This window comes from Electrophorus electricus, chromosome 26, assembly GCF_041902795.1.
Source record: "Electrophorus electricus isolate QZ-2024a chromosome 26, ASM4190279v1, whole genome shotgun sequence".
In the NCBI taxonomy this organism is placed as follows: Eukaryota; Metazoa; Chordata; class Actinopteri; order Gymnotiformes; family Gymnotidae; genus Electrophorus; species Electrophorus electricus.
In genome coordinates this window covers 8,051,827-8,104,481 of record NC_137522.1, presented here as the reverse complement: position 1 = coordinate 8,104,481, position 52,655 = coordinate 8,051,827, and the positions used below count along the sequence as shown (strand labels likewise).

Here is a 52,655-nt window from a genome sequence, read left to right as displayed (position 1 = left end):
GTACATACTATACTGCTGGTGTTATTAATAAATTTTATTTTTTTATTGTTTCTTTATTTGCGCTTATGTATCTTCCCTCATGAACAATACATAAGTATAAATTAAGTCTTAATAGTCCTCTAAAGAGGGGGATGGTGGTGGACCAATAGATAAATTTAAAAAACAAAAACAAAACACTAACAAAAAAAATATTGAGGTTGAAAGCCTACAACCTTTGGTAGGGAAACTGACCAGTCAGAACTGAGAAGCAAATTTTGGAATTCCATTTGCAGTTTCAAATTTATAACTGCTATGTACCTGTTTGTAATAATACCCATTCATATTCAGCTATAATATAGCTAGCTACATAGCGTCTTGGAAACCAATTAGAGAATCATTTAGAATCACTTAGTGTTGCTATCATCAGATCTCTTAAGTTCACGATTAAAGCTGGATAACATGGCTGTGAACGTTTCTTAGAAAATTAATTCAGCATTACTGTCTGTTTGTATAGGTAACAAAAATGGTCTTGATTAGTAGTCATTTACATGTTAGCCTCCCCACACATTTCCCTCACGTACTGTCACTACTTTTTACTAATAATTTAGCATAATAATTTAAATTTGAGTTCAAATGAATGCTGTGAACAAATCAGATACTCTTCCTTGAAGTATCAGAGTAAATTATATTAATATGAAAGTTTAATATGAAACTTTTTTCCCTCAGAAACAACAAATACATAATTTCCTCTGATATCATAATGATATAAAATAATAAGAACTTGACAACACTATGCTGACTTGATCACATTGCGTCCCTGCCATCATGAATGACATCCCAAGTTTTAAGGAGATGACACGGTTAAACTGGAATTAGTTAAACCCCTGAGTATTATATGAATAATGATCGTCAAGCAGAAATTAGCATGCAAATTCAAATGTATGCCGTGTTATGTCACACAGGAAATACTGTCATATCACATCACATCATATATATATATATACATATAAGTCTACAGTTACATTTATTGAGTTATACCATAAATGTCAGTTCTATGACTGTTATTTTTAACTATTTCCTTCTGCCATTATGATATTATTCCAACTCCTGTTTTTATTACAATGCATTTTCAGCATATATTTTGTGTGTTTAAGTTAGCCGTTTGCATTTCTTTTTCAGTGTTATGGCCTCACAGCCTAGACAGGGTCGTAACAATTGGGGGCCCGTCCTCTGTTTCTCCTCTGGTTCCTGGTAGTTCCTTTTTAGCCTGTTCCTTTTAGTTTTGCCCCTTCTCTCTGGTGTTTGGTTCTGGTTGGTGTTTTTTATTTCTCCCCCCTTCCTTCTTTGTGTGTGGGGTGTGTTGTGCTGTTTGTACTGGCTATGGCTGCGACATTGGATTTGTCTGCTTTTTCTGTTTGTCCGTCTTTTGAGCAGTTTTTTGAGAAAGGCAGATCTTTTGTTGGTAGCTGCTTTGTATAACGTGGTTATACCTCGCTCTGCTAATCAGAGGGAGAGGACTAGTCGAGTCTTCCCTTGTTGCGCCTGGAGTTCTGCCAGAACGGGAGCTGTCTCTGGGTGTTGATGTTGGCCCAGCTTGGGTTGTGGACACGCCAGAAGCTGTGGACGACCCTGTAGTCAGGCTGTTGGCAGGTTACTACTCCCCGCCACTTTTCATCAAATGCTTTGTAACCGGTGTCACATGAATAGGAAGCACGTTGGCATCCATCATCGTCTTTGGAATACTGTATGAATCAATTGGTCAAAGTGAATTCACCACATGCTCCTTCTGCAACTATAAGGTAAAAACAGTTGACAATCTTTTCAAAGTTAATTTTCAAACAGTTCTGCTGTTTGTTTACTTCTTGAGCATTTATTCTTTAACAATCGAAAGTAATACGCTGAATATTGTGAAGGTATGCATGAAGAAATAGTGGTGTGAAAATGCAACTGTCACATGGAAGTTTAATTCTATTTTAAAATCAAAAGTGTAACTATATTTCATTGCATCAGCTCTGTCCTGTAGAGTTCTGGTGTTTAGGTCCTTGGGTTATGGTATTAAAAAATTAGATTGGCCTGCAAAAATTAAGCATCTGTGTAAAGCTAATTATGTTGTAAAGATTTAAGCCTAAGACTTATAGTCGCAATTCACACTATATACTATATAAAGGACAAGTCACATGGAAACAAGATAAATGCTGTTCAACAAGGGTCTATATCAGACAGTAAATTTGACTTCCCAGTAGACAGACAAGAATTTTAGAAGCATTTTTGTGCGCAAAATTTACTTCAATGTAGGGCTATAATTTGTCGTGGAAATTGCACCACACTTCATAAAACCTGGAGAATATGAGACTTCTCGTTGCCTTTGACATTGTAATTTTGGCTGAATGCTTCTCAAGGCTATGCAACGCAAAACCATGGCAGAGAATGGCTAATGGAGTAGCTCTTGATTAGGATATCAGTAAGTAATCATACAGTTCATTACCACACTGTTTTGCGACTTCAAAGTGGCCACAACTGTATATTTTTGAGGGGATCTTTAACATACTGTGATTTAAATCCATTATGTTGATATCAAACTGCCTATTTCACACTAAACAATAAACAGAGTGCTGCACAGAGCACCTCCTAAATGTTCAGCACACTCTGAACTTCTGAAAATTTAGCACACCTCTAGTGAAGTTTGAGCTCCAAGAAAATGTTGGAGCTCAAAACCCACTTTCTTCTGTCTCCCTGGATACAGTTACTAATACTTTCCTTTCTATGCTCCCCTCATTAATGATTCTTCTGTGCTCTGTATTACCACAGGAGAAAACTCCAAAATGTCATTACAATTCAAATTTTCAGTCATATTAATCGAAAAGGACTGCATAGAGACAGTGGGGGAAAAAAAAACAACCTCTCCTGGATTCAGACCTCAGCTCATACCAGTACTCACTGGAAGTACCATCTGCAAAGTCATGCTGCTACAGAAGAACATTTTAATCATAAGCATCTGATCCATACGAGCTCTTCAGTGTTTTTTCTTCGGTCCTTAACCCTCCCCCTCCACCCTCATCTTTCACTCCCGAGGATTTCATCACCTGCTTTCAGGAGAAGGTTGCGGCAATCTTCCAGTTCTTTTCCTCTGTTCCCACTCTTCCAAAAAGTGTTCATACCCCCACATCCAAGTGTCTAGCTTCTGTTTCTCTTCTCTTCAGACAAACGTCTGACTTCCAGCAACCTCACTACATGGCCACATGATCCAATTCCTTCCACTCTCTTCCTCTCAAGAGATCTGCTTCCTTTCATCTCTTTTCCTCTCCCAGAAACAGCTCCACGATCCCAATATGTCTGGGTACCGGCACAAACCGGCACAGTCACCATAAACAGCCCTCATAGCAGCGACAGAGAATCTTCATGCTACCAAAGCTTCAAAAATGTTTTGATTCTTCTGGACATTTCTGCAGTCACACACAGTAGGTTGTCCAGCAGCTTGTGATGCTACACCACCTCGTAGTCTGTGTATACCTCTTACTATTGTAGTAATTTAATCACATCGGTCAAATTTGCACAATGTTGTATTTTCAACATAGTCACCATGTCCAATGACAATCATCTTTGCAATTAAATTAACCCATTTTGCACATTTTAATATAGCACGGCCAAGTCCAAACTTTTTTAAAGGAAGTACTTTATCTGGACAACCTGCCAAGTCACTTATAAATGATAAATAAATGATAAATCACTTAAAATGAGAATAATGGTATCTGTGAAACACTGTCAACAGTCAATAAAGACTGCTGCCCCCATTTCAAGTCCATTAGTGATTTAGTTTTCAAAATATTGTACTGCTTCCCATTATTATATCATTCTAGATCTTTTCCATTGTAAAATACATTTTATATGGGACAAAACTTTGTGTACAAATAATTCCAATCAGATATAAACAATAATAAACACTATCTTAATTTATAGTTGCCACATAGCCTGCCATATAGTCAAATGAATAAATTGAAAAATGGGCTGAAAAATCACATTGTGTATGGTGCTGATGTATTAACTCATGATTCTTGCTTCCTAGTACACATCTTGAGCCATAGGTCAAATACTAAAATTAAATTAAGTTTATTGGAATACTTTTAAAATATACATCACTAATGTAGGTTCCAGATTATGTGCTTTATGCATACTGGCAAAGTAGTGATTACGGGAACAAGATTGTATATTAAGTTGCATATTATCAATCTTGCTCTGTGAAGTTTAGAACATAGTCTGTCCTAAATGACATGATGTGTACTGCACTGTTCATAATGGATGAATGTATCTTGCAGTTTGCTGAGCACATGTTCAGTTGGAACGGATGTTACCAATAATAATTATATATTCAAAAGATGTATGAAGTAGGAAGACATCTTTTTTAATCTAATGGTATCTTGGGCCATTGTAGCAGTGGGTTAGGGGTTGTGTTAATACCTGGAACTCATTGGTGACATATGGCCCCAACTCTTCAAAAATAGTCCAATCTTAGAGGTGACTACAGTGGCTCATCTAGCACGGCCTGATGACATACTGTAGCAAATTTGGTCTAAAAGTGGACCACACCCTCTTAGCCAGGATATGCTCGTGATACACAGTGTCAGGTTTTGGTGGTCCTGGCAGAGAGCCTAATGGGACACGTAAGTAATAGGCTGACTGCATAGGTAATATCAGCCTTTAAAACAGGACTAAAAATCGAATAATGTCCGATCTGACCAGTCAGTCTTGTCCAGGATGTCCTCATAACCCACTGTGTCAGATTTGGTGGACCTGGCAACCTCTTTAGCTTTGGCAGGCGAGAAACCCTAATGGGACTCTTAGGTAATAGGCGGACCGCAGAGGTAATTTCAGCCTTTTACAAAGGGCCTAAAGGTGGATCAGTGCCAGGTTTAGTTAGGGTTAGGGTTAGGGTCCGCTTACTAACTGTACAGACTTGTTCTGTTAATTGTGTCTTTTTTTTGTTGTTACATTTTTCATTTTTTTCCTGTAATTTTCAATATAGCTTAGGTAATTGTGAGAAAGCAAAAATACATGATAGATATATCATTAACATAATTGAAAATTATGTAATATTTCCACAACAAACACATAACAATTACATATTTCTAGTTTTTATAAGTAATACATTTTTTTGTAGGACTATTTTTTCACCACCAGGTGGCGGTGTTATGTAATATTTTGTCCTTAGAGGTAATTTACATATTTTTTCTGTACTCTTGTCTATATGCTGTCATAATTTTTACAGAATCTTTCTATGTCCTTATAGTAAATTTATTTTTATTTTTTCTATATTCTGTAAGCCTGCCTTTAATCCTAGTATTCAATACACTGGGAGGATCCAGATAGTTTGACCTGCACCACTGGAGACTTCTGGAGCTCAGGTAAAGACCAGACTTGAATTACAGAATCTTTCTATGGCATTCTAGAGAATTTACATTTTTAAAAAATATATATAATCTGAGTTTTTACAGAATATTTATTTGTCTTTATAGAGAAAATATTTTTTTTTAAATGTGTAAACATTGTAATTGTATCTCAAACTTATGTTTATATTTAATCATCATAAAGATTTTGTAAGTTTAATGAAATTGACATGATTTAAAGATTAAACCACATACAATTTTCTACAATTTTTCTACTTTTTTTAAAAGTTGATTTAGAATATTGTGAGGTAGCATGTAAATTGTTGTATAGTGAATTAATCACAAGTAATCATAGATATGTAATGTGCAGGAACAGACTGTGGAACAAAATCACACAGAACAAATATACAGTATATACAAGGGGTTTTCATCACACAGTCCACGTCTCACAACCGAATGTCCTTCATTGAGAACTATACGCCATCCTCTTCGATGTTGAAGGTCACAGACTTTCTTTTTGGAGGCAAGGCATCCTTGAAAATGTCATTGCCCATATCTTGGGTGCTATTTTTGTTCCTTTTGTGGCAACAGTAGAATTATAGCCCTGCCAGCAGAATCAAAGCCAAGGATCCTCCAAACTGCAAAGTGCACACTGATAGAAACCAGCATTTGCTGTCCATCTATACTGTTCCAGGAGTAGAAAAATCGTTTGCCTTGTTCTATTTGATTGGCACTTAAGAAACACATCTGACCCTATATAAGTTGTCCCCTCAACAGTGCAGATTGGCAACGAGGGAGCCGCCAGGAGATTTCGTCTCCGGTGTTCAATACCTGGAAACTTCTTCATCTGACACTGATTGGTAGTAGAAAGAAAATATCTGATACTAAGAAGAATGATCTTCCAAAATAAGATTAAATAAAATGTAAAAAATTTTTAAAGCTATGACACAAAGTAGTCATGTGTGTAATCTGTCCTAAGATATGACACACAGCAGTCGTGTGTGTTGTCTGGCCATGCTATGAAACACAGCAGTTGTGTGTGTTGTCTGTCCTAAGCTTCATCCTGGTGCTTTTCACCTTGTCCCCAATAGTATCTGCTTCCTTCCGGGTCTCGGCACTGGGCTCATCCTCCTGCTCTGGTGTGAATACCTCAAAGTCCAGAGCTCCAGCTTCTTAGCAGCTATCTAGAAATAAAGCAACTCCCTGCTCCTCCTCCTGCAGTGACCTGCTGAGCACCTCACGTGCAGGCTCCGTCGCACACAGTCAACTGGTGCTGGTCATCGCCACCTCAGCTCCATCAGGGGTTTTATGAGCTCCTGATCTTTTCTGTTGAGCCCTGGTCTATTAATTTCCTTAACAGTACCTTCATCACCTTGCTTTTCTGAGGAATGAATGCAGACTCCAGCAGCTAAGACTGAATAGGCTCGGAGCCGTTTTGCTGTGCTCAAAGTGCCTCTTTTATATTTTCATTGAAATGTCATGTGGTCTTTTCAGTTTGGTTATCTGGGACTTTCATATCCTCTAAAGCTCCTCCCTCCTCCTGTACCAAAGGTTCTAAGGTTCCTCCCTCCTCCTGTACGAGAGGTTCTAAAGCTCCTCCCTCCTCCTGTACCAAAGGTTCTAAGGTTCCTCCCTCCTCCTGTACAAGAGGTTCTAAAGCTCCTCCCTCCTCCTGTACGAGAGGTCCTAAAGCTCCTCCCTCCTCCTGTACGAGAGGTTCTAAAGCTCCTCCCTCCTCCCGTGTGAGAGGTTCTAAAGCTCCTCCCTCCTCCTGTGTGAGAGGTTGCTCGGCAAGGTCCACCACTTTTCCACTCATTTGCACTCCTTGACTTGTTGCTCAATACATCGCCTTGACTTTGTCTATCACTCACACCTCCTTGAACAGTTTCTGTTCGGCTACAGTCCGTATGCTTTGTACAGTCTATATGGATGTCATTTGCAACCTGCATGAGGTAAACTGAGACAAGTTGCTTGAGCACTGATCTGAAACTCAGTGATAGTACCACAGGACACGGAGCTGGAAGAACACCAGGCGAGTCAGATCAGAGCAGAGAGAGCAGACGAGTGAACAGAGTAGGAACAGCTGGGTGGGGATAAGAAGGACAGTATGTTCCTCCACAGGTGTGGGTGACACCAAGTGTCACATTTCATATGTTAGGTGGAACTGGATGGCAGTGCTGGCCTATTCAAGCTCGAGGAAGATAAAGAAAAGCCTTTATTTCTTTAAGCAGAAGGACATTTTAAAATGCCCGGAATCAGTGGTCGGCAACTTTACAGTTAAACCAAACGACGTAGAGAACTCCAGCTCAAGCTGGCCAGACAGTGGCTGGTCAGGGCTTGGAAATGGTAACGATTGAACACACACACACATGAGGAAGAGGATCTAAATGCAAGAGGTTTTAATAGTGAAACCAAACAAATCAGTGGGGGTCAGGCAGGTATTCAAGGTCAGGTTGTTCAAAGGTCGATAACACGGGGCAGAGTCTGGGGGTGAGGAGTGTCCAGGGGTCAGGCGGGAGAGGAGCTCTAAAAAAAAAACTGGCAGAAGTCAGAAACCACGAAGACAAAGAAAATTCTAGAGCACTCGGTATGCACCATAGAGTAGCAATATTTCACAGTGTGAATGTGGGGTAGGGAAACTTATAAAGGGGGCAGTAATGAGGAGAATGAGGATCAGGTGCTTGCTCGAACTCTGGTGAATCAGATGAGGGGTGTTTGCAAGTAGGCGTGGCGGTGCGTGGCTGAGTGTGGTTCCTGCGGTTCGTAATGGTAACAGGAAACCCTTACCTTCAGTATCTCAACGTCTTCTTCAGCTCACTGAACTGTAACTGAAGGACAGTATGTGCGTGGTGTTCTCGCTCATACTCCTAGCACACAGACATGGGGTGGAACAGTTTCAAACATGAGGGTTAAAGTTCTCACAGTGTCTTAACTCTGGCCGTTGGCCTCGGCCAAAGGAACACCACCATTTCATACTCAGTGAGGAAATTTAATGTGGTGTCTTTTAGTTATTTAATTATTATTTTGGTCAAGCAGTATATGAAAATATTGATTTACAACAATTTACACTTGGCTTTCTCTAACCGTGCTCACTTGCTAACAGTCAAGCCTCTTATGGGTGTGTTAAAAGCAGCATGCCCACGCCAGAACACCTGGCCTAGACCCCTGTCTTTCTCACAGAGCCACGACCACCCACAGAAAACCTGGTCTAGAACCCTCTGTGTTTCTCATCGAGCCACGACCACCCACAGAGCACCTGGTCTAGACCACTCTGTGTTTCTCATAGAGCCACGACCACCCAGAGAAAACCTGGTCTAGACCACTCTGTGTTTCTCATAGAGCCACGACCACCCACAGAAAACCTGGTCTAGACCACTCTGTGTTTCCCACAGAACCACGCCCAACTCACAACACCCTGGGCTTCTTCTTCTCGCTCACCTTTGTGTTCTCCTCACACTCCCTCTGTGTCTCAGACAGCTGCTCCTCCAGCTCCAGAAGTGTCTCCCGCAGCGTGTCCACCTGGTACATCAACACGGTCTTCTCATTTTCCAGCTGGGCATTGGACACCATAGCCAGCTGATACATCTCCTTAGCCTCTGCCAGTGAATCCTGGAAGATCACCAAGCAAAGGGTGTTTGCCTTAGTCATTTTTATGTGTTTGTACAAACATGTGCACACACACACACACACACACACACACACACACACACACACACATATACATGCACACACAAACACACTTCTGGGAACATGTGCATTAGTGGCGAACCAAAGGAACTCAAAGCATGACTCAGCAAAAAAAACAAAACATACAGATGCATTCACAGACATATGCATATATGCAAAAGCAGTACGTGATCAAGTAAGTAATAAATGATGTACACAAATAACCTTCATCTCCTGTATGGAGGCCTCGCTGTCTGTTGAGATGGAGGCATCATAGCTGCCCCTCTGGAACAAGCCTCCCCTCAGGAAGCGAGGGTGGCACCAGACAGTGTGGACGCCGTCCTGGGCGCCTAACAAGGTGCAGCCCGATTTAAGAGACAGTCAGTCAGTGTAGAGATCTGCAGTAATTAAACATCTACTATAGACATTTGTAATTAGAACATAAGTGAAATAGAACTGAATAGAATAGAATAGAACAGAACAGTAGAATATCAATCAATCAAAATTGATTTATATAGCTCTCTTGACAACAGATGTCACAAAGGAGCTTTACAACTGTTCAAGTCCAAACCCCCAGTGAGCATGCCAAGGCTGACAGTGGCAATCAACAACAGCGCCACCTATATATATATATATATATATATATATATATATATATATATATATATATATATATATATATATATATGGAAACCCTGCATTGTAGTTGAAGGCAAGTATCTATCTATCTATCTATCTATCTATCTATCTATCTATCTATCTATCTATCTATCTATCTATCTATCTATCTATCTATCCCACTCCCTCACTCTCTCTAACACACACACATACACACACATTCTGGATGTCCTCCAACTAAGAGTATTAAAAGAATGAAGAATGCCAATAAGAAAAAAACACATTTTGTATGGTGATGATGAGATTTCAAAACCACAGACAAGGTAATAAATAACATTTTCATCAAATGTGAGTGTCTGCGGAAACATGGCCTACAGCAAAAGGCATTTTATGTAGTTTGAAAGATATATTTATGGTTTGGGTTTAATGTGGTAATGACTGTGTTTAATGTGGTTATGTTTGTGTTTACTGTGTACTGTTTAATTTCTTCACATCTGCAGACACACTAAGTAGGATGATATATACATTTGTAAGTTTGATTATGAGCTGACTGCAACTTAATACATACAGAGTGTATACTGTTAAACCAGGTACTACACACAGAGTACATAGTATACATACAGAGTATATAGTATACATACAGAGTATATAGTATACATACAGAGTGCATAGTATACATACAGAGTATATAGTATACATACAGAGTATATAGTATACATACAGAGTGCATAGTATACATACAGAGTATATAGTATACATACAGAGTGCATAGTATACATACAGAGTATATAGTATACATACAGAGTGCATAGTATACATACAGAGTATATAGTATACATAGAGAGCATATAGTATACATACAGAGTGCATAGTATACATACAGAGTATATAGTATACATACAGAGTATATAGTATACATACAGAGTGCATAGTTTTACCAGATTGAGTGCTACAAACTCATGTATCTAACTAATATATATATGACGAATGTCATGGTCCTCTCCAGCTCAGATATCTTCAGCTATACTGAGTACTGACACCAACCATTTTCTCCAGCTCAGATATATTCAGCTTTTGAGTGTGTGTGTGTGTGTGTGTGTGTGACCTGTCGATGTTGCTGTGAGAAGAGCTGCTCTAGCTGGCTGTGCTGCTGTAGGAGCTCTGGCTCCTCCTGCTGCTCGTGTCTCGGGCTCCTCTGCTTCAGTACCCTCAGCTCCTTCAGCTCGTCCATTAATTAGGTCTCTCCTGGATTCCACCTCTTCTGTGTCTTTGTAATAGTCTTCAAAATCATCTTCAATGCCTCTAGCACAACACCACCTGAAAAGTTTCATTGTTAGACCCATCCTCTTCAATGTCTTTCCACAGACTGATCTGGAATGGTAGTGTGCGTGGGATGCCCTTCATTTGTGACATTATGACATGGGACATCATTATGACATCTTTTTTTTTTTTAACATTGTTTATATCTTTTTCTTTGACATTTGTAATTGATGTTTTTCCTGGCCTTCTTTTACCAATGCCATTGCCAACACTAATGTGTTCATTGGTAGTGCAAGCAGATGGTCTGTTGATTTAAATGGGTGAAAAGTGCAATAAATTCATTCTTCTTTGCACTGATAGAATCCTTTACACTCGTGCACATCTGAGCCACAGCTTCAGCCAGTGTCATAGTTTCAAGGCGATTTTGGACTCCTGTTTGTGCCAGCTAGGGATACATTTGGAGGACACAACTAAGAACATATGCTAAATTCTAGAAATGTAAATGTAAATGAGTGAGGCCATTGTTTAATCTCAATATTATCAGAAAATATAAGCCAGCAATAGCTTTTCCTATTAGCCCCAGTAATTATAATACTCTCCGAGGTACTGAGGTACAGGATGTTTTGGACAGATGTCCTTCATCAGCTGTGCAAGCAAAGTGCTTCTGAATTAGTAGTAGGAGGAACCATGTATGGCTTGCCACCGGAGATTGTGGTAAATATAACATTGTTGCTTAAGAATACACTTAAGAATGACAAAATTGGGGGGGGGGGGGGGGGGGAATTAGTACTTTGTTACAGTGATCACATTTGCAATTTAAAACAAGAAACTAAAAATAGAATGTAAAATGGCACTAAACTTTTACTCTTCCAGCTTGCATGGAAGGAAAACCCTAAATAACCATGGTTACCTCCAAGGAAACATATGCAGTCAACATTATATTGTATCAAAATGGCTTCACAGGCAAGGACATTGCTGCTTGTAAGATAGCACCTAAATTCAACCATTTATCGACTCATCAAGAACTTCAAGGAGAGAGGGTAATTGCAGTACAGAAGGCTTCAAGGTGTCCAAAAAAGTCATGCAAGCGCCAGTACCTGAGACCATTCATGTGTGTGGGTTGCTTCTCATCCAAGGGAGTGTTTGCTCAAAAGTTTGGCTAAGAACACTGCCATGAATAAGGAATGGTATCAAAACATCCTCCAAGAGCAACTCCTCCCAACGGTCCAGGAGCAATTTGGTAATGAACAATGCCTTTTCCAGCATGACGAAGCACCATGTCACAAGTGGCAAAAGTGATAACCAAAGTGGCTTGGTGAACAAAATATTGAAATTTTGGGTCCATGACCAGGAAACTTCCCAGATCTCAGTCCCATTGCGGTGTCTCCCCTTCGGTATCCGGACTTAGGCGACGCCGTGGTCTGCAGGCCTGGTACGCATAGCAACCCGAGCTCACAGAGCGTCTGAAGCACGCCGTCGTCCAGGTAGGTTTGTGCATGGTGTCTTAAGTGTAGCAGGCTATGGCGGTGGTATACAGGGAGCTTTGTTGTTTCTATGTATGTGTGGTTTAAGTTGCTGGAAAAAAGTAGTATAGACGACAGATAGTAGCACAATAGCGCCATTATCGGACCTGGAGTGGCCGCGGCGTGCTACCGCGTCGCCATTTTCCTGCTCCTGCTTTTGTGACAGAGAGCTGCGAAGTGAAGGTCTTTGTGAGAATGACCCAAACACTCTGTATACTCTGATGCTTTCAGTTCCAAGGAAGTAAGGTCTAGACCAGGTAACCTCCCTCATCTCCCGAGGGACGTGGACTGGGATGCCCGAGTTGTGGAATGTCACGATCCACCTGTCAGGAAGAGGCCCAAGACCTACACAAAAGACCCAAACCATACACGACCATTTACTGAACATGTGATGCCACATGACTGGATGATACAAATGTCAATCAAAATATCACTTTCAGTAGTTAATAAATGGATTCACATTGTGCGTCAGTTTCACTCACATAGAATAAACCTAGTCCTGCACTAAACTGCAGAGCCAAAAGTAACTCACCTTTAGAAATTAGATTTAGGTTTAAAATCTCTCTGGGAAATGGCCCCAATATCTCATTATTTACACAATAAAATTTCAAGCAGCACCATAATTCTTAAACGTGGAAGTCAACTCCTTTATTTTTGCACAGATTTAATCATAGATTGTACCAGGAAATGGATTCAAGGTATGTATTTGGGACTAAATGACCCTGACATAGTAGCAAATCCCCCACTGAAATCATGCAATGTTGGATTACTGTGCAATGTTTTTGAATGATGTTTGCATATGTTAGTGACAAGCCATCAAAGAGCCATCATCAGCAAATCACACTACAGTGTAGTATTGAACTGAAGCATTTTTACAGTGCTATCAAAATCAATTTTGTGCCAATTAACTGCTCAGCAGACAATAACAGAAACATCCCACACACCTCATAAAAGTAACTGAGGTCCTCCTTGTTCACCTGCTCCTGTTGAACAATCATCTCAGGCATGAACTCGCTCGTCTCCCTGTCTTCCGCTTCCAGAAAGTTCTCGCTGAAATACTCCAGCTCGTCCAGCACGGCAAACTCAACCTTGTTCGTGTGATCAGCCTCAGCCTCTTCACCCTTCCTGACCAGGCCTGAGCTGCCTTGCCCCGCCGCCTATAGGAACAGGTTGCCGGGTTTGTTGGATGCGCCGAAGCGTCTAAACGAGGTGGTGCCCTTGGTGTGGGGGGATGGGGGGGGTGTATCCCTGTCCTCGGCTAGTGCCAGGAGTCAGCACAACCTGAGATAACGTTCATTTCCTTGGTGTCAGTGGACATTTGCAGGGGAGGCGATGGAGGAGCATTACATTCACCGATTCCTGACTCCCCACTAGTGGGAGGCTCCTCTGGGAGAGAAGACAAAAACTCACTGACAGCCATTGCCCAATTTCTAACAATAATAGAAACTATTTTCATGAAAGGACTAAAAGGAACTAGCACAATATTTTTGGAGATATCTGCCTTACGTCTTACTAAAGACTAACGTGCAAATCATGGCGTGCTGAATATGCCAAACTGACTACATTGTTCTTTATATTAGTGTAGAAACCATATCTTAGAATCACTGTCTCAATTAATGGAAATCACAATGCACTCAGCTTAAACCTCATGTGCATCTAAACACTGTCCATCCTTGAACAATGAGTCTCCTGCTAGAGCTGGAAAGGTCAAATGAGAGGAGAAAAGGCAGAACTGCTTCATTACTGCCACATTTTCACTGAAGCTAACCGCCTTAGCAGAGTGAGGCACAAGCAACTTATATAAAGCAGCCACCAGTGAAAGATCTGCTGTTCATCAACAGAAGAACAAATAGAAAAAGCAGACAAATGAAATGTGGCAGCCATAGCACACAATAGCCAGTACAAACAGTACAAACATACCAAACCCACAAAGAAAAAAACACCAGTCAGAACCAAACAAACACTGGCACAAGAGCGAGGGGGCACACAAAGAACCAAAAATGAACAGCCAAACAGAACCAGGGAAAAACAGAGGGCAGACCTGGATTACATAAAATGTATAAAGATTTTTCAGGTCCTGTAGAGAATTTACTTTTTTTTTTTTATATACGGTCATAACTTTTACAGCAACTACCATATCTTTTTTATAGTGCCAGATGTGTAGCGACAGAAAATGGAGCCAAGCGGTCAATCAAGGAAGAGTTATGTGCTTACACTCCAGACCCTTTCCACTGATGGAGAAACATCTGCCCCCTCCAAACCCCCTGTGGAGAAGCCTAACCCTTAAATGATAAAAACTACGTAAAGAAGGATGTGCATCATTCTCACCAGACTCATCCAGTGAGATGAAAACATCTGTCCACTTCAAACAACCTTCAGAGAAACCTAGAAGAAAAAAAACTAGTGAGAGAGATCCATGATCCAGACAAGAAAAAATCAAATATTTAAGTACACCTCAAGTCGAATGACTTGGGCATCTTGTTAAAGAAACATTCAGCAATCAGTATGGTTGACCTATTGAACACAATCAAGATTCAGTCTAATTTTACTTCTAACACTTATATTATTGCTCTTTTATATTTGCAGGCACCGTGCTCATGAAGTTCCAGAGTTTATATGATGGGAGCCGACCTGAAAGGAAAAAAATAGAAAACGTAGCTCAATCAAGAAGTCATGTCATTACATTTTTTAAACTTCATGTGAAACAAAACAAAAGAAATTGGCAGAGACCTCTCCTTCATAGGAAACGTGGAAAGACTTAAGTTGTAAATCCTTCAGTTATTATTTGGCAGCTTAGTATGTCCTGTTTGTGGTTGCAGATGCAAGAGGACAAAGCGGCAACCACTCAGAAGCACTGTATATTTAGCACACAAAAATTATAATTCGGCACATAGGAGAATACGACACCAGTAGAGGTGTCCGTCTCAACCAAGCAGCCTCCAAACTTGTCCTTTCCACATTGTCCATGGAGCTCAAATCACTGGACGAAGAAATCGCAGTTCACCAGCAGACCATGCACAAGGAGAAATGGGGTATGCTCACTACCTAAAGCCACACGTGCTAATTTAGCTCTTTGAAAACTGAAAATACAGGAATTTGTGCTCAGCTTGGAAGACTCAAAAAAATTCCAAAGGGAAGCATCTAATTCAATTCCCAAACCTTTGAGTGTTATATGAGTGTATAGGAAAACTATTTATATTCTCTGTAAGAACGTTGAAAAAGTCTGTAAAAGTCCCTCGAGCTTCCCCTCATATAAAGAATAGGCTCAGGGTTACACAGTATAGAAACATATGTGTATTCTCTATGAGGAAATGTGAAATTTCTTACAGTCTATACTAAAAATATGTATGTTCTCTATAAGGACAGAAAGATTCTGTACAAGTTCTATCAATGTATAGAAAAAAAAAGTAAATTCCCTGCAGTTCCATAGAAAGATTCTGTAAACATTCAGTAATACAATTTGAAACGGCAGTTTCCAAAATGTAGGCCTACTCATAAACAAGCATAAAATTGCGCCGGTGCTATGTATTAGGCTACCTCATATATTTTGTATGTGAAGAATTATTCTTTCATAACTTTTCTGTGGAAAACCTAAAAGACCGATTAAAAATAAGGCGTTCAATCTCAGACATTGCCTGCGGTAGCTTTTTCATTTCCCCGTTATCCTGTGTATGATGGGCTTAACTCAAACATACGGATACACATTCTGTCAAATTTATATAGAACGTTCAAACAAGACTGGTCACATGGATGAACCTATCAAGGATTTGACATGCCTCTTATTAGTTTCAGAGATAGCATTAGATGGCTAACTGGTGTTTTATTACGTGGAAGAAAACGTAAACTAAAAAAGTCGACATGATTAAATGACTAATTAAATGTATGTGATTTGTGTGACTTCCAAAAAAGAAATACGCATACAGGAAGCTTGAACTTTCTCGTCAAACGCCATCGTTGATATTACACGAAGGCTAGAGCTAGGAAAAGTAAGGATTAGTTATGTAGGTTAAGTAGCTAAAATGTGTGAGCAGATAAAACATTAGCGTTCAAAGCCATACTGAAACAACTGTTAATTCAACCATAAGCATGAGAGCAATAGAGCATTTCCTCTGATATCCTTGCAGTGGCGCTATTCTGATTTAACTGATCACAATGCAACAAATAAATGCTAAACTATATTATGCCAAAGGTAGAAGAGACTTTGAAATAGGGTATATGTGATTATCAGTCACTAACCTTCCAAAGGCCAAATATTTTTTGCTCTTATTCCACATTGTTTTACAGACTCACACCCAAATAAAACATGTGAACATAACAGTTTGTTGTTAATTGTATCTCTGTTTCCCATTCTTGTATTTATAGTCAGATTTAGTGTTTGTGCTAAATCTGTTTCGTCTCATTCTTACATTTCTATCACAATTTAACATGGAATTGATTTTGATTTCCATCGTTTCATGGTGGTCCCTCAGACGAGTAAAGATATCCTGCTGGCGTTCTCGCGGGACTTTCTCAGTGGTGAGGGCAATCTCCCACTCCACCTTGCTCTTCTAGGTCTCGCTGTGTCCCACAGCCAGACGCCCCTGGCTGAGTTCAGCTTCGCCGTGCAGAAGCTCGCCGTTGACCTGAGATGCGGCGTTCGCTTAGCGTAGCTTTAAAAGGCGCTTCAATGTTTGTCTTCAGTATATGTTTATTTGATCCTAGGTTGTTCTTTGCTATGATACAAGAGATTTGCCTTAATTCTAGGTCAGAAGGTCCACTTGACCTTTAGTGGAAGGGACATGGGATTGAGTGCTTTGGTTTCGTATACATGTTGATGGCGGTTAGGGGAATGGCCTGTCTGATGAGCACGATACTAGAACACTCAAGATCATCATCCATGTGCCCTGTACACATGCATCAGTGTTCCCTTCTGTGGGAGGTTTTAGATGAGCCATAAAATGTTGGAATCATTTTAGGGACAGTCACCGATGCCAGAGACATAGTAGATGGACTCAGCGAGAAGACCCTTAATCTACTGTGGAAAATCGTTTTTAACTTTCAAGTATTTTGTCTTATTCTGATTTACATCCTTTGTGTGCTCTGATTTTGTTTATAAATTCACAACAGTGTAAAATTGATTTGGTCATTACCCATTAGATTTACATCGATTCAGCATTTATATACTGTATTCTAAACTTGGATGATAATTTCATTTAAAAAATTGATTAGAATTGTCATAATATACAATATTGCTAATATAATTCAGCTATAAGGTTTCACATCTAAGCCTCATGGAGAGATAAGTCATGTTATTGCTTGTATTTAATTATTGTGGAATAATTTAAAATTGTACTTTTTAAAATATTAATATTAATAGTTTGAACATAAATTTTACTATTAACTATTAATTTTAATATTAATTAATATTAATATTAATAGTTCCAAATTGTAATGCTGATGATATTAACTACCATGATGAACTCTGCTCTGTACATACCGTAATTATCTTGTAAACATTTATTTCTGTTGACATGGGTGACCGTCCATTTGACTGCCACAGTAACAGACTGCACCCTGCACTGCAGTGATTTAAATAAGCAGGCAGGCTTCTTTCTTTTTATATGGATCAAATAGCAATAATTCATCATTTAGGTTGACATCATTTAGCTTGATGTGGAACAACTCAAAGAGGAAATCTGCGTCCTCGGGAAAACATGGAAAACAAAACAGATGTTGGTGTTGTTTGAGGGCTGATAAATGTGTTGTGAGTTGCACAAAAGAAATGCCAACATTTCAACATCCCAGAGAGAAAATACATCTGCTCCTGGACTGGGTCAACTCTGTCTGTGAATTTTACAGTTTAAAGGTGGGTGGTGGTTGTTTGTGTGTGTATGTTTATTTTGGGGGTGATTTTTCTTTTCCCCCTCAAGCACCAATAATGTTTCATTGATTTACTACAGTTTATTGTGGCTGGAATCGAGGTTAATGGAGCCTGTGTCTTTGATTCCTCTCTAAGCTGAAAATGTCACAGTTGCTTTCTCGGGTGGCAGAATTCTTTGCTGTCTGATTCATCACTACCATCCAAGCCGCCTGCCGGCTGAGGACATTCACCAGGAAACCACCCAGACCATCAAGTGTGGCTATCAGGGCAAAGTGAAACTAAACATCTCCAGTGACTCAGACTGCTCCTTTGCAATAGAGCAAAATGGTAACATTTCTCCCCATTATTTATGACCTGCATTAGGAGGACATGTATACTGATTATATGTATGTTTTATGTGAGTAGATTATGGTAGGAAGTTGCACTGCCTTTTAAAAATGTAACAATTCTTAGCTAATGTCTTAGCTAATGAGTCACCATCAGTGGATTTCAAGGTGCTTCTTGAGGATGAGAGGAGTAATTTTCAGCTGGCTCCATCTGGTAGCTTGTATCGCTGAGCTCCCTTCCACCGCCCTGTTCTGTGGCTGAATTTCTCTTCATTCTTAATGTCTTCTCTGTGAACAACAAAGGAAGGTTGCAGTAATCATTCCGTCCCACATCAGGAAGCAAATCAACAAACAAGACTAACAGAGGCTACTGTGGGCAGCCAGGACTATTCAGCACTGAGCAGACACACTGATGAGGAAGGCCAAGTTGTACTTACAGGGGATGCAGCGGTCTGCTGTGCTTTTACAAGCAGCGTTCCGTGGTATGAAAGCCAGCCACTCTTTGAGCCAAAAGCATCAGGCTGCCACTGTTCTGGGCCCACTGTGCCCAGATGCAGTATTTATGCATGAAATATACTGCTGTTGCCATTCAGCAAAAACACTGTGCCACACTTTATGCCTGCCAGCAGAGGGAGCACTTCCTGAGACTGTGCCATGCTGCGGTTCTCCTACAAGCCTGCTACAGAGGTCAGAAGGTCAGGAGAGAAATTGCTCTTCAGCAGCAAGCAGTTACTCTGATTCAGGTTGCTTTCAGAAGGCATGGACCAAGTTCCAGGTCATGAGGCTGTCTGCCGTTATCATACAGAAACATTACAGGTTATATATTCAGGCGACGAATGAACATGAGGAATATGTGAGGCTTAGGTGTGCTATTCTCATTCAGGCAGCTTTCAGATGGCACTGCATACGTCATAATATAACAGCGATGCACAACGTTGCCACCGTCATTCAGGCTGCTTTACAAATGCACAAGCACAGACGTGCATTCCGAGGACAGTGGTGGGCAGTGGGCATTCTCCAGGAGAGATTCCGAGCATTCCTGCTGGCCAGAGTGAAGCAGGAGTGTCAGAGGAGGTGGGTTACTGACGCCGTCACTCTGCAGGCCTTCTGCCATGGCCAGCTCGCAAGGCAACGCATAAGTACTCCGCAGTCAATTTTCTGTATCTATGACCATTACATACATTGGAAAAGAGAACCTTTGTTGTGAAATCACTGTTGGCAAGCATCACTTCCCAACTGGTCAACATCATATGTTTGTAGAACAATTTAATAAATATTTTATACTGTTTCTGAGACATCTCTAGCCAGGTTAAATGTCTAAATCTGAAACGTGCGTTTCTACCTGTTTTTGTAGTTGCTCCTTTACTCTAACAGTTTTGCATTGATGATGGGCAGCGCATCTGTTGGCTATTGCCAGGCTGTGCTTGATATTGCCACTGCAGCCTGTTTTTGACCATCATTCTAGGGAGAACAAGCTTCTAAAAAGAGGGTGGTGACCATTCATATTGTCAGTCACGTAAACATGATTGAACATGATTGAAGTCAAAGCCATGGCATGTCATCTTTAACACTAATGACCCCAGCAGTCCTTGAGCCTGTCCTCAATTGAGCTTTGTTTGTTTAGGTAACAGACTCCCTGACCTCCACTGTTTTATACAACCTGAACATTTATATTACACTCCTTCAGTGCAATCACAAGTGCAACTGGACTGCATAAGATTCAATGGCTGAAAATGCCCTTTCAGCTCTAACTGTGCATTACTCTCATCACCCCTGTCTCCAGGCATAGGAAGCTGCACACGCTTGTGGTGCGTCGGCGGTTCAGTGCATCTCTGTGCGGTGAGGATCCAGAGGGCCCTGCGAGCTCACTGGGCACTGACAGCAGCCCGGAGGCAACTCTCCTCCGTCCTGTACATCCAGGTACAGAACTCTTTCCACACTCGGGCGATTCTAATGCTAAGGCTTTGGCAGTGTGATGAAATGAACATGTCCAACAGAAAATGAGCATGTCCAAGTGCCCCGATGCTCTGTCTTCACAGCAGTATAGACTCAAACAGCAGTGTTCAAACATCTGAGCTTTATTCAATAATGACTATGTACCTGCTAACCAGGTAATCTTTACCTTTTCATGGATGGTGTAGTACAGGGGACTGGTAGTTTGGCCATGGATGTGCCTTCGGAGGAAAAAGTATACTATTTTCAATTTAAGCATGGAAGCTGCCTTTTGAGACTGGACAACCTGACTCAAATCTGACACAACCAATATATATATCACATTCTAAGCTATTTTACTGATCTTGTATTTATTTACAACTAACAAGTAAGCCCAACATAAAGACCTGACATGCTACTATACCATCTAAAATGCCCACCTCTCTGCCTTGTTTGTGTTGATCCAGCATTGGGTCAGGGCGAAGCTTCAAAGAAAGCAATACCTTGAGCAAAGAGAGAGCATCATCAAGGTACAGAGAGTGGCTTGGTTTCACCGCCGCAGTCAAGCTGCCACTGTTATCCAGCACATGGCCAGAAGATTCCTTCTGAGACGCAGGAAAGAAAAGTTTCGGCATGGAATTATAAAGGCGCAGGCAGGGAAATAACTTTCTTGGATGTCTGTTTTGCGTTTTTTAAAATTTATTTGGTGACTCTCTGGTTGCCTTAAATTACATAGTTAGATTGCAGATGGTTGCTGTGTCAATTACCTTGGAAACATCACAGTAAACTTTGACAACACTTGGCCAACAGAGAGCACATGATGAGGCACTGCATCATTCTGTGGTGATCAGAGAGCCTGCCAAACTCTTTATACAGTTCTAGGTGAGGGTGTTATAGACAGATGAGAAATGGGGATAGATAGTCTAGAAAGTTGATGGTGAGTAATCAAAAACAAGCTAGTGTGTCCTGCCAAATGGTGAAATTACAGTGAGATGTCCTGCTTGAATTTCAATAGAACAGGGGAAAACACAGAATTTAACAATATGCTTTTGTAAGAAGCTGTAATATCATGCAACAATGACATTTATGATATCTTTAGACCCTTTGGAGAGGTCATAGCTCAAGAAAATTCCATGATACCTCCAAGGTCATTTCCATCCGACATTGCCTCAGGAAAGTCAACAGGAAAGCCAAAGAAGACAAGCTGTATCACAAGACCAAGACTGCCCTGAGTTACCTTCTGGAATATCACAATTATACCCACATTCTTATGGCCTTAAAGAATTCAGGTAATAGAACCATGGGCAGAATACACAAACATGACTGTCGTTTCAAGGTGAGAGCATCAAACAACATCTTTGTTGTGATTGTGATTAAAGAGACTGCAACCAGACTTTCACCAGGGTGTTGTGAGCGCCTTGTGAACAGTGGAGCCACATGCACCGTCTTCACCCTGATAAGGAGCTGCGACCGCAGTGTTCCTTCCATGGAGATCATCACCTTGGCAATCCAAGTTCTTTTCAATTTATCAAAGGTACGTGATCATGTCCTAATATACAGTATTCATCCGCAGCATCTTGTGCTGTTGCCAGCAAAGATCTGCATTTTATATATATTTTTCTGCTGTTTAGTTTTCTGCTTTGTCCTTGCATGCTATGCTTAATGTTGCATGCATAGGTCATTGTTTGATTGAATTACAAATGCAAACATTTGTATTTCATGTGGTCAGAAGAGTTCTGTTTGTCTCAAGTCTCTTGTGTGACTGCTTTGCCGTTTGCTGTAGTACAACAAAACCATAGATACGGTTTGAGGTGGAGGACTCTGTGGACACACTCTTGGACCTGCTCCAGATCTACAGAGAGAAAGCTGGGGACAAGGTGGCTGACAAAGGAGGCAGCATCTTTACCAAAGCATGTTTATTTTGGTGATTTTGGTACAGGATGAAGGACGTGCAATGGTGGGTATTTCCAGGATGTCATTAGTACACGGAGTAATTCAAGCCTTGATGCTGGTGCGTGTACTTAATTTGGTGTTTTGCCCCCACTAGGGGGTAAGAACGCTTCCCAGGGCCTCAGACCGTATATGCAACGTTTACCACCTTACAATACGAAAGTACAAAATGGACACCCAGAGCACCAAAGTCAAACAGAGGATGAATGTCTCACAAAATGGAAACATCCTTCTGCAAGCCACTCCCCAGAAATCCAAGTCAATGGCAAGGTATGTTTGAGAAGTCTTTACTTGATTGTACACTATGCATGTGTGCTTAACTGTACGTGTTATTCTAACCACTAAAAGCTAGCTAGCCAAGCTGTGTCACCGACTTTATAAATGCCCTATAATTCTGTAAGCTCTATATTGTTGGAGAGTAAGACTAGAGATAACTTTTACTTTAATTTCATGAATTCTTTCTTTTGTATCATGTCTTTGTTTGATTGTTCTTGAAACAGTTTTGTACTTAAACAGTTCTTCAGAAAGCAAAGCAGGAAGATATTGTAGACCTTCTTGTTGCCATCCAGCTGCTGGTCTCTGTGTGTGCGTGTGTATATATATATATATATATATATATATATATATATATATATATATATATATATATATATATATATATGTATATAACATTATTTTTCATAATTAAACTGACCTCGTACATACTTTTATATTCTTATCTAACCTTTCAGAAACATTTTTGTTGTACTTGCCTTTACATTTTTATATGCGTTGTTTCTGCATAATTTGGTGGCTCATTGCCAGCTCGGAAATATTATAAAAACAGATGCTAAACCATTGATTTCAATAAAAGGCGTGTCTTTTCTGTGTACTACATTTTTACTTGTACTTAAATGATGATGAAAAACTGGATGACTATCTATGACAAATACTTTGGATTTGAATATTTTTAGAATAGTCTGGTATTAGTCATTTTTAATATATTTTTTTCTAATATATAAATGTTCCATGACTTATGAAGCATCAGCTAATTTACATTACTCACAACTGAAGTGTTTTTATTTGTTACAGATAACATTGTCAGCTGTTGGGTACTGCCAGCCTTTCACCAAGTCAAGCAATTAGGTGGCTGCTAAGACTGAGTGACATTGTCACTGACCTATCCATGATGAGGAGGCGTGACTAGACTGGGGAGTTGGGAAGGTTTTTGCTGGAATGTTCTCGTGCATTTTCTGTCCATCTGTACTGTTCCAGGAGTAGAAAATCGTCTCGTCTTGTTCCATTTGATTGACACTTTAAGAAACACATCTAACCCTATATAAGTTGTCCCCTCAACAGTGCAGATTGGCAACGATGGAGCCGCTATGAGATGAAGATTTTGGCTCCGGTGTTCAATACCTGGAACCATCTTCACCTGACACTTGTAGGTCCCTGCATCTGACCTCTTGAGGCCCTCATTGATAACCGATGTATCTGCTTGACTTGGATCCGAAGAGTTAAAGTAAACTCTGTCCATCAAGGGAAATAGAAGTTAGAATATAATTTATCAGAGGTATAAAGAAGGATGGTAGGATCTTACTTATGAAGGTCAAATTTAAGTGTCCATTCTATCTCCAGAGGTCCGTGATCCATATCTTCCCAGGTAAAATGGCATCCAAGAATAACCCTGCTCCCAATTGCCTTATGAACAGTTGTGGGATCACTTGGAAAGATCTTCAGTGCTACTGTTGACAGCAGCATAAGGAGCACCACCATCAACAGTAGCAGCCCATGCCTGAGGAATCGGAAAAAGGCAAAAATCTAAACATTTTCAGCATCAGAACTCTGGTAATGTTTATGTGACAAATTGCAATAACTAGGGACTGCTACCACAGGTAGAGGAATTACAGTAGTACCCCAAAGTTTGCGGGGGTTACGTTCCTAGACCCCACCGCGAATTTTGAATATGTTCGTTGTCCGTCCAAAAATGCGAATTTTGGACGGACAACTAATAAAGGCCTAAAAGGACCTATCTTCATATGTTAAACCTTAAATATCTCCCCAAAACACTTCAAGTTCATTTAAAAATTGATGTTATAATTTACATCACCCTTTAAAATTGTACAGGTAAACGTAGATGATTCTTCTGGCCGATTCCATCCTAACGATGTATTTATTCCTAACGTTGGATACATTTTTAGCAGTTTCACGGAAACTTGATGAAACGGTATGTCTAATAGCCGCTCCGTTCTTCTGGATGTAGCGTACCGTACTTTCACACACACGCAAAGCTAACACGCTACACGATACACTTGACACAACGAAATAGGTCGTGAGACGCGATAAACTGCGACTTTTAAGTGTGAGGTTCCAAGGAAAAAATACGTGAACTTGTGAAGCCGCAGATTCAGAAGCGGGAATTTTCGGGGTATTACATCATGGGATATTACATAATTACATAATCTTTCTTTCTTTCTTTTTTAATCACCTTTAGTAGAGAAATTACGTATTTCTTTGGAAAAACTAAATATAAAAAATGCAATTCAAAAAATGTCTCACCCCCACAAGTGGAAGTGTTGAAATGAAGAAATTAAACAGATTAAGATCAGGGTTAGAAATGATTTTTTTTTTTTTTCACATTTTCTGGTTACAGAATCTTTCTAAGGAGTTGTACCTAATTTACATATTTTATCTTGTACACTGAATCTTTTAATATCCTTGTAGATAAAATATTTTTTTCTGCACACTGTCAGAACCTTTACAGAATCTTTCTATGTCCTTAAAGAGAACTGACATATTTTTATTTCTATATTCTGTAACCCTAACCCTATATGGGTTATGCAGTTCTAGAGAATTTATATATTATTTTCTATATGCTGTCATAATGTTTACAGAATCTTTTTTCAAATTTCCTTCCTAAAATATGCATGTTTTCTATATTCTGTAACCCTAACCCTAGCATCCAATACACAGGGAGGATCCAGATGGCCTGATTGCCCCCACTGGAGATCTCTGGAGTTCAGGTAAAGAACAGACTTGTATTACAGACATTTAACAGTATCTTTCTAAGCAGTTCTAGAGAATTTACATATTTTTCTATTAACTGACAGAACTTTTACATAATCATTTTTCTTTTAGATACATATTTTTTCCTGTATCCTGTAGAAATAATCTGTGACACGGGAGCTCAGGTAATGACCAGAATTGCATTACACAAATTTTAAAGAAACTTTACTTCCTTATAGAGAAATGGTGATATGATTATTCTAACCCTAACCCTAATGTCTTAGAACCTTTTTTTCTTAAATGATCTCATTACAGAACAATTCGGTAAGCCTTTGAATATTGAAGAACTTTGACCTTTTACTTTTTGAACAACACAACAAATGTAGAACACAACAGAGGCAAACAGCAACAAAACCTTAACTACCAGGCACCAGTGCACAAATCAAAGAATTTGCGAAGTCATACAATGTGCAGTTTGACATGTTCAGCAAAATCAATGTGAATGGACCTAATGCACATCCACTATGGAAGTAGCTAAAGGAACAGCCTAATGGCAAAGGATTTCTGGGAAAGTAAGTCAGCACTATTCCCATTTAGTGATACAAGCAGAAGCATTTATTTCCCGTAATAATTAATATAAAGCTGTCTCAATCTTGGTTCTATTCACTTCCACAAGAATATTTGGTTCAGGTACAATGTTATGGTTGGACGAAGAGAACGTTGTTAGAACTGAATACTGGAGAGATCTGATTTGCGGGCAGGGTTTGGGGTGGTTTTGGTGTAGGCACTGGACAGACTCACTTTCCAGGTGATGGCACTGCATGGACATGCTGTAATGCCACATTGGCATCTCAGCACCCACTCAGCAAAAGGGGACATGCCAAGTCAGATATCTTCTCACAAAGGGCTCAATAACCATGACATGACAAAGCAGGATTAATGCTTTAATTCTTCTGTCACTTTTCTGTCACTACCTCTCTGTAACTGCATTATGATGGCTGACATAATTACTAGTAGTGATTCATATGGTAAAACACATATACTTTCCCATCCCTTCCAGTGGCATCAAGTGGAATTTCACTAAGGTATGTCCTTCCTTAGCTCCTATTCACATTTATTTATGGAAATTTAGAACCATTACATTTTATCTCTCTATCTGGTTCCTTGTTTTTAAATTCACTGCTTGTCTGCTCTTTTGGCTTAGAAGGTGCTGTGATGTTGTGACTGATGTTTGTGTGTGACATTTGTGCAGTTCCTCATTGACCGAGACGGCCAAGTTGTGAAGAGATATTCTCCACTGAATAATCCCAGCGTAAGAAAACAGACAACAACAAAAAACCCTCCATAAAATCACCATAAATTATTGTAGAAATTTGTTTATACTCTTAAAGATTGCATATGTACTCGTAGATTTCACCCAAATTCACCCAAATGATATCAGATTGTTTTTACAGAGTGAGATGTTGGAATTGTCTCAAGAATTATGCAGCTATAGCTGTTCTTCCATTTCAGGTGGTAGAGAATGATCTTTCCAAGTATTTGTAAACTCTGTGTTCCCACTGGGCAAGATAACTTCTTAGCATCCCCCTCCCGTTTCCGGGCTTTCCTGTGGACTTCTGTGCGTCAGCGGTGTAACCCCATGAATTTGTGATGGTTTGTCTTGAAACCCGCTCTGCGGAAAAGACAGACCTGATGCATTTGGCGTGCACTCCATCCTGGGAGGATCACCAGAGCACAACCAGTCAACCGGACAGGAACCTGATTCCCCCACTACCCTACTGATGCATTCACATCATGATAATTCACAAAGGAGTATTTCTTAATACATTCTTAATCTCATAAGAGTTAAACTCTTACAACGTAATCTTGCATTTAAACTGGATTTTTCTGTATTTAATGTTGTTCTGTTTCTTCTTCTGTCATTGTAGACATACATAATAGATAATACAGAATATGAATCTGTTGACATACTTATTGCCTTCTTCCAAATGAAGCTGACCCATAGCTCTTTGCTTGTGGTGTTGCATTAAATAACAACAACAATAATAATAAAGCATCTAATGTTGCACATACATTAAATCATAATGAATAGCGCTTGTATTAAGATTATTACAATTATTAAACTATATTTTATTTTAAATATATTGTTTGTGTGTTCTTGTGTATCAGTCCAAATCATCATTAAAGACTGGAACATTAATCAAACCACTGCAGTATATCATCAGTGATATAATTTTGATTATGATGAAAATCTAAATTAGGTGTAAAAACATGCTAGGTGAAATGTAGAGCATGGTTCCGCATTGGCAAATCCACTCAATATGACTCAATCTGGACCTTGGTAATTAATATTCTACAGTAATCATGCCTCCAAATGAACACTGAAAAAGCAGGTACACAAATCCATACCCAGTTCCATACCAAGCTACATAACTACCACAAAACAATTTTCTCCATATCCAAACTCTCCCTAATACAGAATTCTATCTCTGTATAACAATGTTTAACATCTGTCATACAAACTGTACATACTATACTGCTGGTGTTATTAATAAATTTTATTTTTTTATTGTTTCTTTATTTGCGCTTATGTATCTTCCCTCATGAACAATACATAAGTATAAATTAAGTCTTAATAGTCCTCTAAAGAGGGGGATGGTGGTGGACCAATAGATACATTTAAAAAACAAAAACAAAACACTAACAAAAAAATATTGAGGTTGAAAGCCTACAACCTTTGGTATGGAAACTGACCAGTCAGAACTGAGAAGCAAATTTTGGAATTCCATTTGCAGTTTCAAATTTATAACTGCTATGTACCTGTTTGTAATAATACCCATTCATATTCAGCTATAATATAGCTAGCTACATAGCGTCTTGGAAACCAATTAGAGAATCACTTAGAATCACTTAGTGTTGCTATCATCAGATCTCTTAAGTTCACGATTAAAGCTGGATAACATGGCTGTGAACGTTTCTTAGAAAATTAATTCAGCATTACTGTCTGTTTGTATAGGTAACAAAAATGGTGTTGATTAGTAGTCATTTACATGTTAGCCTCCCCACACATTTCCCTCACGTACTGTCACTACTTTTTACTAATAATTTAGCATAATCATTTAAATTTGAGTTCAAATGAATGCTGTGAACAAATCAGATACTCTTCCTTGAAGTATCAGAGTAAATTATATTAATATGAAAGTTTAATATGAAACTTTTTTCCCTCAGAAACAACAAATACATAATTTCCTCTGATATCATAATGATATAAAATAATAAGAAATTGACAACACTATGCTGACTTGATCACATTGCGTCCCTGCCATCATGAATGACATCCCAAGTTTTAAGGAGATGACACGGTTAAACTGGAATTAGTTAAACCCCTGAGTATTATATGAATAATGATCGTCAAGCAGAAATTAGCATGCAAATTCAAATGTATGCCGTGTTATGTCACACAGGAAATACTGTCACATCACATCACATCATATATATATATATATATATATATATATATATATATATATATATATATATATATATATATATATATATATATATATATATATATATATATATATATATACATATATATATATATATATATATAAGGTAAGGGTGGAGTTAATTATGACTCATTACATATAAGTCTACAGTTACATTTATTGAGTTATACCATAAATGTCAGTTCTATGACTGTTATTTTTAACTATTTCCTTCTGCTATTATGATATTATTCCAACTCCTGTTTTTATTACAATGCATTTTCAGCATATATTTTGTGTGTTTAAGTTAGCCGTTTGCATTTCTTTTTCAGTGTTATGGCCTCACAGCCTAGACGGGGTCGTAACAATTGGGGGCTCGTCCTCTGTTTCTCCTCTGGTTCCTGTTAGTTCCTTTTTAGCCTGTTCCTTTTAGTTTTGCCCCTTCTCTCTGGTGTTTGGTTCTGGTTGGTGTTATTTATTTCTCCCCCCTTCCTTCTTTGTGTGTGGGGTGTGTTGTGCTGTTTGTACTGGCTATGGCTGCGACATTGGATTTGTCTGCTTTTTCTGTTTGTCCGTCTTTTGAGCAGTTTTTTGAGAAAGGCAGATCTTTTGTTGGTAGCTGCTTTGTATAACGTGGTTATACCTCGCTCTGCTAATCAGAGGGAGAGGACTAGTCGAGTCTTCCCTTGTTGCGCCTGGAGTTCTGCCAGAACGGGAGCTGTCTCTGGGTGTTGATGTTGGCCCAGCTTGGGTTGTGGACACGCCAGAAGCTGTGGACGACCCTGTAGTCAGGCTGTTGGCAGGTTACTACTCCCCGCCACTTTTCATCAAATGCTTTGTAACCGGTGTCACATGAATAGGAAGCACGTTGGCATCCATCATCGTCTTTGGAATACTGTATGAATCAATTGGTCAAAGTGAATTCACCACATGCTCCTTCTGCAACTATAAGGTAAAAACAGTTGACAATCTTTTCAAAGTTAATTTTCAAACAGTTCTGCTGTTTGTTTACTTCTTGAGCATTTATTCTTTAACAATCGAAAGTAATACGCTGAATATTGTGAAGGTATGCATGAAGAAATAGTGGTGTGAAAATGCAACTGTCACATGGAAGTTTAATTCTATTTTAAAATCAAAAGTGTAACTATATTTCATTGCATCAGTTCTGTCCTGTAGAGTTCTGGTGTTTAGGTCCTTGGATTATGGTATTAAAAAATTAGATTGGCCTGCAAAAATTAAGCATCTGTGTAAAGCTAATTATGTTGTAAAGATTTAAGCCTAAGACTTATAGTCGCAATTCACACTATATACTATATAAAGGACAAGTCACATAACATCTGTTAGTGTAGACTATTATGGAAACAAGATAAATGCTGTTCAACAAGGGTCTATATCAGACAGTAAATTTGACTTCCCAGTAGACAGACAAGAATTTTAGAAGCATTTTTGTGCGCAAAATTTACTTCAATGTAGGGCTATAATTTGTCGTGGAAATTGCACCACACTTCATAAAACCTGGAGAATATGAGACTTCTCATTGCCTTTGACATTGTAATTTTGGCTGAATGCTTCTCAAGGCTATGCAACGCAAAACCATGGCAGAGAATGGCTAATGGAGTAGCTCTTGATTAGGATATCAGTAAGTAATCATACAGTTCATTACCACACTGTTTTGCGACTTCAAAGTGGCCACAACTGTATATTTTTGAGGGGATCTTTAACATACTGTGATTTAAATCCATTATGTTGATATCAAACTGCCTATTTCACACTAAACAATAAACAGAGTGCTGCACAGAGCACCTCCTAAATGTTCAGCACACTCTGAACTTCTGAAAATTTAGCACACCTCTAGTGAAGTTTGAGCTCCAAGAAAATGTTGGAGCTCAAAACCCACTTTCTTCTGTCTCCCTGGATACAGTTACTAATACTTTCCTTTCTATGCTCCCCTCATTAATGATTCTTCTGTGCTCTGTATTACCACAGGAGAAAACTCCAAAATGTCATTACAATTCAAATTTTCAGTCATATTAATCAAAAAGGACTGCATAGAGACAGTGGGAAAAAAAAAAAACAACCTCTCCTGGATTCAGACCTCAGCTCATACCAGTACTCACTGGAAGTGCCATCTGCAAAGTCATGCTGCTACAAAAGAACATTTTAATCATAAGCATCTGATCCATACGAGCTCTTCAGTGTTTTTTCTTCGGTCCTTAACCCTCCCCCTCCACCCTCATCTTTCACTCCCGAGGATTTCATCACCTGCTTTCAGGAGAAGGTTGCGGCAATCTTCCAGTTCTTTTCCTCTGTTCCCACTCTTCCAAAAAGTGTTCATACCCCCACATCCAAGTGTCTGGCTTCTGTTTCTCTTCTCTTCAGACAAACGTCTGACTTCCAGCAACCTCACTACATGGCCACATGATCCAATTCCTTCCACTCTCTTCCTCTCAAGAGATCTGCTTCCTTTCATCTCTTTTCCTCTCCCAGAAACAGCTCCACGATCCCAATATGTCTGGGTACCGGCACAAACCGGCACAGTCACCATAAACAGCCCTCATAGCAGCTTCAAAAATGTTTTGATTCTTCTGGACATTTCTGCAGTCACACACAGTAGGTTGTCCAGCAGCTTGTGATGCTACACCACCTCGTAGTCTGTGTATACCTCTTACTATTGTAGTAATTTAATCACATCGGTCAAATTTGCACAATGTTGTATTTTCAACATAGTCACCATGTCCAATGACAATCATCTTTGCATTTAAATTAACCCATTTTGCACATTTTAATATAGCACGGCCAAGTCCAAACTTTTTTAAAGGAAGTACTTTATCTGGACAACCTGCCAAGTCACTTATAAATGATAAATAAACGATAAATCACTTAAAATGAGAATAATGGTATCTGTGAAACACTGTCAACAGTCAATAAAGACTGCTGCCCCCATTTCAAGTCCATTAGCGATTTAGTTTTCAAAATATTGTACTGCTTCCCATTATTATATCATTCTAGATCTTTTCCATTGTAAAATACATTTTATATGGGACAAAACTTTGTGTACAAATAATTCAAATCAGATATAAACAATAATAAACACTATGTTAATTTATAGTTGCCACATAGCCTGCCATATAGTCAAATGAATACATTGAAAAATGGGCTGAAAAATCACATTGTGTATGGTGCTGATGTATTAACTCATGATTCTTGCTTCCTAGTACACATCTTGAGCCATAGGTCAAATACTAAAATTAAATTAAGTTTATTGGAATACTTTTAAAATATACATCACTAATGTAGGTTCCAGATTATGTGCTTTATGCATACTGGCAAAATAGTGATTATGGGAACAAGATTGTATATTAAGTTGCATATTATCAATCTTGCTCTGTGAAGTTTAGAACATAGTCTGTCCTAAATGACATGATGTGTACTGCACTGTTCATAATGGATGAATGTATCTTGCAGTTTGCTGAGCACATGCTCAGTTGGAACGGATGTTATCAATAATAATTATATATTCAAAAGATGTATGAAGTAGGAAGACATCTTTTTTAATCTAATGGTATCTTGGGCCATTGTAGCAGTGGGTTAGGGGTTGTGTTAATACCTGTAACTCATTGGTAACATATGGCCCCAACTCTTCAAAAATAGTCCAATCTTAGAGGTGACTACAGTGGCTCATCTAGCACGGCCTGATGACATACTGTAGCAAATTTGGTCTAAAAGTGGACCAGTATCAGATCTGACCACACCCTCTTAGCCAGGATATGCTCGTGATACACAGTGTCAGGTTTTGGTGGTCCTGGCAGAGAGCCTAATGGGACACGTAAGTAATAGGCTGACTGCATAGGTAATATCAGCCTTTAAAACAGGACTAAAAATCGAATAATGTCCGATCTGACCAGTCAGTCTTGTCCAGGATGTCCTCATAAACCACTGTGTCAGATTTGGTGGACCGGGCAACCTCTTCAGCTTTGGCAGGCGAGAAACCCTAATGGGACTCTTAGGTAATAGGCGGAACGCAGAGGTAATTTCAGCCTTTTACAAAGGGCCTAAAAGTGGATCAGTGCCAGGTTTGGTTAGGGTTAGGGTTAGGGTTAGGGTCCGCTTACTAACTGTACAGACTTGTTCTGTTAATTATGTCTTTTTTTTGTTGTTACATTTTTCTTTTTTTCCCTGTAATTTTCAATATAGCTTAGGTAATTGTGAGAAAGCAAAAATACATGATAGATATATCATTAACATAATTGAAAATTATGTAATATTTCCACAACAAACACATAACAATTACATATTTCTAGTTTTTATAAGTAATACATTTTTTTGTAGGACTAATTTTTCACCACCAGGTGGCGGTGTTATGTAATATTTTGTCCTTAGAGGTAATTTACATATTTTTTCTGTACTCTTGTCTATATGCTGTCATAATTTTTTACAGAATCTTTCTATGTCCTTATAGTAAATTTTTTTTTTATATATATATATATATATTCTGTAAGCCTGCCTTTAATCCTAGTATTCAATACACTGGGAGGATCCAGATAGTTTGACCTGCACCACTGGAGACTTCTGGAGCTCAGGTAAAGGCCAGACTTGAATTACAGAATCTTTCTATGGCGTTCTAGAGAATTTACATTTTTTTTAAATATATATAATCTGAGTTTTTACAGAATATTTATTTGTGTTTATAGAGAAAATAATTTTTTTTTAAATATGATGTGTAAACGTTGTAATTGTATCTCAAACTTGTGTTTATATTTAATCATCATAAAGATTTTGTAAGTTTAATGAAATTGACATGATTTAAAGATTAAACCACATACAATTTTCTACAATTTTTCTACTTTTTTTAAAAGTTGATTTAGAATATTGTGAGGTAGCATGTAAATTGTTGTATAGTGAATTAATCACAAGTAATCATAGATATGTAATGTGCAGGAACAGACTGTGGAACAAAATCACACAGAACAAATATACAGTATATACAAGGGGTTTTCATCACACAGTCCACGTCTCACAACCGAATGTCCTTCATTGAGAACTATACGCCATCCTCTTCGATGTTGAAGGTCACAGACTTTCTTTTTGGAGGCAAGGCATCCTTGAAAATGTCATTGCCCATATCTTGGGTGCTATTTTTGTTCCTTTTGTGGCAACAGTAGAATTATAGCCCTGCCAGCAGAATCAAAGCCAAGGATCCTCCAAACTGCAAAGTGCACACTGATAGAAACCAGCATTTGCTGTCCATCTATACTGTTCCAGGAGTAGAAAAATCGTTTGCCTTGTTCTATTTGATTGGCACTTAAGAAACACATCTGACCCTATATAAGTTGTCCCCTCAACAGTGCAGATTGGCAACGAGGGAGCCGCCAGGAGATTTCGTCTCCGGTGTTCAATACCTGGAAACTTCTTCATCTGACACTGATTGGTAGTAGAAAGAAAATATCTGATACTAAGAAGAATGATCTTCCAAAATAAGATTAAATAAAATTTAAAATTTTTTTAAAGCTATGACACAAAGTAGTCATGTGTGTAATCTGTCCTAAGATATGACACACAGCAGTCGTGTGTGTTGTCTGGCCATGCTATGAAACACAGCAGTTGTGAGTGTTGTCTGTCCTAAGCTTCATCCTGGTGCTTTTCACCTTGTCCCCAGTAGTATCTGCTTCCTTCCGGGTCTCAGCACTGGGCTCATCCTCCTGCTCTGGTGTGAATACCTCAAAGTCCAGAGCTCCAGCTTCTTAGCAGCTATCTAGAAATAAAGCAACTCCCTGCTCCTCCTCCTGCAGTGACCTGCTGAGCACCTCACGTGCAGGCTCCGTCGCACACAGTCAACTGGTGCTGGTCATCGCCACCTCAGCTCCATCAGGGGTTTTATGAGCTCCTGATCTTTTCTGTTGAGCCCTGGTCTATTAATTTCCTTAACAGTACCTTCATCACCTTGCTTTTCTGAGGAATGAATGCAGACTCCAGCAGCTAAGACTGAATAGGCTCGGAGCCGTTTTGCTGTGCTCAAAGTGCCTCTTTTATATTTTCATTGAAATGTCATGTGGTCTTTTCAGTTTGGTTATCTGGGACTTTCATATCCTCTAAAGCTCCTCCCTCCTCCTGTACCAAAGGTTCTAAGGTTCCTCCCTCCTCCTGTACGAGAGGTTCTAAAGCTCCTCCCTCCTCCTGGACCAAAGGTTCTAAGGTTCCTCCCTCCTCCTGTACAAGAGGTTCTAAAGCTCCTCCCTCCTCCTGTACGAGAGGTCCTAAAGCTCCTCCCTCCTCCTGTACGAGAGGTTCTAAAGCTCCTCCCTCCTCCCGTGTGAGAGGTTCTAAAGCTCCTCCCTCCTCCTGTGTGAGAGGTTGCTCGGCAAGGTCCACCACTTTTCCACTCATTTGCACTCCTTGACTTGTTGCTCAATACATCGCCTTGACTTTGTCTATCACTCACACCTCCTTGAACAGTTTCTGTTCGGTTACAGTCCGTATGCTTTGTACAGTCTATATGGATGTCATTTGCAACCTGCATGAGGTAAACTGAGACAAGTTGCTTGGTGTTCTGCTCCTTGTGGTTCTCTAACCTTCCACTTCATGCTTCTGCCCCACTTTCAGCTCTTAGTAACTGCTCCACTTTTGTTCCATCAGATATTTTAGAGGGGTGGATGTCCTGTATCTGCACCACAGTCTCGTTGTTTGCGTGGTGAAGTTCCACTAACGCCTGTGCAACAAAGCCTGCTGCCTTGGCTGATCTCACACTGCTCGTGTCCTCATCTTCAGAAGCAGACCTCCGATCTTCTTCCTGAAATACAGACTCCAATCTTGGACTTGTGTTCTTCCGTGTTGTGCTGTCAGTTCCAATATCTTTATTTTTCTTTTGGTCTCTCTGGAATATCATTGGAAAGACATTTAAAGGCCGCATAGAATTCATTTTTTTTAGACTAATTGTTGCAGAGAAGGAATGGAAAAAAATCACCAGGAAGGAGGAATAAAATTCATTATGAATAAGATACAGTCTGGACACTGCAGAACCCCAAAGGCATTTGTAGAAGACTGCAGGTTTTGAAAAATTTAAAAAGCTGAAAGAGACACTGATTTCATGAATTATTCACTTCCGTTGGACAGAGAGAGTACATGATTAATTCTCCTAATAGGTTCTGGGCACTTTAGATGAAAGGATCAATTGTTTGAAACATAAAAATCAACACTTAGTTTGCAGCACTCCAAACTGTTAGAAATTAATATTCACTAATTGCCATATTAAGAGTAGGCACAACAATTCAAATGATATGTTTTATCATGAAAGGATAATGATTTCGATGTGTTATAAAATCATTTAACAGGTAAAACAAACCTGGTCTTTAATCTTACCCAAGATGCTGTCACCTGTGATGGTAGGTGTTTGCAGGTCGTGAGCCAAGCTAGAGGCCGATTCTACATCCCCTGGTGGATCAACTAAATTGCCTCCTCGCTCGACATTGCTCCAGATTTATCCCTTCAGAGCATCCCTAAGCCGGAAAACCTCACCCCTCAAAGCATTCCGCTCATCTCGGATAATATCCAAATATTCCTTCTGCCTCTCTAAGGCCGACCGTCAGCAGCAGGAAGAGCAACAGGAAGAAGGAAAAGGAAAACTAAAGATAAAATACAGAATGCCAAAAGTCTGCTTATACACACAGGCCACATAATATAAGAAATTCAAAATAACACAAGACAAAGACCACTGATTACATGACATGAAACAGGTCAGCTAGTCCAGGTGAGTGTTCCTCCATCAGAAGCATTTAATAGGTTAACTTCTACTGGGCAGCTTTAATGGCAAATCAAAGCACTGATCTGAAACTCAGTGATAGTACCACAGGACACGGAGCTGGAAGAACACCAGGCGAGTCAGATCAGAGCAGAGAGAGCAGACGAGTGAACAGAGTAGGAACAGCTGGGTGGGGATAAGAAGGACAGTATGTTCCTCCACAGGTGTGGGTGACACCAAGTGTCACATTTCATATGTTAGGTGGAACTGGATGGCAGTGCTGGCCTATTCAAGCTCGAGGAAGATAAAGAAAAGCCTTTATTTCTTTAAGCAGAAGGACATTTTAAAATGCCCAGAATCAGTGGTCGGCAACTTTACAGTTAAACCAAACGACGTAGAGAACTCCAGCTCAAGCTGGCCAGACAGTGGCTGGTCAGGGCTTGGTAATGGTAACGATTGAACACACACACACATGAGGAAGAGGATCTAAATGCAAGAGGTTTTAATAGTGAAACCAAACAAATCAGTGGGGGTCAGGCAGGTATTCAAGGTCAGGTTGTTCAAAGGTCGATAACACGGGGCAGAGTCTGGGGGTGAGGAGTGTCCAGGGGTCAGGCGGGAGAGGAGCTCTAAAAAAAAAACTGGCAGAAGTCAGAAACCACGAAGACAAAGAAAATTCTAGAGCACTCGGTATGCACCATAGAGTAGCAATATTTCACAGTGTGAATGTGGGGTAGGGAAACTTATAAAGGGGGCAGTAATGAGGAGAATGAGGATGAGGTGCTTGCTCGAACTCTGGTGAATCAGATGGGGGGTGTTTGCAAGTAGGCGTGGCGGTGCGTGGCTGAGTGTGGTTCCTGCGGTTCGTAATGGTAACAGGAAACCCTTACCTTCAGTATCTCAACGTCTTCTTCAGCTCACTGAACTGTAACTGAAGGACAGTATGTGCGTGGTGTTCTCGCTCATACTCCTAGCACACAGACATGGGGTGGAACAGTTTCAAACATGAGGGTTAAAGTTCTCACAGTGTCTTAACTCTGGCCGTTGGCCTCGGCCAAAGGAACACCACCATTTCATACTCAGTGAGGAAATTTAATGTGGTGTCTTTTAGTTATTTAATTATTATTTTGGTCAAGCAGTATATGAAAATATTGATTTACAACAATTTACACTTGGCTTTCTCTAACCGTGCTCACTTGCTAACAGTCAAGCCTCTTATGGGTGTGTTAAAAGCAGCATGCCCACGCCAGAACACCTGGCCTAGACCCCTGTCTTTCTCACAGAGCCACGACCACCCACAGAAAACCTGGTCTAGAACCCTCTGTGTTTCTCATAGAGCCACGACCACCCACAGAGCACCTGGTCTAGACCACTCTGTGTTTCTCATAGAGCCACGACCACCCACAGAAAACCTGGTCTAGACCACTCTGTGTTTCTCATAGAGCCAAGACCACCCACAGAAAACCTGGTCTAGACCACTCTGTGTTTCTCATAGAGCCACGACCACCCACAGAAAACCTGGTCTAGACCACTCTGTGTTTCCCACAGAACCACGCCCAACTCACAACACCCTGGGCTTCTTCTTCTCGCTCACCTTTGTGTTCTCCTCACACTCCCTCTGTGTCTCAGACAGCTGCTCCTCCAGCTCCAGAAGTGTCTCCCGCAGCGTGTCCACCTGGTACATCAACACGGTCTTCTCATTTTCCAGCTGGGCATTGGACACCATAGCCAGCTGATACATCTCCTTAGCCTCTGCCAGTGAATCCTGGAAGATCACCAAGCAAAGGGTGTTTGCCTTAGTCATTTTTATGTGTTTGTACAAACATGTGCACACACACACACACACACACACACACACACACACACACACACATATACATGCACACACAAACACACTTCTGGGAACATGTGCATTAGTGGCGAACCAAAGGAACTCAAAGCATGACTCAGCAAAAAAAACAAAACATACAGATGCATTCACAGACATATGCATATATGCAAAAGCAGTACGTGATCAAGTAAGTAATAAATGATGTACACAAATAACCTTCATCTCCTGTATGGAGGCCTCGCTGTCTGTTGAGATGGAGGCATCATAGCTGCCCCTCTGGAACAAGCCTCCCCACAGGAAGCGAGGGTGGCACCAGACAGTGTGGACGCCGTCCTGGGCGCCTAACAAGGTGCAGCCCGATTTAAGAGACAGTCAGTCAGTGTAGAGATCTGCAGTAATTAAACATCTACTATAGACATTTGTAATTAGAACATAAGTGAAATAGAACTGAATAGAATAGAATAGAACAGAACAGTAGAATATCAATCAATCAAAATTGATTTATATAGCTCTCTTGACAACAGATGACACAAAGGAGCTTTACAACTGTTCAAGTCCAAACCCCCAGTGAGCATGCCAAGGCTGACAGTGGCAATCAACAACAGCGCCACCTATATATATATATATATATATATATATATATATATATATATATATATATATATATATATATATATATATATGGAAACCCTGCATTGTAGTTGAAGGCAAGTATCTATCTATCTATCTATCTATCTATCTATCTATCTATCTATCTATCTATCTATCTATCTATCTATCTATCTATCTATCTATCTATCTATCTATCCCACTCCCTCACTCTCTCTAACACACACACATACACACACATTCTGGATGTCCTCCAACTAAGAGTATTAAAAGAATGAAGAATGCCAATAAGAAAAAAACACATTTTGTATGGTGATGATGAGATTTCAAAACCACAGACAAGGTAATAAATAACATTTTCATCAAATGTGAGTGTCTTCGGAAACATGGCCTACAGCAAAAGGCATTTTATGTAGTTTGAAAGATATATTTATGGTTTGGGTTTAATGTGGTAATGACTGTGTTTAATGTGGTTATGTTTGTGTTTACTGTGTACTGTTTAATTTCTTCACATCTGCAGACACACTAAGTAGGATGATATATACATTTGTAAGTTTGATTATGAGCTGACTGCAACTTAATACATACAGAGTGTATACTGTTAAACCAGGTACTACACACAGAGTACATAGTATACATACAGAGTATATAGTATACATACAGAGTATATAGTATACATACAGAGTGCATAGTATACATACAGAGTATATAGTATACATACAGAGTGCATAGTTTTACCAGATTGAGTGCTACAAACTCATGTATCTAACTAATATATATATGACGAATGTCATGGTCCTCTCCAGCTCAGATATCTTCAGCTATACTGAGTACTGACACCAACCATTTTCTCCAGCTCAGATATATTCAGCTTTTGAGTGTGTGTGTGTGTGTATGTGTGTGTGTGTGTGTGTGTGACCTGTCGATGTTGCTGTGAGCAGAGCTGCTCTAGCTGGCTGTGCTGCTGTAGGAGCTCTGGCTCCTCCTGCTGCTCGTGTCTCGGGCTCCTCTGCTTCAGTACCCTCAGCTCCTTCAGCTCGTCCATTAATTAGGTCTCTCCTGGATTCCACCTCTTCTGTGTCTTTGTAATAGTCTTCAAAATCATCTTCAATGCCTCTAGCACAACACCACCTGAAAAGTTTCATTGTTAGACCCATCCTCTTCAATGTCTTTCCACAGACTGATCTGGAATGGTAGTGTGCGTGGGATGCCCTTCATTTGTGACATTATGACATGGGACATCATTATGACATCTTTTTTTTTTTTAACATTGTTTATATCTTTTTCTTTGCCATTTGTAATTGATGTTTTTCCTGGCCTTCTTTTACCAATGCCATTGCCAACACTAATGTGTTCATTGGTAGTGCAAGCAGATGGTCTGTTGATTTAAATGGGTGAAAAGTGCAATAAATTCATTCTTCTTTGCACTGATAGAATCCTTTACACTCGTGCACATCTGAGCCACAGCTTCAGCCAGTGTCATAGTTTCAAGGCGATTTTGGACTCCTGTTTGTGCCAGCTAGGGATACATTTGGAGGACACAACTAAGAACATATGCTAAATTCTAGAAATGTAAATGTAAATGAGTGAGGCCATTGTTTAATCTCAATATTATCAGAAAATATAAGCCAGCAATAGCTTTTCCTATTAGCCCCAGTAATTATAATACTCTCCGAGGTACTGAGGTACAGGATGTTTTGGACAGATGTCCTTCATCAGCTGTGCAAGCAAAGTGCTTCTGAATTAGTAGTAGGAGGAACCATGTATGGCTTGCCACCGGAGATTGTGGTAAATATAACATTGTTGCTTAAGAATACACTTAAGAATGACAAAATTAGGGGGGGGGGGGGAATTAGTACTTTGTTACAGTGATCACATTTGCAATTTAAAACAAGAAACTAAAAATAGAATGTAAAATGGCACTAAACTTTTACTCTTCCAGCTTGCATGGAAGGAAAACCCTAAATAACCATGGTTACCTCCAAGGAAACATATGCAGTCAACATTATATTGTATCAAAATGGCTTCACAGGCAAGGACATTGCTGCTTGTAAGATAGCACCTAAATTCAACCATTTATCGACTCATCAAGAACTTCAAGGAGAGAGGGTAATTGCAGTACAGAAGGCTTCAAGGTGTCCAAAAAAGTCATGCAAGCGCCAGTACCTGAGACCATTCATGTGTGTGGGTTGCTTCTCATCCAAGGGAGTGTTTGCTCAAAAGTTTGGCTAAGAACACTGCCATGAATAAGGAATGGTATCAAAACATCCTCCAAGAGCAACTCCTCCCAACGGTCCAGGAGCAATTTGGTAATGAACAATGCCTTTTCCAGCATGACGAAGCACCATGTCACAAGTGGCAAAAGTGATAACCAAAGTGGCTTGGTGAACAAAATATTGAAATTTTGGGTCCATGACCAGGAAACTTCCCAGATCTCAGTCCCATTGAGAACCTGTGGTCAGTCCTCAAAAAGAGGGTGGACAGAACCTGGGATCAACTCCAAACCCTGATTAGGCAAGAATGGTTTGCCATCAGTCAAGATTCTGTCCAGAAGCTGATATCCAGCATGCCAAGAAAAATTGCAGAAGTCTTAAAAAAAGGGTTTTGCTTAAACTGGATGTATTTGTCAATAAAAAGTAAAAATAAATAAAAACTTAGGAAATGCTTATAATTGTACTTCACTATACCATATAAACATCTAACAAAAGGATCTAAAAAAAACACAAACAAACAGCAGACTTTGTGAAAACCAAAATTTGTGTCAGTCTCAAAACCTTTGGCTAGGACTGTACACCTGAACTGACAACTGAAATACTGTACAAGCTGAAAGAAAGGACATGTAGTTATTGGTTATTTCTGAGAGTTTTGCTCAGAAATTCGATGGAGCTTGTGCCTGTTTGTTTGTGTGTTTTGGGGGGTTGGGTAGCGTGCTGAGGTTATGCCTTTAGGGGGCCATGGTTAGTATCTGAGGTATGGGTATCTGCTGCATGGAGCTCATGTTGGACGGTTTCTTTGCCCCGGTAGCACTTTACCATGTAGCCATTGATACACTTGCTATTCACAGACATGATGGCATGAGCCGGTACCTCATGGGAGTCAAACCTGTTTTGGTCAAAACATCTCTGATCAATCTTTAGCCACATCACAATGACACCAGCATAGTTTAATATAGGAACAGGCATATCGTAATCACAGTATGTTGCAATAGAAATGGTAATTACAGTACATATGATGGCAAGTTACACCTGTTAGGTAGCAAGCTACTTTCAGCGCACCTGTCCTAACTTTATCTTACACGTCTCTCGATACAACACATCTGTCATGATTGGCTACTCCCTAGCATCCTATTGTCATGGTTTCCGTGTCTCATTGGTTCATTTTCTGTAGTTCTTGTTTTGGTTTTCACTTCATTTGCATCACCTGTGCATTATTAGTCCTCATTACCCTGTGTAAGTAAAAGCTGGCTTGTTGCCTGTGTGCTTGCTGGTCATTGGCTAAAGCCTAGCCTCTGTTTCCGATTCAGCCTACTGTTTTCTTTGCCTGTTTTTTTTTTTTATATCTAGTGTCAGCTCTTATCGTTACTTGTATCATTGTTATAACCTGCTCCCTTTTTCTCATCGTGTGCTTTTATTTGTTTGTTTAAGATGTATTCCTGGACTCTACGTGTTGGCTCACTGACCCTGCACCGTTTTCACGACTCTGATTATTGATTTTCCCTTAATAAATCTCGCTGTTCTCGGCGTATGCGTCCGCCTCACATTCGCTCCACGTTACAATGCCTCACGAAGGAATAGCTTTTATCCGGGAAAACACTGATCTCCATGATCTGCCTGAATGGAGAGAACATCTGTCTCATCATCTGACCTAGAGCAGAGAAAAGGGAAACGCAGTGACAAACATGCAAATCTTGAGACAGGCGAATCTAGTGGCTAATGTGCTTCAAGAGATAAATTCAGGCATCTGATACTAGATCTCCTGTCCTGCACTACAGTTTTAAGCCAAATTTACTGTGTATTAAATAAATCAGTGTTAAATAAGTGGGTATTAACTAAGCGAACGTGGTGCTGTGCTAATGCAGTCAGTGCTGGATCAGAATATGCCAGAAACAGCCCTGTTCAGATCACAGTGCATGCTCACCAGAGCCTAGATGGACAGTGCACATTTCTCCCCTATTCCAGCTCCCCGCACACCTGAACCTGAACTGAGCCTTTGGCATGACCGAACACCTGTTGCAAATGTGCTGGGCAGGGAACAGAAGAGCAAGTGCCAAGGATCCAAAGTCCTGTGCTGCTTCTGGTCCAGCCACTGGATTTCAATGACACACTATAGAAGGTTTACAAATTCCTTTACAGAAAAATACAGGAGAAAATGAAAAAATACGAATAAACAAACCCTGAACTGAAAGTTATGGCACTGAACATAGCAGTCACTGGTAGCAGCCAGAACAGTTCAGAGTACAGTGCTGGTTTAGTACAGTAGGATAGTAGGATAATGTGCAAGACTGCAACAGGAGTGCATAGTTAATTTGTGTGAGGTTTGACTAGGATTAGCTTTTAGCCAAGCACGGACCCCAGCTCGCTTCCCCCGCTTCTGCTTCCTTGCACACCGCTTGCGGTGTCTCCCCTTCGGTATCCGGACTTAGGCGACGCCGTGGTCTGCAGGCCTGGTACGCATAGCAACCCGAGCTCACAGAGCGTCTGAAGCACTCCGTCGTCCAGGTAGGTTTGTGCATGGTGTCTTAAGTGTAGCAGGCTATGGCGGTGGTATACAGGGAGCTTTGTTGTTTCTATGTATGTGTGGTTTAAGTTGCTGGAAAAAAGTAGTATAGACGACAGATAGTAGCACAATAGCGCCATTATCGGACCTGGAGTGGCCGCGGCGTGCTACCGCGTCGCCATTTTCCTGCTCCTGCTTTTGTGACAGAGAGCTGCGAAGTGAAGGTCTTTGTGAGAATGACCCAAACACTCTGTATACTCTGATGCTTTCAGTTCCAAGGAAGTAAGGTCTAGACCAGGTAACCTCCCTCATCTCCCGAGGGAGGTGGACTGGGATGCCCGAGTTGTGGAATGTCACGATCCACCTGTCAGGAAGAGGCCCACGACCTACACAAAAGACCCAAACCATACACGACCATTTACTGATCATGTGATGCCACATGACTGGATGATACAAATGTCAATCAAAATATCACTTTCAGTAGTTAATAAATGGATTCACATTGTGCGTCAGTTTCACTCACATAGAATAAACCTAGTCCTGGACTAAACTGCAGAGCCAAAAGTAACTCACCTTTAGAAATTAGACTTAGGTTTAAAATCTCTCTGGGAAATGGCCCCAATATCTCATTAGTTACACAATAAAATTTCAAGCAGCACCATAATTCTTAAACATGGAAGTCAACTCCTTTATTTTTGCACAGATTTAATCATAGATTGTACCAGGAAATGGATTCAAAGTATGTATTTGGGACTAAATGACCCTGACATAGTAGCAAATCCCCCACTGAAATCATGCAATGTTGGATTACTGTGCAATGTTTTTGAATGATGTTTGCATATGTTAGTGACAAGCCATCAAAGAGCCATCATCAGCAAATCACACTACAGTGTAGTATTGAACTGAAGCATTTTTACAGTGCTATCAAAATCAATTTTGTGCCAATTAACTGCTCAGCAGACAATAACAGAAACATCCCACACACCTCATAAAAGTAACTGAGGTCCTCCTTGTTCACCTGCTCCTGTTGAACAATCATCTCAGGCATGAACTCGCTCGTCTCCCTGTCTTCCGCTTCCAGAAAGTTCTCGCTGAAATACTCCAGCTCGTCCAGCACGGCAAACTCAACCTTGTTCGTGTGATCAGCCTCAGCCTCTTCACCCTTCCTGACCAGGCCTGAGCTGCCTTGCCCCGCCGCCTATAGGAACAGGTTGCCGGGTTTGTTGGATGCACCGAAGCGTCTAAACGAGGTGGTGCCCTTGGTGTGGGGTGGGGGTGGGGGGGTGTATCCCTGTCCTCGGCTAGTGCCAGGAGTCAGCACAACCTGAGATAACGTTCATTTCCTTGGTGTCAGTGGACATTTGCAGGGGAGGCGATGGAGAAGCATTACATTCACCGATTCCTGACTCCCCACTAGTGGGAGGCTCCTCTGGGAGAGAAGACAAAAACTCACTGACAGCCATTGCCCAATTTCTAACAATAATAGAAACTATTTTCATGAAAGGACTAAAAGGAACTAGCACAATATTTTTGGAGATATCTGCCTTACGTCTTACTAAAGACTAACGTGCAAATCATGGCGTGCTGAATATGCCAAACTGACTACATTGTTCTTTATATTAGTGTAGAAACCATATCTTAGAATCACTGTCTCAATTAATGGAAATCACAATGCACTCAGCTTAAACCTCATGTGCATCTAAACACTGTCCATCCTTGAACAATGAGTCTCCTGCTAGAGCTGGAAAGGTCAAATGAGAGGAGAAAAGGCAGAACTGCTTCATTACTGCCACATTTTCACTGAAGCTAACCGCCTTAGCAGAGTGAGGCACAAGCAACTTATATAAAGCAGCCACCAGTGAAAGATCTGCTGTTCATCAACAGAAGAACAAATAGAAAAAGCAGACAAATGAAATGTGGCAGCCATAGCACACAATAGCCAGTACAAACAGTACAAACATACCAAACCCACAAAGAAAAAAACACCAGTCAGAACCAAACAAACACTGGCACAAGAGCAAGGGGGCACACAAAGAACCAAAAATGAACAGCCAAACAGAACCAGGGAAAAACAGAGGGCAGACATGGATTACATAAAATGTATAAAGATTTTTCAGGTCCTGTAGAGAATTTACTTTTTTTTTTTTATATACGGTCATAACTTTTACAGCACCTACCATATCTTTTTTATAGTGCCAGATGTGTAGCGACAGAAAATGGAGCCAAGCGGTCAATCAAGGAAGAGTTATGTGCTTACACTCCAGACCCTTTCCACTGATGGAGAAACATCTGCCCCCTCCAAGCCCCCTGTGGAGAAGCCTAACCCTTAAATGATAAAAACTATGTAAAGAAGGATGTGCATCATTCTCACCAGACTCATCCAGTGAGATGAAAACATCTGTCCACTTCAACCAACTTCAGAGAAACCTAGAAGAAAAAAAACTAGTGAGAGAGATCCATGATCCAGACAAGAAAAAATCAAATATTTAAGTACACCTCAAGTCGAATGACTTGGGCATCTTGTTAAAGAAACATTCAGCAATCAGTATGGTTGACCTATTGAACACAATCAAGATTCAGTCTAATTTTACTTCTAACACTTATATTATTGCTCTTTTATATTTGCAGGCATCGTGCTCATGAAGTTCCAGAGTTTATATGATGGGAGCTGACCTGAAAGGAAAAAAATAGAAAACGTAGCTCAATCAAGAAGTCATGTCATTACATTTTTTAAACTTCTTGTGAAACAAAACAAAAGAAATTGGCAGAGACCTCTCCTTCATAGGAAACGTGGAAAGACTTAAGTTGTAAATCCTTCAGTTATTATTTGACAGCTTAGTATGTCCTGTTTGTGGTTGCAGATGCAAGAGGACAAAGCGGCAACCACTCAGAAGCACTGTATATTTAGCACACAAAAATTATAATTCGGCACATAGGAGAATACGACACCAGTAGAGGTGTCCGTCTCAACCAAGCAGCCTCCAAACTTGTCCTTTCCACATTGTCCATGGAGCTCAAATCACTGGACGAAGAAATCGCAGTTCACCAGCAGACCATGCACAAGGAGAAATGGGGTATGCTCACTACCTAAAGCCACACGTGCTAATTTAGCTCTTTGAAAACTGAAAATACAGGAATTTGTGCTCAGCTTGGAAGACTCAAAAAAATTCCAAAGGGAAGCATCTAATTCAATTCCCAAATCTTTGAGTGTTATATGAGTGTATAGGAAAACTATTTATATTCTCTGTAAGAACGTTGAAAAAGTCTGTAAAAGTCCCTCGAGCTTCCCCTCATATAAAGAATAGGCTCAGGGTTACACAGTATAGAAACATATGTGTATTCTCTATGAGGAAATGTGAAATTTCTTACAGTCTATACTAAAAATATGTATGTTCTCTATAAGGACAGAAAGATTCTGTACAAGTTCTATCAATGTATAGAAAAAAAAAGTAAATTCCCTGCAGTTCCATAGAAAGATTCTGTAAACATTCAGTAATACAATTTGAAACGGCAGTTTCCAAAATGTAGGCCTACTCATAAACAAGCATAAAATTGCGCCGGTGCTATGTATTAGGCTACCTCATATATTTTGTATGTGAAGAATTATTCTTTCATAACTTTTCTGTGGAAAACCTAAAAGACCGATTAAAAATAAGGCGTTCAATCTCAGACATTGCCTGCGGTAGCTTTTTCATTTCCCCGTTATCCTGTGTATGATGGGCTTAACTCAAACATACGGATACACATTCTGTCAAATTTATATAGAACGTTCAAACAAGACTGGTTACATGGATGAACCTATCAAGGATTTGACATGCCTCTTATTAGTTTCAGAGATAGCATTAGATGGCTAACTGGTGTTTTATTACGTGGAAGAAAACGTAAACTAAAAAAGTCGACATGATTAAATGACTAATTAAATGTATGTGATTTGTGTGACTTCCAAAAAAGAAATACGCGTACAGGAAGCTTGAACTTTCTCGTCAAACGCCATCGTTGATATTACACGAAGGCTAGAGCTAGGAAAAGTAAGGATTAGTTATGTAGGTTAAGTAGCTAAAATGTGTGAGCAGATAAAACATTAGCGTTCAAAGCCATACTGAAACAACTGTTAATTCAACCATAAGCATGAGAGCAATAGAGCATTTCCTCTGATATCCTTGCAGTGGCGCTATTCTGATTTAACTGATCACAATGCAACAAATAAATGCTAAACTATATTATGCCAAAGGTAGAAGAGACTTTGAAATAGGGTATATGTGATTATCAGTCACTAACCTTCCAAAGGCCAAATATTTTTTGCTCTTATTCCACATTGTTTTACAGACTCACACCCAAATAAAACATGTGAACATAACAGTTTGTTGTTAATTGTATCTCTGTTTCCCATTCTTGTATTTATAGTCAGATTTAGTGTTTGTGCTAAATCTGTTTCGTCTCATTCTTACATTTCTATCACAATTTAACATGGAATTGATTTTGATTTCCATCGTTTCATGGTGGTCCCTCAGACGAGTAAAGATATCCTGCTGGCGTTCTCGCGGGACTTTCTCAGTGGTGAGGGCAATCTCCCACTCCACCTTGCTCTTCTAGGTCTCGCTGTGTCCCACAGCCAGACGCCCCTGGCTGAGTTCAGCTTCGCCGTGCAGAAGCTCGCCGTTGACCTGAGATGCGGCGTTCGCTTAGCGTAGCTTTAAAAGGCGCTTCAATGTTTGTCTTCAGTATATGTTTATTTGATCCTAGGTTGTTCTTTGCTATGATACAAGAGATTTGCCTTAATTCTAGGTCAGAAGGTCCACTTGACCTTTAGTGGAAGGGACATGGGATTGAGTGCTTTGGTTTCGTATACATGTTGATGGCGGTTAGGGGAATGGCCTGTCTGATGAGCACGATACTAGAACACTCAAGATCATCATCCATGTGCCCTGTACACATGCATCAGTGTTCCCTTCTGTGGGAGGTTTTAGATGAGCCATAAAATGTTGGAATCATTTTAGGGACAGTCACCGATGCCAGAGACATAGTAGATGGACTCAGCGAGAAGACCCTTAATCTACTGTGGAAAATCATTTTTAACTTTCAAGTATTTTGTCTTATTCTGATTTACATCCTTTGTGTGCTCTGATTGTGTTTATAAATTCACAACAGTGTAAAATTGATTTGGTCATTACCCATTAGATTTACATCGATTCAGCATTTATATACTGCATTCTAAACTTGGATGATAATTTCATTTAAAAAATTGATTAGAATTGTCATAAGATACAATATTGCTAATATAATTCAGCTATAAGGTTTCACATCTAAGCCTCATGGAGAGATAAGTCATGTTATTGCTTGTATTTAATTATTGGTGAATAATTTAAAATTGTACTTTTTAAAATATTAATATTAATAGTTTGAACATTAATTTTACTATTAACTATTAATTTTAATATTAATTAATATTAATATTAATAGTTCCAAATTGTAATGCTGATGATATTAACTACCATGATGAACTCTGCTCTGTACATACCGTAATTATCTTGTAAACATTTATTTCTGTTGACATGGGTGACCGTCCATTTGACTGCCACAGTAGGAAAATCTGCGTCCTCTGGAAAACATGGAAAACAAAACAGATGTTGGTGGTGTTTGAGGGCTGATAAATGTGTTGTGAGTTGCACAAAAGAAATGCCAACATTTCAACATCCCAGAGAGAAAATACATCTGCTCCTGGACTGGGTCAACTCTGTCTGTGAATTTTACAGTTTAAAGGTGGGTGGTGGTTGTTTGTGTGTGTATGTTTATTTTGGGGGTGATTTTTCTTTTCCCCCTCAAGCACCAATAATGTTTCATTGATTTACTACAGTTTATGTGGCTGGAATCGAGGTTAATGGAGCCTGTGTCTTTGATTCCTCTCTAAGCTGAAAATGTCACAGTTGCTTTCTCGGGTGGCAGAATTCTTTGCTGTCTGATTCATCACTACCATCCAAGCCGCCTGCCGGCTGAGGACATTCACCAGGAAACCACCCAGACCATCAAGTGTGGCTATCAGGGCAAAGTGAAACTAAACATCTCCAGTGACTCAGACTGCTCCTTTGCAATGGAGCAAAATGGTAACATTTCTCCCCATTATTTATGACCTGCATTAGGAGGACATGTATACTGATTATATTTATGTTTTATGTGAGTAGATTATGGTAGGAAGTTGCACTGCCTTTTAAAAATGTAACAATTCTTAGCTAATGTCTTAGCTAATGAGTCACCATCAGTGGATTTCAAGGTGCTTCTTGAGGATGAGAGGAGTAATTTTCAGATGGCTCCATCTGCTAGCTTGTATCGCTGAGCTCCCTTCCACCGCCCTGTTCTGTGGCTGAATTTCTCTTCATTCTTAATGTCTTCTCTGTGAACAACAAAGGAAGGTTGCAGTAATCATTCCGTCCCACATCAGGAAGCAAATCAACAAACAAGACTAACAGAGGCTACTGTGGGCAGCCAGGACTATTCAGCACTGAGCAGACACACTGATGAGGAAGGCCAAGTTGTACTTACAGGGGATGCAGCGGTCTGCTGTGCTTTTACAAGCAGCGTTCCGTGGTATGAAAGCCAGCCACTCTTTGAGCCAAAAGCATCAGGCTGCCACTGTTCTGGGCCCACTGTGCCCAGATGCAGTATTTATGCATGAAATATACTGCTGTTGCCATTCAGCAAAAACACTGTGCCACACTTTATGCCCGCCAGCAGAGGGAGCACTTCCTGAGACTGTGCCATGCTGCGGTTCTCCTACAAGCCTGCTACAGAGGTCAGAAGGTCAGGAGAGAAATTGCTCTTAAGCAGCAAGCAGTTACTCTGATTCAGGTTGCTTTCAGAAGGCATGGACCAAGTTCCAGGTCATGAGGCTGTCTGCCATTATCATACAGAAACATTACAGGTTATATATTCAGGCGACGAATGACCATGAGGAATATGTGAGGCTTAGGTGTGCTATTCTCATTCAGGCAGCTTTCAGATGGCACTGCATACGTCAGAATATAACAGCGATGCACAACGTTGCCACCGTCATTCAGGCTGCTTTACAAATGCACAAGCACAGACGTGCATTCCGAGGACAGTGGTGGGCAGTGGGCATTCTCCAGGAGAGATTCCGAGCATTCCTGCTGGCCAGAGTGAAGCAGGAGTGTCAGAGGAGGTGGGTTACTGACGCCGTCACTCTGCAGGCCTTCTGCCGTGGCCAGCTCGCAAGGCAACGCATAAGTACTCCGCAGTCAATTTTCTGTATCTATGACCATTACATACATTGGAAAAGAGAACCTTTGTTGTGAAATCACTGTTGGGAAGCATCACTTCCCAACTGGTCAACATCATATGTTTGTAGAACAATTTAATAAATATTTTATACTGTTTCTGAGACATCTCTAGCCAGGTTAAACGTCTAAATCTGAAACGTGCGTTTCTACCTGTTTTTGTAGTTGCTCCTTTACTCTAACAGTTTTGCATTGATGATGGGCAGTGCATCTGTTGGCTATTGCCAGGCTGTGCTCGATATTGCCACTGCAGCCTGTTTTTGACCAACATTCTAGGGAGAACAAGCTTCTAAAAAGAGGGTGGTGACCATTCATATTGTCAGTCACGTAAACATGATTGAACATGATTGAAGTCAAAGCCATGGCATGTCATCTTTAACACTAATGACCCCAGCAGTCCTTGAGCCTGTCCTCAATTGAGCTTTGTTTGTTTAGGTAATAGACTCCCTGACCTCCACTGTTTTATACAACCTGAACATTTATATTACACTCCTTCAGTGCAATCACAAGTGCAACTGGACTGCATAAGATTCAATGGCTGAAAATGCCCTTTCAGCTCTAACTTTGCATTACTCTCATCACCCCTGTCTCCAGGCATAGGAAGCTGCACACGCTTGTGGTGCGTCGGCGGTTCAGTGCATCTCTGTGCGGTGAGGATCCAGAGGGCCCTGCGAGCTCACTGGGCACTGACAGCAGCCCGGAGGCAATTCTCCTCCGTCCTGTACATCCAGGTACAGAACTCTTTCCACACTCGGGCGATTCTAATGCTAAGGCTTTGGCAGTGTGATGAAATGAACATGTCCAACAGAAAATGAGCATGTCCAAGTGCCCCGATGCTCTGTCTTCACAGCAGTATAGACTCAAACAGCAGTGTTCAAACATCTGAGCTTTATTCAATAATGACTATGTACCTGCTAACCTGGTAATCTTTACCTTTTCATGGATGGTGTAGTACAGGGGACTGGTAGTTTGGCCATGGATGTGCCTTCGGAGGAAAAAGTATACTATTTTCAATTTAAGCATGGAAGCTGCCTTTTGAGACTGGACAACCTGACTCAAATCTGACACAACCAATATATATATCACATTCTAAGCTATTTTACTGATCTTGTATTTATTTACAACTAACAAGTAAGCCCAACATAAAGACCTGACATGCTACTATACCATCTAAAATGCCCACCTCTCTGCCTTGTTTGTGTTGATCCAGCATTGGGTCAGGGCGAAGCTTCAAAGAAAGCAATACCTTGAGCAAAGAGAGAGCATCATCAAGGTACAGAGAGTGGCTTGGTTTCACCGCCGCAGTCAAGCTGCCACTGTTATCCAGCACATGGCCAGAAGATTCCTTCTGAGACGCAGGAAAGAAAAGTTTCGGCATGGAATTATAAAGGCGCAGGCAGGGAAATAACTTTCTTGGATGTCTGTTTTGCGTTTTTTAAAATTTATTTGGTGACTCTCTGGTTGCCTTAAATTACATAGTTAGATTGCATATGGTTGCTGTGTCAAT

General features: G+C 40.1%; 1 protein-coding gene, 2 long non-coding RNA genes and 1 pseudogene across 3 annotated transcripts; 3 read left to right on the top strand and 1 right to left on the bottom strand.

The window, feature by feature from the left end:
* The first annotated feature begins 19,538 nt into the window (after positions 1 to 19,538).
* LOC145653803 (abnormal spindle-like microcephaly-associated protein homolog) lies at positions 19,539 to 22,822 on the top strand (annotated as a pseudogene).
* Positions 22,823 to 25,909: 3,087 nt separating this feature from the next.
* LOC145653883 (uncharacterized) lies at positions 25,910 to 27,620 on the top strand. The gene is made up of 4 exons (XR_014120122.1): positions 25,910 to 26,052; positions 26,541 to 26,565; positions 26,733 to 26,792; positions 26,993 to 27,620. It is a non-coding gene; the product is annotated as an uncharacterized LOC145653883 (long non-coding RNA).
* Positions 27,621 to 37,078: 9,458 nt separating this feature from the next.
* Positions 37,079 to 38,797, bottom strand: LOC145653880 (leucine-rich repeat flightless-interacting protein 1-like). The gene is made up of 4 exons (XM_081708504.1): positions 38,751 to 38,797; positions 38,298 to 38,468; positions 37,594 to 37,673; positions 37,079 to 37,332 (listed from the first exon to the last, which is right to left on the bottom strand). Exons 1-3 carry the CDS (start codon positions 38,754 to 38,756, stop codon positions 37,596 to 37,598), a joined length of 255 nt encoding a protein of 84 aa, XP_081564630.1. The 5' UTR covers positions 38,757 to 38,797; the 3' UTR covers positions 37,079 to 37,332; positions 37,594 to 37,595.
* Positions 38,798 to 49,483: 10,686 nt separating this feature from the next.
* Positions 49,484 to 52,438, top strand: LOC145653896 (uncharacterized). Its single transcript, XR_014120137.1, has 4 exons — positions 49,484 to 49,619; positions 49,769 to 49,960; positions 51,743 to 51,879; positions 52,359 to 52,438. It is a non-coding gene; the product is annotated as an uncharacterized LOC145653896 (long non-coding RNA).
* The last annotated feature ends 217 nt before the right edge of the window (positions 52,439 to 52,655 follow it).

Bases quoted from the DNA above. Each gene is read 5' to 3' on its own strand.
- LOC145653880 (XM_081708504.1), bottom strand. The intron at 37,674-38,297 runs GTGAGCGAGAAG...TCTGTGTGCTAG, and splicing joins AGTGTGAGGAGAACACAAAG to GAGTATGAGCGAGAACACCA.